The 72,089-nt window shown below is 30.6% G+C and overlaps 6 protein-coding genes across 8 annotated transcripts; 2 read left to right on the forward strand and 4 right to left on the reverse strand.

The window, feature by feature from the left end:
* Positions 1–13,795: 13,795 nt before the first annotated feature.
* On the reverse strand, positions 13,796–15,202 carry LOC100794204 (transcription termination factor MTEF1, chloroplastic). The gene has a single exon (XM_003517958.5). The coding sequence runs from the start codon at positions 15,004–15,006 to the stop codon at positions 14,158–14,160; it is 849 nt and encodes a 282-aa protein (XP_003518006.1). The 5' UTR covers positions 15,007–15,202; the 3' UTR covers positions 13,796–14,157.
* A 5,046-nt stretch (positions 15,203–20,248) lies between these two features.
* On the forward strand, positions 20,249–24,183 carry LOC102665922 (agamous-like MADS-box protein AGL30). The gene is made up of 5 exons (XM_006573901.1): positions 20,249–20,349; positions 22,744–22,840; positions 23,324–23,371; positions 23,470–23,594; positions 24,066–24,183. The coding sequence occupies exons 1-5, from the start codon at positions 20,249–20,251 to the stop codon at positions 24,181–24,183; spliced, it is 489 nt and encodes a 162-aa protein (XP_006573964.1).
* A 5,658-nt stretch (positions 24,184–29,841) lies between these two features.
* On the forward strand, positions 29,842–30,509 carry LOC106799438 (uncharacterized). The gene is made up of 2 exons (XM_014777879.1): positions 29,842–30,234; positions 30,309–30,509. Exons 1-2 carry the CDS (start codon positions 29,842–29,844, stop codon positions 30,507–30,509), a joined length of 594 nt encoding a protein of 197 aa, XP_014633365.1.
* Positions 30,510–31,357: 848 nt separating this feature from the next.
* Positions 31,358–32,346, reverse strand: LOC102666054 (protein MAIN-LIKE 1-like). The gene is made up of 3 exons (XM_006573902.1): positions 32,275–32,346; positions 31,657–32,193; positions 31,358–31,576 (listed from the first exon to the last, which is right to left on the reverse strand). Exons 1-3 carry the CDS (start codon positions 32,344–32,346, stop codon positions 31,358–31,360), a joined length of 828 nt encoding a protein of 275 aa, XP_006573965.1.
* Positions 32,347–32,376: 30 nt separating this feature from the next.
* Positions 32,377–35,314, reverse strand: LOC102666195 (uncharacterized). The gene is made up of 3 exons (XM_006573903.1): positions 35,018–35,314; positions 33,030–33,407; positions 32,377–32,934 (listed from the first exon to the last, which is right to left on the reverse strand). The coding sequence occupies exons 1-3, from the start codon at positions 35,312–35,314 to the stop codon at positions 32,377–32,379; spliced, it is 1,233 nt and encodes a 410-aa protein (XP_006573966.1).
* Positions 35,315–38,232: 2,918 nt separating this feature from the next.
* On the reverse strand, positions 38,233–40,539 carry LOC100796316 (expansin-A10). 3 transcript variants are annotated; one of them, XM_003517959.5, is made up of 4 exons: positions 40,382–40,539; positions 40,127–40,264; positions 39,700–40,012; positions 38,233–39,131 (listed from the first exon to the last, which is right to left on the reverse strand). In XM_003517959.5, the coding sequence occupies exons 2-4, from the start codon at positions 40,257–40,259 to the stop codon at positions 38,825–38,827; spliced, it is 753 nt and encodes a 250-aa protein (XP_003518007.1). In that variant the 5' UTR covers positions 40,260–40,264; positions 40,382–40,539; the 3' UTR covers positions 38,233–38,824. The 3 variants fall into 3 exon arrangements, with proteins under 3 accessions (XP_003518007.1, XP_040871276.1, XP_040871274.1); XM_041015342.1 differs by having other exon boundaries at positions 40,348–40,443; XM_041015340.1 differs by lacking the exon at positions 40,382–40,539 and having other exon boundaries at positions 40,127–40,335.
* Positions 40,540–72,089: the final 31,550 nt, after the last annotated feature.

Raw genomic sequence — 72,089 nt, forward strand, 5'->3', positions numbered from 1 at the left:
TAAGAAGGTTACGGTCTCCAATATACCGAGCCGTCACACAGTTTCTCTTTTCCCCATCTGAAGAATTACGAAGGTTCTCTTGAGGAATAAAGAAGTTCTGGTTGAGGAAGAACCATGAAGTCACCGGTTACCTACGGATTCAGATTCCACTGTAATTGTTTGATTAAACATTCTGGATCCAGGTATTCCTAAAACTCTTCTTGATAATTCAATATAATGTGTTTTCGGTGGTTATTAGTATTTTATAAGAATCCCCTAAAATTTTAACATATGCATGCACAAGGGGGTACACTCCAGGATATGAAAGTGAGGTTTCTTGTAGAAAAAAAATGATATTGGTACCCACCCCCAGTTAGTTCATGTGCTTAAGTCTTGTTATTGTGAACACATTTGAAGAACATGGTTTTGGGGATTGACCCAAATCACAATGTTAAATTCTCTCCAAGACTTATGTGCCTAAAAATGTATAAATATAAAAAAGTCAGAAAATAATGACCCCACCATATTAATAGTAGGGCTGATCCATAAGATTCTATTGATGCTCTTCCTTTGGAATCACTTGAAAAATCACAATAGCATATAATCTAATGTCATCGGCCCCTCCCTCTCCCTCCAACATCAGATACTGCAACAAAGGAACAGGACAGATCTAATTGTATCTTGCAAAATTGAAATCACATACTGAGCCAGAGACAGAGGGAGCATAAGTAGTTACAAAAATGTTTTGCCTTTATACTTCATATTGATTTGTTGGATTTCAATCATGCATCCAGTTAGGCTTGTACTCTGGAAGCACAAACTATGTTCCGTATGGTTCTTGTAAAATTCTCCTTTTCTTGTTTGGTAATGTGTGCGTAACTTTTTATTACCACAGTCCACAACACTTCATGACTTGTTTCAACTTTCAAGGGACAAGGAAAATACTAATAAGATTTTTGCTACATAATTTTTAATTGCAAGCTCAGATTAACCTCCAGAATTCAAACATGAATTGCCAGTTCCCCACCCTCCTTGAGTGTGTCCACTCTCTTTGCTTGTAATTAGAGGTGGAAATGAATTAAATTAGACTAAACTTTATAATACCTAAATTTGACTTGATTTGAAAATTAAAGGTTAGAATCTTACCCATTTTCTTGAAATAGACTCCTTTTTATTAAGGCCATATTTGCCATTTTCAATATGATTCAAAAACCTATTTAAAAACTTATTTCATGTTAAAACTTTTTAAACTAACAAGTAGTACATAGTTTTGGTTATATGAAAATGACCAAATTTATGTCTATAAATAAACAAACAAGTATACTATTTCAAAAGGGAGGATAAATTATACTAGCTATTAAATCATCAATAGTTTTTTTTTTTAAATGTGAATTTTATCAATGTTACCGTTAAATTATAAATATACATTATTAAGGTAATTTTATATTATGGTATTAAATAAATTTAAATCAATATAAAATTTTATAAATATGATATGTGAAAAGAAATTTTAATTTATGGGGTGAATTTCGAGATAAAATTGTCTAATTAAAAATTATTGAATGGTATAATACAATATTAGTTAAAATGTTATAGCTAGGCTTACATAATAATATTATTAATAAATTATTATATTTATTTAGATAGAATGGCCTATTAAGCCTAAATGATTTTCCAAATATCTTAATTAAAACACAACTTTTTTTTAATTAAATAGGTTTTCATAAATATTTACCGTAACTTAAATAAGCCTATCTTAGGTTGCAGTAATGAATGTGAGTTAAATCATAAACTCTTTGTAGTTAATTTAATTTTTTTTTATCCCTACTTACAATTCTGAGTTGTTTTTTCCATTTTAAAACAAAACATGGTAATCTGCATGACTATAACTATATAATTACGTTTTAAAAAAATTAGTTGAAAGTCGATAGCAGGTAACAGGTATGAGGAAGCTTCTCAATTAATAATAAGTATTTGGTCAAATTAATGGTTAAGGTAATTAAAAAATATAAAATAATATATTTAAAATGGATAATAAAAAATTAAATAAATATAAGGATAAAAAAGGAAATAAAATATAAAAAGTTAGAATATAATGTTACAAAAATTTTTGTTTCAAGTAATATTTTAAAAAATATTAAAAGTTATTTAATTTTTTTTATTAAACAGTCAAATAAATTTTTTAATCAATAAAAAATTTTAAAAATTAATTAAAATGACTGGCCGAACTTAGCGTATATCTTCCTAAGGGAACTTTCATAAATAGTTGTAGAGTTTTGGCTTCAATTCTAATTCCTGTTCCATTGTGATTAAACATTGCTGATCAAATTTTGAATAAGCCAATGATTAATTTATATATACTTATATAGTAACCAAAACAAGTGATCTACCAAATAATTTTAAAGTTCCAACTTTAAGTGGTTTAATCTAATCTAGTTTCAAGGGGAATGTATGCTAAATGAGCATCTAAATAGCCTTGATAAAAAAAGCATTTGTGCTTTGGTGATTGTTTGTACTGACTTAATAGTTAATTCGGGTTGAGTATTACCAACGAGCTTTTGAAATAATCTTAACGAGAAGAGAATTAACGATTAACTTTATAAAATAGATAAAATATGTGAATAGTAATGATTTCACATCCTATAATTTGCTTAATCGATTTTGAAAAATTATTATTAATTAAGTGAGCTTCAAAGTAAACTAAAAAAAGAAATACTAGTAATTAATTTCTCATAAAAAAAACGAGCCGAGTATTTTTTTTTTATCAGCAAATAATAATATATTATAAAGATAAGAAATGGGTACAAGAGATATCCATAAAAAAAATTACATATCCAGTTTTCTCCTCCAAGAGCCGAGTGTTAACGTCTATTTCAAATAATATTCTTTAATTGTTTTTAGACAAGTTTTTAATATGGATTTACATGTATTTCTATGTCTAATTAGTTGAATTCGTTTTATTGAAATATGATTAATCTTATGATATTGTTTATGGGAAAATTCTAACCAAAGTCTATTGTTGTGTTTGTCCGGGAGGAAAGAAAATAATTAAGAAAGAAGAGAAAATTTGAAATGAAGAAAATGAAAGGAATAAAGTTTGGAATATTTATCTTTAACAGTTAATTTTATTTCTCACTTTTTTCTTCACAAATTGACTTCAACTAAATAAAAAGAAAATATATTTTTATTTTTTTTACTCTATGATTTCTTTCCTCGCATCTCCCAATATATAATAAAATTTGATTTTAGGACAATAAATTAAGCAATTATTTGATCAGCAAGTTATTTTAGGACAAGAAAGCAAGTTATTTATTTACATTGATGTCATTGTATGGTTATTAAATTTTGACCAAATCAACTTTATTCAATTGACGAACTTGTCATGTAAAACGTTTCAAATTGCATTTGGATTGATTATTTTCCACCTTATATAGATATGAAAAGAGAAGTGAGTCAGGGAGAGAAAAAGTATATTCTTTTTTTTTTTAAAGAAAGAAAATGTATATTCTTTATTTAACGAGGAACAGGGAAAGGAGAAATGAATGGGGGAGGCCACAAGAAAAAACCTTCGCTTCCAATATATTACAGTAAAAAGTTTAATATTTTTTGGTTAAATTAATTATTTTTTATTATTGTTATAAGAGTTGTTTTATGTAATTTATTTATTTCTTTATAAGTAGAGAGAATTTTCTCTACTTTCCCTCTTATTTTTATTTATCCAAATAACATATATATCCTTTTTCACTTTATGCCTTCCTTAATTTTTAACCTTCATATTTATTTTCCTCTTATTTCTTTCCGCCGATTTCATCTCTCGCGACGGAGCTAAAAATTCGATTTAAGGTGAGTCAAGGCTAAAAAACCATAACTCAATAGAGAAAATTTAAATTGCTACATATGTGTATATATATATAACTATTATTTTCTTTTGAATAAAAAATATAACTACTATTCCAAAAAAAAAAAACTAAATTGAAAATATAAGAGATACTGAACTACTTACTGATCAACAAATGCAACCAATATATGCCTAGCAAATTATTGAAAGAAACTAGAAAAAAAAATAACAACACCCTCTCAAATCCTTATCTTTAACTGCAAAAAGGTTTTGGACCACCTCTTGTGTGTCATACTTCAGTTGCATAAAGTTAACCAATATTTCCAGAACATTCAAGGCTTTGAACATGGTCAGGTGTAATGAACAGAGAAAAACTAAATTCTTTAGATTTGCTTTCATTTTCATAGAATATAACCCGAACATTGTTTTGAACGAAATTTGATAAAGACTACTAAAGAATAATATACGCTCATCGCAAAATATAATGAACCACTATATATATCACTAATAGAGTTCTCAATGCTAGTAATTTGATAACATAAAATGTCAATATTTTTACAATTATTTTTCATCTTTTATGGTATAAGTACACTTCAAAAATCATGAGATCGACCGTTCTTAAAAATTGATGTAACTGAATTTGACTTGATGATTTTGAACAAGGACTGCCAGTAATTGGTTGGGTTACTCGGCCAAAAAAACAAAAGTGCATTTTAAAAGAATCATAAAACAACAATACGGTAGGTAAGAAAGAGAACGAAGCCTAAGACAACTACTCCATAATTAAATAACAAGGAAAATGACGAGTAACTCTAGATATAATATTAACCCTTGATGTCACTTATTTCATGATTTATGGTCGGCTAAATATCGGAGTGCAAGTAATTATTACTAATCGAGCTTGTATATTATTTAATTTAAGAAGAGAAGAACAAATAGTAATATAACATTTTAATTAAAATGAAAATTACATGCATATTTAATGATCATAACCTTATCTCATAAATATATGGTTATAAATTATCCAGCCGAGAGATTAACCTTTAGTTTTCAATATCATGGAATACTTGATTCACACACCAAATTTTTTTTATCCATATTCCTTACTAAGTCTAAGTATGACCATATCATGGATGATCCTAGTTTCTCGGGGAGCATTGAAGACGTAACTATACCAAATTTATTTTCACCGATACATGCAGTAAATGTAATATCCAAATTTTTGTGCATGTATAGATCGATGCAGAAAGATCTCTGCAAGATTTTATGAAACAGGAAGAATCAAAATCAATCTCTTAATGAAAAGGAAAGGGCTGAGTCTTAGATGACAGAGTCAAAACCAGGCCATCCCATTCTAACTTATAGAAGTAGAGGTAGAGATATTCAGATATACTTTTCTATCTATTAACTTTGGTCTTAATATTTGCACCAAAATAAAAATTGGTCTTAGTATATAAGAATTTTTTTTTATTTTATAAGAATAAAGGAATTTAATTAATAGTATTACATTTGCTAACAATTATATAATTTTTCTAAAATTACATTTAAAACTATTGAGAATTTATTCTCTAAATCTCTTATTACCTAATTAATGCTATAGAAACTCTACAAGAAGTCTTTACAAAAAATGAAGACAAGCAAGTTGTACGTCAAAGTAAAAAAAATAATAATAATAAAGATGCTATATTTAAGAAAATTTATAGTTATTCTGATTACAAACAGTAGAAGACCTACGTTTTAGGGCTAGCTGGACCCAGGTAGCTGCAGGGTGTAAATGCATTTCTCCTTTTTGACACATGTAAAATCAATTGCAGTGTTTCTGCCACAAATTAATTTAATTTGGACGCTAGAAATCATTTTCAATATGTGCTATAGTCCTATGGACCAAGTGCATTAACAATACTACAGCATATGCATTTAAAACCATGATATAGTTACATATTATTTTAGGAACCTATCATGAATAATGGTGTTTGTCAAATCCAACTTCTTATAAAGCTGCTAGAAATTCTACGGCAAAAGAACAACAGCCTGGAAGTGGAGTAAAATAAATATAATCCTAATCAGAACTTAAATTTTGATTTATCTATGCTTGCCTGTAGATGCTGTACAGATTAGCAATCAACTATAAAAGTGGAATCTCGGTGCATTATAGTTGCATTTCAATGATAGAGGATATAAACCTATTATTATTATTATTATTATTATTATTATTGTTATACTCCTAAATGTGTGTCACATGAAACAAAATAATCATTGAAAAGACAACATTCAAACATCAAAACTCAATTCAACGTTGAAAATCTAAATCTGATGATCTATGGTCCATACCTAAATCTGATTATCTGTGGTCCATACCTCAAGGCACAAGAAGTTTATGCTCTGCCAGTAATAAGCGAAACGAAGTATTTATTGATCTATCGTTTCCCTTCATTATTTGTTTAAGGATACGTGGGGAGCAAAAATAGAGTTTATTTACAATATTAACTAATTAAAAACCATATCTTATATTTAACTTTCAAAGTAATTATAAAAAACTTTAATAATTTTACCATATATCATAATTATAAAGAATATATCTTTGTAAATGATTTGAAAACCATATGGGGTTCGTGACTATATATGAAGACTTTAGTCGTTTCTATAATGGGTAGCTAACTTTAGTGAATATATATCCAAACAAAGGACGAATGTAAAATGCTATGATGGCAAATATAATGATAATAACTAATAAGATAGAGTATTTAGACTGTAGTAACTAATAAGCTCGAACAGTGAGTAACACATGACTGAGTCAAAAACATATCATAAAGGGCTGAAGAAGTTGATGACTTCATTGCACATTCAATATGTGCAAGTTCGTCTTGGTTTCCCCCCACTTCCGATTTCCCCGATGTTAACAACTCATGACAAATAAGTGGTTTAACTACACAGTAAAAGAGTTTGATAACATGTACACTTTAAAGAAAATGATTTATGGATACATAAAGAGATAAAGAGATAAAAGTATTGAAAATTTCACATTAACTCACCAGTAATGATTAAGATATTGTATAAGCGAACGATAATTCACATCTTAAAAGTAGATTTTATATGATTAAGTTAAATTTAAAATTAAATTTTAGGATGATATTAGACTTTGTTCTAATGATTATTGTTATCTATTAGATCACCTATTGTCAAACTATTATAAGATGACATGAGAGGAAAAAAAATAGAAAAAACAAAAAAAAAGTCAATTAAATTTATATAGTATACAATATATGAGTGTTCATACGTTACTAATGATAGTATTAAGTTTGGACTAACTTCTCTCCGAGGAGGCTTGAATGAACAATATTTTATAACATGGTTATCAAATTTTTGAGTTAATTCGTTAACTCTTACGAGTTTACGAGTTCACTTGTCTTTTACGAGTTGACTCTTGAATAAATTCTTTTTTAGTAGATTGTAAATTCTAAGTAAACTTGGTAGACTCTCAAGTTTACTATCGAGTCAACAAGTTAGCAAGTTAAAAAAATTAGACCAAAATGTAAGTCATTTTTTATTATTTTGTGTCTGTTTAGCATTCAACATACTTTCATTTAGTATGTTATTCTCAAATATAAAATTCTCACCTTTAATAATACCAAACATTTGTTTTCTAATAACATCAAACACTCAATGAAAATGATCTGCCACTATTATAACCTCTACAAGTTATTGTCTAGTGGTGATGTATTACTAGACTTGGTTATTTAAATATTTTGAACTTTATGATTTATTATTTTGCTTTATTATATTGTTGAACTGTTTAATTAGTATGTTATTTATAGATATTTTGTTATTATTTTTATATGAAGTATACTTTTACGAGTCTACGAGTTAAATCTATGAATCGAGTTTATGAAATTCTCACAAGTATACTTAAACTCTCAAGTTTGATAACCTTATTTTATAGTAAACCATGCGAAGTATCACTGTATAAGGGACACACTGCTGCTAGTCAAAAACTTGTGGGTATAGTTGTGATTATGAGCACTTTTTTCTACAGTATTCAATCGGGTTATTTTTAGCAAGAACTGATTATTAAGTAATTGCATTGGAAGATAGAAAGGATAGTAGAAAGGAGAGAAAGGACAATGTTGAATTTATATATTATTTTCTTATATTCATTGGCTATGAGAAACAATTTTCCTAACACAGAGGAATTGTCTGTCACTTCTTTTTTTTTTTTTTTATTTCAGAGAATCCTTTAATAAAAAAACTAAAGACTAATAATATCTTGAAGTATTGGGATTTTCTTAAAGTGTTTATTTACCTCTTTTATTCGCATAGACTTAGGAATCAAATTCCTTACTGCATCCTTAATTAAGAGCTATAGGCATTGTTATATGCTAAATCATACTATACTATGTTGGCTAATTCATAATGTGTTTGGATTAGATTTATGGTGATTAGATTTATGGTGAGAAATAATCAATTATTTTTTCATGATGAAGGCAAAACAATAAATAACTGCATAAAATTGATTCTTAGGTGTTATCCAAACACACTATAAACTGCATAAAATAAGACGAGAAACTTTGTTGCTTTCAAAGTAAAATTACTTTTGAATTATCCCAACTTTAATCTAAAACATGCACGAAGTCTATGCCCTTGAATACTAACAATTTTCCCTCAGTACTCCTTTTGAGAGGTGATTGTAGCAGACAACGTGCGTAGACCCCGTAATGTGCAGTTCTGAAGAAACATAGCAGGCCCAACGGTTGTTCATGGCCAACGTGCATGCCACAAACATGTTACTTTTTTATTCTTGTAATGCATGAGGATCTGACACTGACTAGTATCTGCATCCCTTTGAGCACCCTATGATTTATGAAAAAGCTTTTTGCCATAAGGGAAATATTGGTGCTTAAGGGTTATATGCATGTTCACCTTTTCTGATGTGTTTCTCATTCTCTTTGTACCCCTTAGAGGAACCCAATTATCAAAAGCTTCCTATATATCCTATAAGATACCATATGATCCACTATGTTATAGTAATTCACAAAAATATTGAAATACTCGAGAGTTCTAGCTAGCAAGACTTAAAAAAGATACTAAGTTAATAAACTTTTGGAACAGAAAAAGAAACAACAAAAATCCTAGTACGTCCAAAGCTAGTTGTTGTTCCAGCTGCATTATTATCATTGAAGCAAAATCACATTTCCACACAGTATTCTGCGTCCGTGATGTGACAGGTCCTTTGTTATAATTGGTAATGCAAAGAGGGGCACCGTGGCAAGTTTCATCAAATGCTTGGAGAATTGGCTTCAGAGATCAGAACAATCATAAAATTGGTCGACCCTACTGCAATTTCTCTCTACGTTCCCTTTCAAACTGGAGGCCAACAGTAAATAATTCCCCTCATGGTCTTAATGAGACACCCTTTCATATTTTTGAGATATTTGGTTCTTAAAGTTTTTTCTTTTTAACAAATCACTGGTATTTTAGACAAGGTAAATTCTTTTTGAATTGAACAAGACTATTATGAGTAGCAAAATTGTTGTGTGTTGGAACATTTAACTTAAGATTTGAACTAGAGACTACTATTTAAATTCAAATGATCACACAGTAGTTTATTCATGTGCAGGATGATCTTTGATTCTTGAAGTTCTCATTTGAAAAGTTAAACTTTAATCTCCATTACTAACATTAGATAGAGTATAGCACTTTTTGACTTAGTAAGACTACTACAAAAATTTTCGAGTGATACATTGTGCACAAAAATGTTTTTTATATAAGGATTAAAATTTAATAAAGGTAGAGAAAAAAGGTTACGTTAAATTTTATGTTGTTATTCAATGATCAGATAAATTTATTGACTTTAGACATAATTATTTTATATCAATAATAATTTGTAATTAAATTTATAATGTAAAATTGTCCATGGATGACAATTAAAATCATAAGATAATTATAAAATTTAAATGTATAATTTTACCTTTTTTATGTGAGAAAAAAGGACATGTATTAATTTGTAGTGACATTTAGTTACAAATTATGATGCTTGATGATTTTGTTGACATTTATAATAATTATCTTAAAAATTATATAAATAATAAATTATAATAATTGAAGATAGTATAAAACTATTTTAGTGAGTGCATGATCATAAGTCTTTTATGTTACATAAAATTAATTGTTATAACCTAATTTTGTAGGTATGTGCAAAAATTCGAAAGGGTAAAACAAACAGGAAACAAACAGGCCCTGAATTTTACTCTACGGATGGACTGCCATGAGAATTATTGCTACTTTGCTTGGAGATAGTACTCCTGCAATCTCATCTAACTGGGTACAAACCATTAATAGTTGTTAAAACTTGGCACCGACCTGTCAGTAACCTCGTCCACTTGGGACCCAGATGCTTCCATGAATTACAACATCTTAAACTACTATTATATGCTCAAATTAATTGTGACACTGCGTCACCCCTCAGATGAAAATATCCACCAAGGGTCAATTAAATTATTAGTACATCCAAAGAGACAAATCAATCCCCCACTTGGTCCTTTTTACCAGTTATACACATGGACCAACCCAATATACAACGTCAGGCAAGATCAAATTAAGAAGGCTAGCTATGTAATAGGCACTACATAGTATATATGCAATAAACCCTCTGGGCAGGAAAAGAAAAAAGAAAGAAACATTCTCTTCCTCATATTAATTATGATGAAAGTCATCCTAAACATGAAACCCTTTTGACAAGGTCATTCTTTGTTGAGTATTCAAGATAGAATCATGGCCGACATATGAAGACTATATAGTAAATGTGTGTTTGGAAACAATTAATATATAATTTACGCGGATTTGATGCTCTCTCTCTCTCTCTAAGCAACACAGTTGAAATACACATAAACAACTCTTTCTTTCTTCAGGCATATGCGCATTACATGATACTTGAGGCAGTACTGAACAAACTCTAAGACGCAAGACCACATGTTTAGATATTGAACTTCATGATGTGATGCATGATCTATATTATTTCTTCCGATCCTAATTATAAGAACCTAATTAGAAGTCTTATTTAGACTTTTTTATATGAAATAATATAAAATGTATCATGTATTATTTTTTTTACAATAATAACCTTAATTACGTGTCATTACTCTGTATTTAATAAATAGTAAATAAAATATATTAATATCTATTATTCTTTTAGAGACTAATTGTTGTCTTGTGTGTAGAGCATTTTGGAAATTCTCTTACATGTATTGCCAATAGAAAATAAAAGCAATAAGTATATCAAGGATGATAGGAATTAAAATATCTAAAGTCAATAAAAATATTTGAATAAAGAACCAGAGCATGTCTAAAATAATTTTGGCAGAAAATAAAAATTTAAGATAAATTTAATTCTACTACATAAGTTAACTAATTTCCTTAATCTACTAAATAAGTCTTATAAAAAAAGACCATGGGAAATATTATACGAAAGGAAATTTTAGCCTATTTATTTTTATATTATAAATTAGAATACATAATTTGAAGATATAATATACTCTTAATTAAATATTTTCTCTTTTATCTCCTTTAGAAGAACATTTCACCCACCATTCTTGAAGTAGGTTAAATAGATTCTTTCAACCATATAAAATAACTCATATTCTATTTATTTATATACTTTGATTTTCTTAATTAATTACTCATCCATTTTAATATATTTGGCTTAAATTATTCAATATTTTTAAAAGAAATTATTCATATAATTTTATATGACAATTTAAATTATTCATTGTAAATTTAAAATATATTTAATATATTTAAAGATATTTATTCATCATAAATTTAGTTAAAATAAAATTTATATAAAATTATTTATTTATTATGAATTTTAATTATATAAAAAATTATCCTCTGCAGAAAAATATTATTATTATTAAACAGTTCAAGACTAGGACAGGTGGCAACAATTGGAGTTTTTTATTCTGTTCAAATGCTAAACGAATCTGTTGTGAAACTTGTGATCCCGTTGCAATTAAATAGCAATTTGGTTGTAGAACATTTTCGGCCGTTACATGTTCTTGTGTTATAACTTCAATGTTTAGTACCTTCTGAGCACACAACCTATTTTAATAGAAATTATAATTATTCAAAAAATTATTCTCATCAGTTGTTTTTTGTAAGAAAAATAAAAACATTTGAGGCAGTTGTACAAAACATTTAATTCTTGCTGATCCATCTGAAATGGACGCCAATGATGTGTCCAAAATGGTCTGTTATGATTTGTTTATGGTGAGAAAATATTTTTTGATTTTATTTTCCATTTTATTTTTAATTACAAACAAAATCACATTATTTTTAAAAGTTTACACAAAAAACAGTAAAAACAAATTCTTTTCTATTTCTATTTTTTTATTTTTCATTTTTTGCTTTCACCATTTCCTGTACATTTTTTTAAGAAAAAAAAACAAAAAAAAAAACATTTTTCCTAACAGACGGTCCCTGAGGCTGAGGTATCCAAGATAGATTGTTGATGTGTTCAAGACACACCAAGTTGAGCTGGACTGGACTCTAAAATATATGATGTTGTTGATAAACTGGGACCCAAAATATTTTGAGGTCGGCTAAGACTCCAGTAAAAAATGAGTATATAAATGCAAAAAGATACTTGGATGCTCAAATCAGTCATAATATTACTAAAATGATAAATTGATAATGTATATTAAATGTTTATTTGCTATAGTAACAGCAGTGCCAGTATATATAGACATCAAAGTTGAGCTGAAATCCTTGACACATAGGCCTATTGTGGACAATTATTCATTGATTGTGGTGTAGAAACAAGATAATGAACCTACGTTCATTATCTTGTTACTGGTGTTAACTTTGGTCTACACTTATAATTTTGGGCTTTCATATTGTTTGGACTTGGGAGAGTTATTATATGGATTGGGCTTAAGTCCGGCCCATATCACTTCATCCCTTATGTAATTAATTTTATATTGTTAGAATAAGCTAAAGTATCAACAAAATAAATTAATCATGATGCGTAGGCGTTTGAGGAGGCCATCTATTTTATATAGCCTATCAAACTCCATGGCATCACCCACGTATATATAGAATATTGACATAGAAAATCGATCCTTGACAAAGCAATTTGGTTATTTTTCTCTTCTTTTTTTGTTGATAAGAACTAAGAAGGGCCAAGAGGCCCAAAGACTACAATATGAAGCAACCTGGTTTTAGGTACTTCACTTTTTCAGCGACATCAGTTCATTACACCATGTCAAAGAAGAAACTTGGTACAACCTTGTATGCACATCAGTGCTATTTTCCCTCAGTTCTGGACCAATTACTGAGATTCGATTCATAGAAATCAAAAACTCTTTGCAGACACTATATTTTTTGCATTTGCATCAAGTGCACTTAGTTCCTTTCACACAACTTTATTGTCTCAATCTAGTGTTCAATAATGAGCTGAAACATGAGCTGCAACATCATTTCACAACTGCGGCAAAAAGACTCATGCTAGGAAAATTTTAAAATAAATAAAATAACTGGGCACAGTAACATTCAGAAAATCTTAAATTATCACGCAAGCACAGATAAATGGCAGGAATATCCACACATATGAAATATAACAGAATCCCAGTGGACAATAGAGCCAAAAAAATTGCCTGAGATTTTGAAGTTTAACAAAACTAAACCAAATTGAGCAGACCTTATTATCAAAAACTTACATCAATGATTCAACAAAGCCCAAGGCTATCAAAGTGCATTTATTTAACAAATTATTTGTGGTCCAGTAATTCACATCACAGATTGTCAGCAACCTTGGGCAAAAGTACTTGAAGTACTTTTTTATTGCCAGCCAAAGGGTAGGGGAATTGGAATAGATCCACTAATTGGATAACATTAAATCTCATGGAGGGACGCTTATTTTTTGGGATTTAACTGCTCTAAATCGAGAAATGCACTTTCAAGGGATAAAGTACCTACTTACACTAGTTGATTAGAAAGTTGACAATTTAGATTCTAACAACACAATAGTTCATATTACATGCACATATATCTCATCAATAAAATCAATTCTACAATTCCAATACTGTACATTACTCTCTAAAGTGCACCTAAATCCAACTCCTCATTTTCCATAACCAAAATCTAGCTTCCTATGAATCCCAAGCAGCCCTTTCTCTACCACAACTTAACAGCCATTAACTAATGCACATATATTCACCAACCATTATACTTTTAGCAAAACCAACAATGAAGGTTTTACATTGCGATGGTAGTCACATCGCAATCCTTAACACGGCAGGAACTTGCAAATAAATGTGGCTGCAATTACAATTGTGATGTGGTCATGGTTACCTAAAAAATCTCGAGGTTGAATCAACCAACCTAGCATTAAACCCGCCATCACTAACCTTCAACATATCTTCCAAATTCATTGACACGCCAACACGTCTTAGCATCCCAAACCGCGGCTTAATTCTCCGTTCCAAGCTAAAAGAGAAGTACTGTGGAAACCTCTTGAGCTCAGCAACATCCCCATTCATCTCCCTCAAGAAAAACTCCACCTTCGGCCCCAAATTCTTCTCCACACTAAAAGTCAACAACCCAGGTGACCTCACGACCATGTTAGCAACCTCTTCGTGGGTGAACCCCAAACCCTTCAAAAACTCAATCTTGGGCAAAAGGGTGTCCTCCACATTGGAAACGAGCAGCAGGGTCGTCTGGCACGTGAGCGAGTGGGGCCCACTAAACCCTAATTCCCTCAGAAAGCACAACGTTGGTCGCAATTGGTTGTTAACGCTGCAAACGAGTAACCTAGGGCTGCGCAGGATGGAGAGGTGGACGTCGGGGTAGAGGATCGGGACCTCGTGGAGGAGGAAGTCGAGGAGGGGGTAGAATTGTAAATAGGGGTCGCACGTGAGGAGCACGGGGAGCATGTCGAGGATGCGACCCATGGCGGCGCGTGGAATGCCCAACGAAGAAAGGGAGCGCGTCACTGATTTTAGGGTTGAGAGAGGGGAAGAGCGGAGGGTGGGGTTTAAGCGAAAGGCCTTGTTGGGGTTCACTTTGAGGGCTTTAAGGTAGAGCACCTTTTCGTGGAATACGAGGCCACGGTCCGAGGTTGTTGTCGGGTGGCGCGAAAATTGCGGTCTGAGGGTTAAGGGTTTTGGGAGGGAGAAGAGTTTCAGTATCGACGGCATGTCGTGTCGACGACGACGACGATGATGATGGTGACCTGGCGCGGTGTATGGATCTATAATAATCACGAAACGTAAACGGTGGGTCGTTTCTTGTGTATGAGACGATGTCGTTTTTTTACTGGGCTTGGTTTTACGAGTTCATTAGGACTTACTATAGGCCTTGCTTGTTCGAGGTTTGAGGTATTTGGGCTGATATTTATATCTAGCTCTCTGGGTCGATGAAAATTGTTCTGGGCACTTAAGTATTTTTGTTGGGACACCTAGTATGTAAAATTCTGGTTTTGTCCTTCCGTAAAATTGATATGGATTGGTAATCTGTAAGTCTCATACGGATTGCTAATCCGTAAGCCTCATACTTTTTTTTTTTTTAAAGATATGTTTTAAGAATTAATTTAAAATTAATAGTTCAAGTAAGAATCAAACATATAACTTTTGCATTATTAGCATGACGCTCTAACAAACTAAGCTAATAGACCAATTATGTTATAAAATAATTAATGTCGCTATATATAATACTAAAATTTTTAATGTATATTTAATGCACATGTAAATTTACATAATAATTTTGTGACAATTAATTTTTATCTTATAATTAATTTGTTTACATATATAAATTGTAAATAAAAATCATAGGTTTAATAAAAATTTACATGTGTAAAAAAATACATTATTAACATAAATCTAATAATGTATTTTTTGACCTTATTATAGTTAATTTTGGTCTAATAATGTGTTTTTTTTACATATATAAACATCTAAATACATCATTCAATTAAATACCAAATTTGTTTAATTTTCAATCATTGTCATAAACATCTAAGTACATCATTCAATTAAATATCAAATTTGTTTAATCATCAATTGATGTAATAAACATCTAAATACATCATTCAATTAAATATCATACTTGTTTAATTTTCAATCACTATAATAAACATCCAAATACATCATTCGATTAAATACCATATTTTTTAACTATTAATTACTGTAATAAATATCTAAATACAACATTCAATTGAATATCAAATTTGTTTAATTATCAAATTTTGTAAATAAATTAAATATATAAAAAAATTTAAATAAATTATCATTTTTAAAAAAATTCAAAACATACAGATTGATTTATACAAATTGGCAATCTATATGGTTCATACGAATTGAAACTTTGTATGGTTTTGAAAAATAAATACGCACCTCTTCTTCTTCGGCGACAAAAAACCACCAAACTTCACCGTATATTCGTAAACAACGCACGTACATCACTGGCGACAATAAACACTCACAAAGGACGCTAATGAAAACAAGTTATACTAAGGGAGTACAACTTTAAAAAAAAAGGTGCTACAGAAATGAAAAAAGCTAATATGTTATTTATAACCAAAAATACTCATAAGGGCATTTTTGGTATTTTGGAAAACTGTTGGGTGTACCAGCAAAAATGTTGGGTGCCCCAAGCAACCCTAGGTTCATTGGGTTAGACTGAATTAAAGGGTTTTACTTGGTTGGTTAAATATGATGTATAAATTGGTATAAATTTTTTTATAGTGTCTTTGATTTTCACGGATAGAAAAATTTCACTAGGTTGAATGATTTTTAACAACACGGAGAATCAAAGGGATGAAAATTTGAGAAATACCAATGTTTTTTTAAAATTATCTATAGGTTACCAAACTATTTGATAATTATTAATTAGGTTTTTAGATTTTTTTTACTAGGTTTTAACTTTTTTTAGGTCATTAAACTTGTTTTTTCTTTTTTAATTTGATTCTTCAGCCTCATTGTTGTTATGAAAAATTGATTGTTAATCAATTGTGAGATTATATATATATATATATATATATATATATATATATATATATATATATATATATATATATATATAAAAGTTGAAATCTAAAAAGTCTTCTGAAAGAATATTTGGGTGCTTGGGTTGTTTTGTATGTATGATTTTATAATTTATGTTCTTAGACATAAAAGGGAGTAAGCTGTCAAATTTAGAATTTTTATTTCCACTGGGGATAAGAAATAATAATGTTTCTATAAAAGTTAGTTGTGAAATTGGGATAAATTTCTCCTTTAATAATATATAAGATTGATCTTCGAGTAATTCATGATTCCTAATGATTTAAAAAATTGTTTTACAAATTTACTTTGCATGATAAGTTTTGATTTAATAAAAAAAAAACTAAAGTATAAAGCATCATCTAGAGCACTTAAAGAAACAAAAGTGATAGGTTTCAAATTTAAATATTTATCATTTTAGAGGGACCTAAAACATATTTTATTCTTAAAAATTTAATACATGACTATTAATATAATTATTATTTATATTAAAGGTTAGCTTACTATAGACTTATTTTAAAAAATTTAATGTTCAAGAATTTGACTTTTTAACTAAATAAACTTTTTTAAAAAAAGAATCTTAAACTAGCTAACAAAATAAATGATTTTTACATAAGTTAAACCTTATGAGCTAAGCTATAAACTCAAGCAAATAAACATTTTTTGCTTGTTTTATCTATAGGAATAGAAAATAAGTATCTAGAGTTTACAATAATACATGTACACCATTCTATCCATCGAGCTAAATTTTCTTGATTAAAGATTTTCCTCTTGTTACCTGTGGTACGCATCAATGAAAGATATCAATCACAATTAGATAGTCATATAATAGATAACTTCACAAATTAAGGTTTCGATCTTTAATTCAACTAAAATTCATAATATAGTGTTATTTATCTATTGATGTTTTTAATCCATTTGAGTTATCCTATTGATGATCACATTTTATAATCATAAAAAATATTGTTTACTATCTTTAATCCTTATATTTTGAGATTTCTATTTTTTATCTTAAAAAATTCTTTTTTTTTTGTCCTTAAATATTTTTTTGTACTACTCTTAGTTTTCTAACTTTTCCCCCCTTACTTTTAGTCCTTTGTAAGAAACTAAAAATAAGAATGAAAAAAGCTAAAGGACTAAAACAAAGGACGAAAACTGTAACATTGTGATTTTATTAATGCATGACTAAGTGATTTAATTAAATTATAAGAATAATTAAATCTATTTTATGTTGTTGAAAGATATAAATGAAGTAAGTGATGCTTATGTTGTTGTGAGAAATGGGTCTAGTTGTGGTGGGGTTTTAGTTGGGATATAGGTTTAGTGAGGAAAGCCCGTTTTCACACTCCTTCTATTCCTTTATGAGCCACCCCCTTGTGCTGCCAAGAGAGACACCCTCATTCATTTTCCTTCATTTTCACAAAAGAGCTCTCATTTCCTCTTCTCTCAAGAGCTCTCTCATTCTCTCATTTTCTCCACCACCCACAAGGAGATTCTTCACTCAATCTCAAGCATGAAGATTGTTTTCCTTTGTTACCTTGAGCTTGTAGTCTTTGTTGGAGGGTAAGCTTTCTTTCTTTTCTCTTTCTCTTTTCTATGAGTAGACCCATAATTGGTATTGTGAAAAAACCTCATTAGTTTTTGGGGGTGGTGTTTTCCATGGGTTTAAGTGATGTTGATGTTGTTGTGGGAGAAGAAGTCTTTTCTTGTTGTGCTCAAACCCTCTCCATTCTCTCCTTTTTTTTTTCAAGACCTAAGCTTTGAGACAATATGTAAGGGAAGTTCTAAATTTGAATGGATTAATGCTTTGAATGTGTGTAATATGCATGACATGATGATAAGTAAACTAATGAAATAATTTATGAATTAAATAAAATCCAAACCTTAATTGTGTTAGTTATGTAACGAAGGTAGGTACAAAAAAAAGTTAATGGACATTGACTAGTCTTTTTGAGTTCAGGGACTATAAATAAAATCCTAAAAAGTTTAGGGACTTAAAAATATTAAACCCAAAAAATGCTATCAATGAAGTTTGGGTCTAGCAAAAAGGATTAGTCTCCCAAAATGTAGTGAGCCAATGTTTGAATTTTTGCTGGAAAAAGTGCTCACATTTAGTGTGACCATGCTTCAAACATGATTGTTTCCAAAAAAAAAAAAAGAATAAATGTGAAAAACCAAAAAATATTGAAGACCAAAAGGAAAATGTTATTATAATAATATTATTTGATATGACATTTTTTAGCTTCCTTTCTAAAAAAATGGAACTTCGTCATTAATTTTTGTAAAATTTATATTTATATTTTAGTTTTTGGTTGAAAAAACAATTGTAACTTTAAATTGTATTTGACCTAAGTCACTTGTCATTCAAAGGGAATGTAAAAAAAAAAAGCTAAATTTATTGCTACAATATAATTTAAAGCAAAAACTTTACGCTACAAGTACTAAATATGGATTTTAAGGCAATAATAAATATTATTCATCATATGGTGACTCAGTTCACTAGTATCATTCTTATGAGAGAATGTATTGTATTTTATTAGAAGAAATACAATTAAATGACAAAATGTGCATATCTATGGCACTTTGATGCATCTAAGTGTACATGAAAAGTGATATTCTTTGATGAGAATATATTTTGTAAACAAAAACTAATAAGAAAGAAGAAGCAAATGATTATGGTATATCCATAAATGGTTTTGTATGGTTTTAAAGATAGAAAAGCATACATAACAATTGAAAATAATTGTTTTTAATGGTGATTTGTTGGTGTGTTGGGATATCAAATGAAATCTCTAACTTTCTTCATTCTCCAATTCTCGTGCACGCTTCAACATTCAATTTTTTCGGTCACACCAATGTTACATCATTATCATGTATCATCACACCACATTCTCCCCATTTTCCCTTTTCTCTCTTTCTGATTTGGCATTGGCTTAACAATTTTAGACATTTGGATTGTGATCATTCAAGTTGTGTTACATATACAAACTTCATCGTATGTGTTTATTCTAATTCTATCCTTTTCTTTTTTAAATTTTTTGTCACTTGCTTTTTTTGTTGTTTTTACATTCTTTGTCTATCTCCTTCTCAACACTAAAGCATTGATATGTGTATGAATCTAGGAACCTAATATGTTGATGGCTAGATCAATTCCACACTAGATTGATATAAATATTTGTGTGTGTGTGTGTGTGTGAGAGAGAGAGAGAGAGAGAGAGAGAGAGAGAGCATTTGTCAAATGAAAAATGAATGCAATGGTATTAATTAGTCTATTATTGAAAAATGTTTTATTTTAAATTGATACAAGCATACAAGCAATGAAAATCAATGTTTTACTCAAGCACTTTTTTTGGGATATTTTGTAATTTGAGTCTTTTATGTTATTGTTGAGATTTACAAAATGGGTAGAGTAAAGCTAAAGATTAAGCGAATGGAAAATACCAATGGTCTTCTAGCAACCTATGCTAAAAGAAAGAATAGAATCATGAAGAAAGCCGCTGAGTTAGCTATACTTTGTGGTGTATATATTATACTTCTCATGTTTTCACCAAGTGGAAAACCTTCATTATGTAGGGGAAAACATAAGTATTTTTGTGTAATTTATTTGTGACACAATCACTATAAATGTAATTTAGACTTCAGCTTGTAGAGTCTAGACATGCTTAATGCACTCAATTAAATCATATTAATTACTAATTACATACATGTGTTATTATTAGAGCATCCATGTACATGAACTTGTTTTTGTTAATTTGACTTATTAAACCAATAAAAATGTCTCTCTTTTTCGCACTTCCAAAAATATATAAGTTTATTTGCACTTCCTAAATCCATGGGTAGCTATGAATTATTGTCTCACTTTTTCTTTGGCTTTCTTAAACCTTGGCTAGAGACTTTGGCCATAGGAGAAAATGCAAGAGAGTTACTTCTTTATTGTAGAAATAGGCATAGGATAAGGCTTAAGCAAAAACTCCTACTCCAAGATCAAAGAAGCATTATGCAAAACAAAATGATTTCCATCTCTAAGAAAAATGGTAGTATCACCTACATGATGATTCCATTTTTATTTCTTTTTTTCTTTTAGGGTCATATATGTGATTTTTTTCCATAGATTTATTTAGCATTTTTTTATCATTTTTTCTTATTTTTTTTCCTTTCAAAATTTGAACCTACTATATTGCTCTTGCTATTGAAGTAGTTAAACCCTAATTTCTTTCTTGAAGCTTTGAAAATAGAGTGAGATTGAAAACATATATAATGGACAAAAACTAAGAGAATAATTATTGTAGTTGCTTTAGAACTTGCTCTTTTAGGCTTCAATTTTCTTAGATTAATAATATATAAACATTCTTATATACTATTTTGTTGGTCCTTATTATAAGGTCCAATTAACTAATTATCAAAATTAAGAAAATTGGTGAATTTAGTTGAGGGCATTAAAGACATTTTTGTGAAAAAAATAATACAAAGGACATTTTAGGTTGAACCTTATAATAAGGATCAAGTGACACTTGTAATGTGGATATTATAATAAGCATTAGATGGAGTACCATATTAACACCCATAATTTTTCTTTCACTCTTTTTCTATCATGTAATATCAATTACCATACTTGTATTTCTTTCTCTTCTCTCTTTATGTGTCAATTAGTGTTCAATGAATGTTTTTTTCATTTCTTAACTCAAATTGAAAATAGAAATATTTATTTTTAACAACTAATTTGATAATTGTATTTTATAATATTATGAAGATATTTTTGTATTAATTTATGTGTTATAAAGGTTATTGTATAAATAGTTTGTGAATTTTTTATACTAAACGTGACGGGTTCCTATTTATTTCTTTCATTCCTGAAGCTATTTTTTTTCCATGAAGGACCTGAAGGTCAAAACCATTCCTAAAACTATCATACTTCTTCTATTGTATAAAATAGATGTATATAGCCAATAATAAATAGGATACTTCTTCCTACAATTCTTCCAAATGCTTGTGAGGCCCCCTAACTTGCCTAGATTATCCAAATTATGTATTTGTTGAATCACCTTGTCTTTAAAAAAATCTACATAGTAATATATGCATGCTTAAAATCTTCTTTATATGTTGTTTTTCTATTTATAAGATTTGATTTCTTGTCTAATTGTTCTCTCCCTTCTTTTGTGAATATAGTAACTTCAAGGGGATTATCACAAAGTTTTCTCAACTAACTCCACAAGAAAGGGAAAAAAGTGCATTTAAAATCCTTTAACACAAAATTTATTACACATTTGTCTTAAAAATATTTGAATTTAATAAAATATTCTCCATTGAATTGCAACAAGAATTTGGAAAGTCTTGAAGTAAGTGATGTCTTACAACTCATGCCCCATACCAAAATGTACACTTGTTTTTTGCTTATTTCAAAAGTAGTGATTGTTTCCTTATCTTAATTCTCATTAATGAATTGATTTTGCTAGAAGTTTAGGTATTGAAGAAAACATTTAAAAAGTTAGATCATGATGTGAATATACAAGATTTTTTTGGGTACGAGGTATGTCATGTTGCCATTGAATTAGCAATTGCACCTATAATACATTTAACCTATTTATTTTACTAAATTGACACTGAAATATTATGTTTTTTGCTATAGCACTCAAACTGTTGAGGTAAACCATTTCAATTACTATATATTATTGGTTCTTTCAATGCTATATCCTTTACAAAAGTAGCTTTATATTCAGGACTTAGGACTTATGAGATCAAGTCTGGCAACACATATTTATGAAATACGCAAAAGATTAAGGTGAATTTTATATATTTTTTCTATTTGTACAATAACTTTTTTTCTTTCCTACCTATATTATGATAAACATCTATTGTTTCAAGTTGTTCTCACAATTTTTTTGTTGGATTCTACAGATATTGGACTGACCTTGGTACGAGCAATAGTGTTGAACAATTGGGTCAAATGGAAAATTCACTCAAGGAATCACTTAATCAAATTAGAAGTCATAAGGTATGCATGCATTAGTCTGTGCTTGAGTTTTATAAAAGATTTTTCAATGATTCAGTTGAGAGACAAGGTTCTCATGTTAATTGACAAATGTGTTTATGATTGATGAACTCTAATATTTTTCATATTTGCCTTTTATCTAGTCTAGATGAATAAATTTAACAAACTTAAATGGATCATCTTAGTTAGATCATGTCTTCTGAAAAGAATTATCAATCAAATACTAGCAACGATGATAGTTCTAATTGAAGCATCCATAGACTATGAACAAGACACAAACCAATGAAGTAAAAGATTAAAAACAAAATAAAGAAGCATCATACAATATTTGTTTTTTTTTATATGGAGTCTTATTTAGAATCTTATTTTTTTGTTCTTGTTCAATAATAGGGAAAGATGTATGGTAGTAAGCAATTCTATCCTTAACAACGCATAATTGAAGTTCTTGATTTTATTTCATATATGACATGTCTTACTTCTTGACAGGAAAATATACAAAAGCAAGAATTTGCATCACTACAATGCAATAACCAGGTGAATAATTGTTTCAATAGCGTTAAATTTTCTCTTTTAAATTAGTTCCTAGGGCTTGGAAATAAGAGACATGTGACTGAAATAACTTTGCCTTCTAGTTCAATGAAATGCATGTTCCATTCAGAATGGATGTTCAACAACATCTTCAACCTCTGTCATGGATTACTAATGGTGATAACCAAAATCTAGTTCTATCCGAGGACTCAAACTTGCTTCTTCATGAGTGAGTTTTTTCTCCTCTAAAGTAGATATATTGAATTATTCATAATATTTTATATGAGAATCTTCTAACTCTTGAGTTTGCTTAACCTATTCACACTATAGGGCATTTTTAAGAATATCTTAAACTATATTTTAACAAAATTGTTGAATGATTCACATAAATCACACAAAATTGTTGATGGTGGTTCCTTAAAAATAGATAAATTCTAGCAACACACTATTTTGCACACTCTATCTGATTAGTTGAAATTTCTTGAAAATAATAAAATATTATGAGTTTCACATCTTATTTAATGACTATCTCTCATAATTTTATAATTTTTAATAAATTTAAACTAATCATAGAGTGTGTGTTAAAAGAGAGTATTACAGAATGTGGTATTAATATTCCTCTTAATAATATTCAATTTGAGTTCTTTTGGATTAATTATTTCCAACTCATTTTATCAAATTGATTTATTTTTTTCCTTGGAGATATAGAGGGCTCGACAAGCTATTCTTTTAGGAGTTATGCCAATGATCATGGCTCAAGTACCAAAACACATATTTCAATTTCTAAGCAAGAAAATGGTATTCTTAGTGACTTGTGACGTACTGATCGAGGCCGTACCCGAATCAAATAAACATGAAAATGCAGTAACTAGGAAGTGATCCTAGGTCGTTTCCCAACGAGCAGTGACAAACCAAATGTTCATAATATACTTGCAGTAACAGTAACGATGGGGGGGGGGGGGGTTTGGTTGTTTGGTAATTAAAGAGCAGACAAATAAAATGGAATACGAAACTACTAATATTAAAAACAGGTTGTTTCCTCTGATTCAGAAGCCACTCTCTTATCCTGGGTTATGGAGAATTCGTCCCTAACAGTCAACCACTTAATCCAACCCTATTTCAATTTACTAAGCGAAAATCAACTTAGGGTTTTCATTACGTGATTAGGCACCACATACACCAGTTAGCCCTTCGTCCATTAAGCATGAACGCAAGTTAGGCTCAGAGGCAATTAATCGAACACGAAGCGTTCACTGATTAATATTCACGAAATTGGGATAACTGGTGAAGGGAAAACTGCCAGGAAACCACATTACAAACGAAACCTCAAAGAGAGTTGGGCTTCGTCCTCAAAAGGAAACAACACCAGAAAATCTAGCCTTCCATGGATTCAAACAGAGAACGCAATTGAAACATGAAGCAGAAACGTAAATGAACGGAAACATAAATGAACAGAAACGTAAACAAACAGAAATGTAAAATGGAACAGAAACGTAAATGAGAGTAGAAGAAGAAACAAGAACGAAATTGTAATTAGAAGCAGAAAACGTAAAATTGCATTACGAACTCAGAAACGTCAAAACAGAAAAACGAAAACCCTAAAACCAAGCTCTGAATAATGAATAGCATAACAGAATAGAATGCCCTCACGAATCCCAAGGCAGCTATTTAAAAAGAGTCACTCAAAGTCACTGGGCCCTATTACAATACTCTGGCCCAAAACGAAATAAACACTGAACAACATAAAATAAAATTGCGAAATTTCCTAATTAGAAATTAACTAAGGTAAGCGCTGCTTTATTTGCCCTCTTCAAGTCCACAACCAAAATCCGGATTAAGCCCAATGTTTCATTAATTCCTGAAATTAGATTAAAAACATCAAATTAGCTAAATGAGCCCAAATTATAAAACTGCCTAATTAATTGACAATTAAGACCAATCAATAATTAAAATGGTGCAAAAAGGGTTTAGAAAATAGAAGAAAATGATGGCACATCACGTACCTCTCCTATGAGACTACAATTTCCATACCTACCAAACAATTTTAATTTATGGAATGACACGAAGGTCCAACTAACTCCAGAGATGAAACCAAATGAAAATCATGTAGATTATAATGTGAATGGAACTATTGAAGCAGCTAGAACCGAGTATGACTCTAACCACCAAGGATGGACTTCCACATCAGGGCCATGTGTCATTCATGTGTTGTTACTATGTTTGATGAGCATTTGTATACCAAGCAAGTTTTCCTCCAATGCATTTTGGCTTCACATAGTAGCACTTTTTCCTTTTGTTCTTAACATTCTTAATGCATGACTTCCTTTTCAATTATGCTTTTGATAACCTACCACAAATGGTAAGTAATTTACATGTGAGTCAAATTGTAATACCCAATTATCGGTCATAGAAAGACATTTTTGTTGTATATCTTTAGGCCCCCAAACTTATTTCAGAAAAAAGACGAAGAACTTAACATGTTCATATATCTCTCAAAAGGTTTGATATAAAGTAGTAATAATAGATTAACACGTACGTTCCAATATCACCATGGGTACCAATGCAATGATAGCTCATTTTTTTTATATTATTAATATGAAGCTCAAAATTTCAATATATTAGCATGTTCACGCAAACTTGATTTACAAATAATTTTATAATGTAAAATTAAGAGAAAAAGGGAATTAATCTAAAGCATATCATGAGATCGATATTGTGAAAAAGGATAACATCATTATATTTTTTTTAGTATATTTTCCATATTATTTTTTTTACAAAATTGCTAGATTGAATCTCGAAGCAGACACTTAACTTTAATCCAAGTTTGACAAAAGTTTCAGAAACATATGCAATTATGTTGGGAACACAAACATAGGCTAGATGGATGTGGTCATATATGCCTCTTCGATTTTATTTTGTAAATGCAGGTGAAGCCTTATGGTAATTGCCAATCTACATACAATTTTTTCTATCTTTAATCTACATAAAGGTTGAGTTGAAATGCAAAAACGCACATTGAAATATTCCTTTTTATATTATGGAAGAATGAAATAGGCCTTGGATTTATTTTATCCTTTTTCACATTTGCGCCTTTTCTTTCCTAGTAGGTAAGAGTTGGGAAATTACTTCTTGCACTTCCTTTTTGTGTCATGCACCCATAGGTAAAGTTAATGGACAAATATGTCCTTCACCCTAGCATCCAGTTCCCTCTCCTTTGTTATTCAACGCAACCCTTCCCTTTCCTTGTATTGCTACTATGAACCCATAGTGGTGCCAAAAGAGATATTTATGTGATATGTGTGGTAAGCAAACAGGCATTGATGCACATTACCTACAAGGCTGGCACTGCCCAGGGCACATCCCTGTCAAGTCATTCTTTGAGATTGTACACTTCATTAAGCGTCAAGGCCTCCTCGTTAATCAATTTCCTCAACAACCACTACTACTTCTCCAACACAGAAGATGACGTCAACATCAAGGAAGCCATGGAAGATCTAAATTATATTCCAAAACAGCTATTCTGGAAGTGTATAGGAATCCCAAAAATCTATTTAGGAATAACCTATTCTAGAATATGAAAATTATATTTCAGAATAACTATACCAGAAAGTAATATTCTTTCAGAATGGCCATTTTGTAATAGGTGGTGTCCATTTGAGGGGTATTTTTGTCCTTCAGAGTCTTTTGGAGGTGAAGGAAATAAAAAGGGTGTAGAAAGTAAAAGTTAAAGACTTATCCAAAAAGGTCATTGCATCCACCATCCAACCAAGCCTATAACACTAAGGCAATTGCTAGGGGCACCCAACAATTTTTAAAAAACCCAAAAATGTCTTCCGCGAGACACCACGGAAGAAGTTTTCTTCCATTGTTGAAATTACACCTGCGGAAGAATGCTTCTTCCGTGGAGTCTCGTGGAAGACGTCTTCTTGGAGACTCCACGGAAGAAGCATTCTTCCGCTGTTGACATCACAACTGCGGAAGACAGCTTCTTCCGTGGAGACTCACGGAAGAAGCTGTCTTCCGCAGTTGTGATATCAACAGCAGAAGAATGCTTCTTCTGTGGAGTAATTCGTTTTATGATTTTTTAGTTTTAAGATTATTTTGAATGTTATTTTGGTTAATTCTATTTGTAATTTATGTGAAACATAAAAATATATTTGTTGGTTGAATTGTTGATTTTTTTGCCTAGGTTGAAGTATTTTTTGGTTAAATGAGCTTTGTAGGTTATAATTTTGAAATTATGTAATTAAAAGTTGAATTTGGTTATGTATATGTAGATTAAATATTTGTGTGAGGTTGTCAAATGTTGAATTAGTTTGATATTCATAGTTTGTAAATATTTTTGGGTTACTGTATCGTTCAAATTATTTAGTTGAATGTTGAATCTGGTGATAGTTATACTTTGAATTAAGATGGACGAAGATCAATGGGCATATTATAGTGCGATGTCCGAAGAAGTTGATATGGATTTTCAAGATGAAGAAGATTATGGTGTGAATGAAGCACATGTTGATTGCTCAGATGCTTTTAATACTTCTCAGGTAATCATGTCGATCAGTTTTAATTGTTTGGTCTAATGTATGATTTGTGTAAAAATTAATATGTCATGGTTGTGTCCTAGGTCTTTGCAACCCGAGAAGATGTTTTGAAGTGGGCTCGAACGGTTGCCCATGAAAATGGTTTTGTTGCAGTAATTATGAGGTCTGATACATATACTGGCAGCAAAGGAAGAACTTCATTTGTGTTAATTGGGTGTGAAAGGAGCGGTAAGTACAAGGGTAGGAAGAAAGAATTTGTTAAAAGAGACACAAGTACTAGAAAATGTGGTTGTCCCTTTAAGATTCGTGGAAAACCAGTGCATGGAGGTGAAGGTTGGGCAGTGAAGCTGATATGTGGGATTCACAACCATGAATTGGCGAAGATCTTAGTTGGACATCCATATGCTGGGAGATTGACAGATGATGAGAAAAATATGATTGCTGATATGACGAAGTCGAATGTGAAACCAAGAAACATCCTGCTAACGTTGAAGGAGCACAACAACAGCAGTTGCACCACAATCAAACAAAACTACAATGCAAGAAGTGCATATCGTTCTTCAATCAAAGGAGATGACACTGAAATGCAACACCTAATGAGGCTCCTTGAACGTGACCAATACATTCATTGGCATAGATTGAAGGATGAAGATGTGGTGCGTGATTTGTTTTGGTGTCACCCAGATGCAGTTAAGTTATGTAACGCATGTCATCTTGTTTTTTTGATAGACAGTACCTACAAAACAAATAGGTACAGGCTCCCATTGCTTGACATTGTGGGGGTGACACCAACCGAGATGACTTTCTCTGCTGGGTTTGCATATCTGGAGGGTGAGCGCGTGAACAATCTTGTATGGGCATTGAAACGGTTTCAAGGCCTTTTTTTAAGAAACGATCGCCTTCCTGTTGTTATTGTCACAGACAGAGACCTAGCCCTGATGAATGTTGTGAAAGTTGTGTTTCCGGAGTGTAAGAATTTGTTGTGCAGGTTTCACATAGACAAGAATGTGAAGGCAAAGTGTAAATCGCTAATTGGTCAGAAGAATGCTTGGGACTACGTAATGGATAGCTGGGGTAACCTGGTAGATTGTCCTTTGGAACAGGACTTCCCTGAGCACCTTCAAAGGTTTCAAGTAGCATGTTCCCCATGGCCAATGTTCATTGACTACATATGTGAGACATGGATTGTCCCACACAAGGAGAAATTTATCTTGGCCTGGACGAATAAGGTGATGCACCTAGGCAACACAACAACAAATAGGTATTTAAATGTTTTATTATTTTAGTCAAGTTTCTTTTAATGATTGTTTGGAGGATTATTGTTATTAATTTGTCTTCTCTGTTGTGTGTTTTAAATGTAGGGTTGAATTTGCCCATTGGTCTTTGAAAAGGATATTACAGAATAGCGTTGGAGACCTCTGTAGTGTTTGGCATGCAATGAACAACATGATGACGTTGCAACACACTGAAATTAGAGCATCATTCGAAACAAGTACGCATGTCGTTGGTCATGTTTTTAAGAAAACCTTATACAAGAGGCTTCTGGGAATGGTGTCAAGGTACGCTTTAAATGAAATTTCGGTTGAGTTTGAGCGTGTACGTCATTTGAAAGACAAGTTGTCTTCTTGTGGGTGTGTCTTGAGAACCACGCTAGGTCTTCCTTGTGCATGCGAGCTACAAAGGTATGAGGGTGGCAGCATCCCACTGGATGTAGTCCATATGTACTGGAGGAGACTTAATTTTTCAGACCAGGGGCTATGTGAGGCCGAAGTGAGCATCAAGGAAGAGATTGATAGAATACATAAAAGATTCGAGGAACTTGATGTTTGCGGGAAAGTTAATTTCAAGAGTAAACTCTGAGAATTCGCGTTTCCCGATGAGACCTCTATGTGCCCTCCTCCAACAAAGGTTAAGACAAAAGGTGCCCCGAAAAAGGTAATGAAAAGAAGCGAAAGATCGACAAAGCGTGATCCATCTTATTGGGAGTATGTTGATGCTTATCATTCGGTTAAAAACAGCAACACCTCAGTCAGACCCAGTGCATCATCTTTTGAACCACCGAAGCCAGCAAGGATGATCCCCATGTTGGATCAATTTCTGCCATTTATGCATGGTTTCATTGAGGATGTTGTTGATGTGAAAGCGGATGGTAATTGTGGATATCGGTCAGTTTCCATTTTGTTAGGTATGAGAGAAGAGTGTTGGGCCATGATGCGTAATGAATTGATTAAAGAACTTGGCAAATGGTCGCAAGAATACATAAAGATCTTTGGTGGCACGGAGAGATATGAACAACTGAGGTTGTCCCTACACGTAGATGGGTTATCCAAGGTATGTGTTTTATGCTTTTTATTTACATAAGTAATGTTTACATGACTGACACGTGTATTTGTTATGTGATTTAGGTTAGTATGGACAAATGGATGGATATAACAGATATGGGATATGTAATTCCGTCAAGATATAATGTAATCCTTGTATCGTTGTCACAACAACAGAGCTTCACATTTTTTCCTCTCAGAAGTCAACCACCGGCCGATTCTGCTGCGCACCGCATAATATGCGTCGATCATGTGTTTGACAGTCATTTTGTTCAGGTCCATTGAAAATTCGTTTACTCAAATAATTTCAATTATTGAATGAGTTGGTTTGTTTGTTTAACTTATTATTGTAATTTCACTTACAACAGGTTTATCTGAAAGATCGTTGTCCCTTACCGCCTATGGCGTTGTTGTGGTCAAGCAATGTGTATCCGGAGGCAAAACAATGGCCAACTGCATATGTAGGTAGAATGCAGCAATACTTAAGCCTAATGACAATTAATACAACACATGTAGACCTAAGCGGACACTGAACTTGTAATATTTATGTATCTATATGTACATTGGATTTATGTTCATGTAATTAATGAATTGTTCCATGAACAAGTGTTAGTGTGTCAAATTGTTATATTTGTGTTGAACTGAATGCTAGTTATATGTTTCTAATAGGCCGAAAACCAACTTTTTTTATTTTTGGTGCCTCCGTTTGAGGCGCGATTTGATGGAATGGGGCACTGCTTTTATTTTTTTTGGGTTCCTTGACGTGTAAACATGCCAAATAGCGGCCCTGGAAAGTCTCAAGCGGCTCCCACATAATTTAAAAAAAAAACCCGAATAGGGGTACTTAGGCATGTTTCTAAAAGGCACAAAACCAATTTTTTTTATTATTTACTGTACGTATACATATGGTTAAAATATATAATTTCAGAATAGTTATAAATTTTAACATTTAAATTACAAATTATTTTATCTTCTTTATTTTATATATTCAAATACCATTATAAATGTGACTTATGTGTGTGGTTTATATTTAAATTTCAAACCATATATTTATAGAGAGACAAACATAAATCACAAATGATGTAAGTAAATGTGTTTTATGACATACATAAGCAAATACAAAAATTAATAATTTAAGTACAATAAAAATATAAGTCATAATCTATGCGGCGTCTCTGGCGCGGCCTAAGACTTCCATCTGCGGCGTCACCTCTAGCTCTCCTCAGACAACGAGTCATGATGTCATGTAAGTCAGTGCCCTCAGTGACCATCCTGAGGTTGATGACCCGCTCCAAATCCTCAGCAATCGCTCCTAAATCCTGAGCCATCCCCTGACATCCTTCGCAGTGAACCTGCCACAGTCAAAATAACAAAGTCAGTATCACATTTTAAAAAAAAATAAATTATGAAAAAATACAGAAGTTATGCTTACCACTGAATGCGTAGGGAGATCGGTCGCGACTGAAACAAATGGGTGTCTCGGTGCAATAGTCTCCTCGATCCACGTGACAAATGGGTGCGATATCTGAAAAAACCACTCCATGTAGTGTCCAGGAACTACACAAAGCTCCCCTGAAGGCACCAAATGGTCTGAAAAATGCAGCCATCGGTCATCTATATCATCACCCATCAAAGAATCACAAACCGGCGGCGGAGGGACCGTCTGAAGGTAGCCAAACTGTCGAAGAACCCGCTCAAGTCGAACGTACACCACAATCTGACCCCATCTGAGCTGGCGGGTGAACGATGATATCAAGTCAAAGGCCCTGACTCCCCGGTGCTCACCATAGGGCATCCAACACACGTCAATCACAGTCAGGGCATCCAAACGTCTTCGATACGGGGCTCCCTTGATCCCCGTCATATGAGCCTTACCCATAAGCCACCTGCAGGCCCGTGGGCTCCCCTCATCATAAGCATCATGAACGACGGATGTATGCACTGTAGGAAAGTGCTCGTATATCCAACACTACAAACACATAGTCAACATCAATACAAAAAAAAGAGATTCAATGCTACTTCAATTTAAATTATCAGTGATAATACGTACCTGGAGAAGTGTAATATAACCGCCCAGCTGCCGTGTAGAGGCCTGCGACGCGTCGTTCAGATGGTCGTACATGCGGACTAATGCAGCCGCTCCCCAGGCGAATCACCCTGCCTGGTCCAGGTCCCTGAAAGCCTCCAGGTGCACGACATGTACATGGGTTGAACTCTTGTTGGCGAAAAGAGTACAACCCACCAAGTGGAGCAGATACGTGCGGGCTGCTACAACCCATCGTCTAGCCCTGCACTGGCTTTGATACAAGTCCCGAAGCCACCCCAACCGTACATGAGGCCCACCAGCCTGTCGGGTCTCAAATGTAGCCTCCTCATGACTAACCTCAAGAAGCTCCGTCAGTAGACCAATCGCGTCTGAAGTAACAAGCGACTTGAACGTATGCAGCGCGCCAGTGATGGGAAGGTGTAGAAGTGACACCACGTCATCCAACGTGATTGCCAACTCGCCTATTGGCAGGTGGAACGTGCTAGTCTCGCGATGCCACCTCTCGACGAAGGCGAATATGAGTCCAGGATTAGTGGTGATAACAAAACACCTGATCAGTGGACTCAATCTGGTGCCAGCAATCAACCCTTCGATCTCAGGCGCTGGTCTCCCAATTTTATCTACTTTTCTATCATGGGAGACCAACTTCAGATCGGGTCGTTCCTAAATTGAATAACAATTTATAATAACGTGTATATAAAAAACAATCCAACTACAAATAATTTTTATGTAATTAGTCAACATTAAAAACTACGTACCTGTCCACTCCAGATGCTGTGTGCGACATGCTCAGCAAAATCGGTCAAAATCGATGGGTCACGTGGTCCACCGGGGAATCCCTCATCTGCAGCAGGTGACCCCAAGCTCCCATCAGTAGCCACTCCCTCTGTCTGAACAGCATCGGTGGTGCCTGTAATCTCTGGGGTGGCATCAGACACATGAGGAACATCCTCATGCAACTGAGGCACATCCTCAGGTCTCTCTGTGATGTCCTCACGCAGACGAACCCGTTGCCTACGTGCTGAAGCAGTAGGTCTGCGGCGCAGAGGAACATCAGCCTCATGCGTATCCTCACTAATGCCTCTACCTCTACCTGCTCCTAACGCATGACCTAAACCTCGTGTTCTAACCATGATCTGAAATCATGAAGAACATTTATGTTTTTCGGTCAAATTAAATATTCAAATAATTGGTAACAAAGCTTTGTCATTACAAATTTGTTCAAACACATGTTTTGTATGTTTCTTACTAATTTGGTCAAATTAAGTTTTCAATGTTTCTTGGACATGATGTTCTCATGATATGTGTGACATTCTCATTTATGATATCTATGACATTATGCTTCATTATGAGGGACATGTAGAATCAAGGCATGCTTTTTGTTTTTTGGTTTAGTATTTTGAAAATAGGACAAAGAATTTAGGAGACACAATTCTCCTAAAAGTTGAAATTGAATAATGAAATTGTTTGCTTCCAAGGGAATAATCAAATCAAACATTATAAGATTTACTTCCAAGGGAAATATAATAGGCAGAATTTTTGGTTTCTGTTTGGATCATGTTTAAATTCTTCTTATAGCTCCAACAGGATTAACACTTACCCTTCTCTCATTAGTAACACAAAGCCTAAGATGAATGATGAGTGGTTCAAATCATGAGCATATCCGAAGGGGGGGGGGGGGGGGAAACGACCTAGAGGATCACTTAAAAAGATTCCCACTGTTTTATCTCTATCTGACACTTTTATTGTTTTCAATGAAGAAGTTTGAGTTCCATATTGCAGTTGGTCTAACAATCAGAGATTGGATTTAAGTTGTCTTAATTTATATGATATTGTGGAGCGCGTGCATGTTCAGAAGGAATTCCAAAGAAAAGAAAAAAGCTCATGGCACTTTCTAGGTTTCTTTAGATCAGGGAAATGTGTATTTTATATGTTTCTATTCTTTGGTTTTGTATTTTCAAGATTGCTATCTTGTTAGCATTCAGTGTGCATGCGTGCTTGATTGTAGCACTCTCATTAACATCAAATATGCTTGTGTAAATGCCGTTATACATTTTTAGTGAATGATCAATTGATCTTTTGACAAAAAAAGAAAAAAAAAGAGAGGAAGCATTTACATAAAAGAGATGGAGAGCAACAGATTGATGGCAGAGGAGTTTAAGTTCATTCAATTTTCGGTCATATGGTATCAGCTTTGAATTCCCAAGCTTATAACATTGCTTAGATTGTATAGGTATCAGATTAGACAAATTTGTTTTCAATATCAAAAGAATTCCCATTGTAATTGACAGGTTGCAGACTATTAGATTAGATTAGACAAATTTCTTTTCAATATCAAAATAAATTTAGAAATAGAGTAACACAAGAACTTTGTTTTCTTGTCTCATATTTTAATTACAAGTCTAACAGTAGTCTAATAGTTGCATATTAGTATCCTAAATTACCTTGTTTTTTTTTCTTAACCCTCTCATTCATCAGGGAAAAAGAATCCTAACTAATCCACATAATTTATGTAGTGTATACAGTCATTTAGACATCCTAACCAAATGACAACAAATAACAATTCAATTTAGACATCCTAACCAAATGAAAGCAAAATACAATAGGTGATGCATCAAAATTAGGGAGTTTGTGTAAGTTAAATACCATATACACTTTGTAATAACAAATAAATTAAAAATAATAATTACTAATATCAATAAATTGGTGGTTCAGACAAAATTTTCAAGAAAAATAACCAAAAAACAGCAAAACATGGTCCGCGGAAGAAGTTTCGCATGTTCTTCCGCGAGAAGGATAGGTAGCATGCGGAAGAAGGTTTCACAGGTTCTTCCACAACCAGGAAATGTTGTCTGGGGAAGATGGTTCCGCAGGTTCTTCCACGGGATCCGTGGAAGACATAGTTCTTCTGCTGGATCCCACGGAAGAACCTGCGGAACCTTCTTCCACCGGAACCCGCGGAAGAACCTTCTCCCCTTTCTTCCGCAGGATTCCACGGAAGAACTCCTTCTTCCGCTTCAATATCTAACTTCCCCTTCCACATGCGCGGAAGAAGGTTCTTCTCGCGGAAGAACCTTCGTCTTCAACCTCAGCCACCACACATCACTCATGTCGTCTATCCTACGACCATTAACGCTTCCAAATGAAGGCACGAGGTTAGAACACTAACCTGGATGGCGGAAGAAACGAAAAAAGCTAGTCAATGGAGGATGCCAACACCTGTGGAGGAGAAGAAGGGAACCAAATTTCAAAGCTGGAAGAAGAAGCTTGTTATCTAATACACAGAAGACGAAGGAAGAAGACGAACCTTTTTGGAAGGAGAAGAACGAAACCAAGGAAGAAGAAGCTTGTGGGGAGGTTGCTGGGTGCACGGGAGAAGAAGGAAAGCGCGGAAGAAAACGTTTTTTAAAACAGAAGAAGAAGAAAATGTTTTTTTTTTAAAAAATATATTAACTTTTATTTTTTAAATGAAGGGTATTTTAGAAAGTTCATTCAATTGCTGGGTGCACCAGCAATTTGGCTGGGTGCACCTAGCAAAAGCCTAACACTAAGCACTTGGACTGTTTCTAATTTCTTTTCCCCTTTGAATAATAAAATCACTATGTAAGATTTTATCAAAATTTCAACACACAAAAAAAAAAAACCAAAATTCTTTGCAAGATAAGCTTATGATAACCAAGCCTCGTTACTAACAAATTTTTTTTTAATTATCTATTTCAAAGTTACTAACTAGAGTTACATTATTTAAGTTTAATGCTTCATGGTCTTGCAGTAATTTACGCTACATATTATATCATCATATTTCATTTTACTGCAATGCGTTATGGTAATTTTACACAACGACGACTGCTGTGTAAATTTAGGTAATTAAATATGTTTTTAGTCTTCTAAATTTAAGTAATTATTTTTTTAGTTTTTTAAAAATAAATTTATTTTTATTAGTCTTTTAAATTTTCAAAAAATTATTTTAATTTCCTCTTTGTTTATTGTGTTTATGGTGATTTCAAAAAGTTAAATATGATAATTTTAACCAAAAAAAATAATTTTTTAATTTCATTTTTTAAAAATGCTTTTCTGAAAATAAAAACACTAAAAAAATAATTATCCAAATTTAAAAGACTAAAATTATATTTAAGTCAATTTTTATTTTATATATTTAGGGAGGAGCAGTTGTGGATCCAAAAAAAAATATTGGGAGCAAGAAATAGTTTAAGATTAATTATCTTTTTTATTTTAAATTTGTTATGAATTTCACTTTTAGTCCCTATTTTTTTTCCCATAGTTTTGGTCCCTCGATATTTTCTTTGTTATTAGTTTTAGTCTTTACTATTTAGTAACAATATAATTGATAGTATAATATTCACGTTATTATTATAATGACTTATCACATTATTAAATAGCTTGTGAGGAAAAATATGTGTAATTTTTTTAATAGATTGTGTTTTTAATTTTACGTGATTTATTACATTATTAATTAACATTATTACTTCAACTAGAAATATTAATAAAAGAAAATTATAAGAACCAAATACATTTAAAAAATTTGTTTAAGTACTACAAGTGAAATTTACAAAAAAATTTAGAAAGCAAAAACATAATTAACCTAATAGTTTACAGAATGTTTTGCAAAAGAAAAATATCATCAACTTTTACAAAAATATATAATATTATGAGAAAAGAAATCTAGTATTTAAGTTTCTACAAATTATAATTGTCAATTATACATTTTTATACTTTAAAAATGTTTTATAATTTTTTTAGTGTTAATATTATAAAAAAATAAAAATATATATATAAAACCGTGAAATTAGTATCAATTTATTCCTTTTTTATTTCTTATTTTTTTAAAAAAAAAAATTATCTTACGGAACCAATACCTAATCTTTTATGGGGACATTTTTTTTTTCTATTACACACACAAGTAAAAAAAATCTTGTGGGACCATTACCCCCACAACAATATTTGTGGGTCTGCTGCTGGGGGAGGAGGATTATAAGTTGGTTGTCATATTAACTATTCGACACACCTTTTTTATATATGAAAATCGAAAACAATATCACTAATTTGTAATAATTTACTTACTCTTGTTCAACCATTCCAACTAGTCTAGATTTCCTTAAACCATTGGACGAGTTTAAAAACACATAGAAACATTTGCATAATTTAATGACCTTAATTATCAGGAGATTTTGTGGCTACTATTATTAAAATAAATAAAAATACAATTAGTCTTTACAAACATTAAAAATGAGCTAAATTGGTTGGTAGTCTAACCGTTCACGGTGTTTAAAAGTTCATACGAAACATTTTAATCTTTTATTGACCCTAGAATTTTGTGGTTTTAAAAGTTAGATATATAATATTGAAACGATGTAAACCAAACAAAAATTTTGAAACTCCAAAAACATATTGAAACTATTATTAACATTAATTATCTGTAATTAGCAATAGCATTCAAACGTGTAGCGGTGTAAGGTTGTTTTAATTTTGTGTGCATTTTATTAGAGGAAAAAACGAGAACTTAAGATTTATCTTAAATCGGTTAGATTTATTTTTTAAACTAAAATAAAATATGACTTATTTAATAAACATGTATTTTATTAAGGCTTGGTACGACTTTTTAGAATTTATAAACTCATTTGTTTTAAGTAAGATGTAAATAGATTAGAGCTAAGCCTTTAAATAGATAGAAATTAACATTATCATTCTTCTCAAGTTAATTTTACTTGTTTTCGTATAAAACCACCATTGATATAATTTCCATCATCTGATATTTACAAAAGTTAAAGTTTTAAATGCTTATACTTTTATATTATAAAGTGTAAACTATATATTTTTGTTGATACAAAAATAATTGGCCATCAATTTAGGAAACCTTACCCTTCTTAATTTAGATTTTTTTTGTTCATTTTCATGTACAGAACAGAATAATTACCAGAATAAATCGAAGACAAGAGAATATAGTACTAGTAAATTACTGCAACTTTCTATTAAATGCAGAAATAGGAAAATTTACACTTCCAGTGGTACAACCAAAGACATACTTAGCCATGGCTGCTTACAAAGGATGAGTAAGCAAGCAATGCTTCTAAATAATCCCAATAGGGACCAAAAATAACCAAAAAAACTGCTCCAATACTAATGGCGGGTGGTACAACAGTCCACCTCCTCCAATTTAGTAGGCCACAAATATAAAATATAAAATCTCCCTCTCTGCTAGCTTTCAGCAGCAAAAAGGTTGAAAAAGCTTTCAGAAATGAAAAATTAAAATTCCCCAATAATCAATAAGAACCCTAGAATTAGGAACCCCTTTTGACCCAATAAAAAATGATCAAGAGCCAGTTTAAAATAAGCCCTTAAACATTTTGTGATCCAATTGACCCCACCCCCTCCTCCACCAAGTAGCATACTATTTTAATACCTTAGTATACTATTTTTTTTTTTTTTTTTAGTCATACACTAACACTTAAATTGAGGAATTATAGCATATACCATATGTAGTGTAACTAAATATATTTGGAACTTCAACTTGTGAACAATTATTAAGGCCTCTCTAGCGGAATTGAGCACCAGTGTAGGTTTGGCCGAAGGACCAACCAGCAGGGGCAACATTGTAGGACACCACTGTACGGCCATCACTAGTGGTGACCTTGAATGAGAGGCTTTGGCCATTGAGATAGTTGTTGCTTTGCCAATTTTGACCCCAGTTTCTGGACATTGGCATCCACCCAGTTCTTGACCCTTTGATGGCCACACCATGAACATCTCCAGCACCTCCTACGTTTGTTATGAGGACCAAGTTAAAGTAGGAGTGGCCATTGATTGTGAACCTTATGCCTCCCCTTCTCCTGCAGGGTACCCTACACAAATATACACCAAGGAAAAATCAACACGGTGCTCTTGTTGCTTCTTTGGATCAGCATAAATGGAGATTTTGCATAAAAGAATTTCTTGATTTGTTTACTTTTGTGTTTTACTTCTTTTTTTCATAAAAAAACAATTAAAAATACTCACTCTTTAGTTTTCCATAAATTTATTTTAGTTTTATAAAATAATTAGAAATGAAGAAATGGCAACTTTTTATTTGTATCAGTTAAAAATTAAAAATTTGGTACTACACATATAAAAAAACTAAAAAAAAAATAGTTATAAAGCTAAACATTAATCGACCCCATTAAGCCAAGAACAGTGATTCCGCTGTAAATTTACCAACTTTTAGAGGAAAGTGGTTGCATCATTTACCACTTGGACAGAAAGCAGGGAAACTTCCAAAAACTTTGAGTTTAAAAAAAAAAACAACAAAATTCCTTTTAAAAAGTTGAAAGTGACAAGAGGGAGCAAGCAAGGTAGCCCATTTTGCTAAAACTCTTAAGAGTGCAAAAAAAAAAAAAAATACTGAAAAGACAATTAACTTAATTACTTAATTACCTTCTGTAGGACACAGGCACAATTCCTGCTCTGTATTGTGCAATGCGAAGGAAGACAGGCTGAGAGAGGTCAAAATGGTGCATAGGAGGGTTGCACCATCCTCCTGCATTGTTTGGTAAGGCATTGTTTGGAGGGCAGAAATTGGTGGCAGTGACCATAATGGAGCCAGGGAGGCACCACCTATGGTCATTCACACACCTTATTTCATAGCATGAGCCACAACTAAGACCATTGTTGAACAAAGCAGTGCTCAAAGCAGCAGTGTTTGTTCCATACCCTTGGCTGTAGAGGTTGCCATATCCACATGCCCCACCTAAACAAATTTCATCACCAAACAAATTAGTAAAAAGGGTCATAAGATTATCCACCAAAACCCCACATTTTATAATAAAAATGGGAACTTCTTATTTTTATTTTTGTTGCTTACCCATTGTTCCTGAGGCATCACTTCCTCCATAGAAGGTGGCATGTGCATTAACCCAGCCACCACCATATCCATAGCCATAGGCAGAGGAGAACATTGTGAGAAGCCCCACCAAGAGCAAACAAACTTGAGCCATTTTTCCTGAAAAAAAATTAACAATAATAATAATCATTTAATTTCCTTCTAATTGCAACATTTAGCTAAAAATGTGCACATATGTGTACTTCTTCACATGATGAAATGGAATTTTGCAATTACTTTTGATAAAGAAGCCTTTTCAATTGGAGAGTGGTGAGAGGACAATGTGGAGTAGATGAGTGTGAAGAAAAACTGAAGGAGGGTGCCACTCAATTTATAGACCTTGGAAGCCTTCAATAGGGGCAGTCACAATTTTAACTAACGCTTTTAAAATTGTTGTGTTGGGACCAAAAACCGCAAAAGGGTATAATAAGCGGTTTAAGAAAAACACTTTGAAATTGAAAACAGTGCAAATTGAGGAGAAGGGGTCCACGTTTAAACCTGTTTTGTAGAGGAATACGTGTGGTTTTGTAGCTTTCATGGCTGGAAAATCTACAAAATCCATGTGGGCCATAGCGGTTTTTAACTTGGATCTTTAACTAGCTGCCACTGCCACATGCAAGCATCTTCTGTTTGCGGCAAATACCCTTTTGCACTCTCTCTCTCTTTACGCTTTTTCAACTCTTTTTTCAAATGGAAAATGTAACCAGAGAGTTAATCAATTAAATTCAAAAGTAAAATTTAAGAGTTTAAATTTTATACACACTTTAAATTAATTAAAAATTAGCATTCTTACATTTTTTTTAAGAAATTTATTATAATAATAATAATTTATAATTAAATGATAGTATATTTTCTTATATTGTCAATACGTAAAATATTTACTCAAAAATTAATAAAAAAAAAATGCTACTATATTTTAATAGTGTTAATGTTTTGTAGTCGTATTTTTAATATTTTTTATTAATACTATAATTTTTTGAATACTTTTTAACTAGATTTCTGTTAATTTTGGTTTTTTTATATTAATTAATTATCAAAATTCTTATTAATGCTTTTGCATGCAGAAAAATTCATATTAATAACAGTAGTTTAGGTTCCATTCGGGTCGTTTTTTGTTTTTAGTTTTGAAATTTTTTAAAATCAAAATGAGTTTTAGTTGAGTTTTGAGTATTGGTTTTGTTTTTAGTTTTTAAAATATGTTATGTAAAAAATAGGTCTGATTATGTCTATTCCTAATCTGAAATAGAATGGAACAACAAAGGGATCTATATGTAAATTAAAAATAAATAAAATAAGTCAATCATTTTATTTTATCTTACTCTACTATGAAATAATGATGATGACAGAGGTAGTAGGTGAGAGTGGCGACAGTGACGATGGTGACAATAGAATTGGTGCCGGGTGAAATGATGGTGGCAATGACAACAATGGTTGGGGTGAACTAGTGGCAGGGACAATGGTAGTGGAATGGTGATGGTGACATTGTAGCGGTGGAATGTGATGACAGTGTTTTAAAACCTGGATCGACTCGGTCAGTCGGACAAATTTGATCTAACCCAGAGGTTTGGGCGAGTCGAGTTGCCTATTAGATTAACCATGCATTGAACCTAGTATGACTCAGTCGAGATTGTTGTTAAACCGTTGATTGACTAACGCGGGTCGAGTCACGTCTAAGGGATGAAACATTGGGTCATGTGGGTCAATTAAGGTTAGGTATAAAATTTAATTTTTTCTAATAAAAATCAGGTTATGTGGGTCAATTAGTGACTCGTTGGTTCAACCATTGACTAGTGACTCAATGCCTTGATTGGGTTAATCACCAATTTGATTTTAAAAATTATGGGTAATGGTGGGGTGTAATAGTGGCAACGACGACGATAACGACAATAGAGACAATAGAATGGTGGCAATGATGGTGGTAGTAACAATGGAATGGAAGTGGTGGTAGCAACACTAGCGGTGGTAATAGCGATAACCGTGGTGATGGTGGCAACAATGGTGATGGAGTGAAAGGGTGGTAGTGGTAACAACAACGATGACGGAGGTGATGACAATGGTGGTAGTGGAGGCAAAAAAGGTAAGGTGTAATGGTAATAGCGATGACAATGGAGGTAATAGTGGTGGTGGTGACGGTTGTGGTGATGGAGACAATAATGATGAGGTGTGGTGGCGGCCGCAACAGAGTTGGTGAGGACAATGATAGTGATAGTGATAGTGATAATATGGTAATAAGGGTTAGAATGTGTTTCTTAAAACTAAAAATTAAATTAATTTTTTTTATTTTAATAATGAATGTAAAACTATTTTAAAATTAAATTAAAAATAATTCAGTTTCATTTTTTGTCAAACATATTTTATTTTAAAAACTGAAAAACAGAGAATCTGATAAACCTTTAGAGTGTGTTTGGATGAGGTAATTTAAAATTCTAAAGAATTTTAATTTATGAGAATTTCAAATGCTCCAATTTAAATTCTTTTATTTTTTAAATTGTGTTTGAATTCCTTTATTAAAAGTCGAAGCTATTTGTTTCCAACACGTCCGCACGTGAGAACAAAAATGACGAAGCTAATGGACAGAGCCATTGGTGGCGCCATCGCGATTCTTGGAAGTCGTCATCATCGTCTTGAACTCCTCAAAGTTGACGCAACCGTCAGTGTCGGTGTGTGGAATCCATAGTTGAGGTTGAAGTGTGAAGAAGACGAAGGATTATTGGCGATGAGGAAGAATGGGTCAATATATACAACAAAGCCTCTATGATTTCGCCAAAATGGTTCTCATCAACATCTTCGCTCACCCCTACGCCACGGTTCGTCGTAACTTTTTCCCATTTAATTCGCTTATTCCTTTCCCCATTCTTATTCTCACTCCCATTCATTCAAGGTGTGCGACTTGTACTGTGGAGATGCCGACGCTGATAAATGGGTCGACACTCAAATTGGCCACTACATTGGAATTGGTACTCCCTTCTTCTTCTTCTTCTTCTTCTTCTCCTCCCATTCATTCAAGGTGTGCGACTTGTACTGTGGAGATGCCGACGCTGATAAATGGGTCGACACTCAAATTGGCCACTACATTGGAATTGTTCTTCTTCTTCTTCTTCTTCTTCTTCAATTCTCTCTTCCATTGGAGCACGCTATTGAGCTCGTTGGCGGAGATCTTGCCGTTGCCGTTGGCTTCGAAGCGGTTGAAAACTGTCTCGAGTTCGTTCATGTCTTCAAAGTAGAGAAAGAATTTAGCTTTTGAGAATTTGAAATTCACTTTCCTGAAGTTAGAATTTGAAATTCTATTATTTCAACTAACTAAAATCCCATTTAAAATTCTAAAATTTTGAATTTCTTTTATTAAAATATTCAAACAGTTACTTTTAATAAAAAAAATTTAATTTCCTATAAAAAAATACATTATCTAATTAAATTATCTTATTCAAATCCACTCTTAAATTTTGGTGAAACGAGTTTCTCTTCATGATTCATGAACGTACGCTTGCTGCTTCTCTGTCTGTTCCTAAACAGACACGAAAGGGAAGCACAATTTAGCAGTCGCCTAGGTGAAAAGGTTTGGTGAATTTAATAATTACTAAACAAATTATTTCTGGTAAACCGAGGTAACTTTCAGTTTTGACTGCCATAAAATCCATTACCATGGTTTAGGCAAATGGCAAGTTTTTGATAGTATTAATTAATTACAATTGAATACTGTAACCTACTTACATTTATCACAAAAGTTTAATAAAATAATTTAAATACTATCGTATTCTTTTACAATTTTTTTCTGTAAGTTTCTTGCACACTTCATGAAGAAAGTGTTAAATAAAATATTAAAATAATTTAATGTTTTAGAAACTTAAAGATATAATATAAATAATCAATTTTATGTAGTATTTTCTTTACCTAGTAAAGTAGAGGATTAATAATTTCCTAGAAAAGGATTAATAAAAAATTTGTAGGAAAATCTAAATTATTCAACTAATTTTGATCAACTCATTTTGAATCATTATTGCAATTAAAATATTATTTCAATTCTTGTAAGTGATAATTAGGTTTGAGTTAGATAAAATTATTAAAAATAGTAATGCTACGTATAAAAGGATTCTTTATAGTAAAAAAAAACACCAATAAATAAAGTTGCTTGTACATTTACGTTATTTTGGAGATTGATATAACAACCAATAGATTATAACGAAAATTTTAAACTACTACGAATAAATTAATATTTCGTTCGTTTCAAGATATATTTCTTTATGTTTTATAGTTTTGTCTCCTAACTTGAATAAGAAATGCTATTTAACTAGATATATTGCATGTTTGGATGCTTATTGAGAACACCATATGTGCAAGCAATTTATATTAGTTTTATGTCTTTTTCTCCTTTTGACATATTTTTGGAGTAAAATCATAATTGTTGAATGTTAATACTCTTGGAACGTGGGTTTAGACCTAAATTAAGGATGATGGTTGTTATTTACTTATATACTTTATCTTAACACTATCTGTAATAGATGTGAGGCTTGAGTTTTCTTAATACACCCCTTCCTGCCTAATACATTTGGGTTTAGTGCATGCATAACATGGTAGGTAACTCTTTGAATGAATATAGGATAAACTTTGATACTATATAAGAATGTAGATTTGACCTAATTTAACCCAAAAAGCTAGTTCATAGGGTAAAGGTTGCTCTCCAGTTATATACTCTATCCCGACACTATCTCTAGTCAATGTGTGATTTAGATTTTTTCCAATACATCCCCTCATGCCCAACACTTTTGGACTTGACATGTGGAGGATTCTTAAGATGAACATGTGAGTATTAAATTACACCTTAACACAATAAAGTTATTTTGTCACTACACCAAGATGGGGTTGTATTTCTCTTAGAGGCCCTGAGCCTCAAGTAGAGGAATTCATCCCATCTCTAAATATAACTAATGTCATAGTAGTAGGTAAACATGTTTACATCATATTGCCACTTTGACTTAAACATCGAGTGCCTTTTGCAAAGTACCTACCCTCTTACTTATGATGTCTCTACATTGCTAGGTTACTTTGTTCCCAATAAGGAAACTTTGACTTTGGCCTATGTGAATGCTCATCTCAATCATCATCCAAAGTTCATTTGAAGTCAACAATCATATCTTGAACGAACATTGTTGCCACATGTGGAAATCTAGTATAGCTAATTCCCAACCACTATGGTTAACACCAAACATCAGATGCTTGAGGTCATTCATGATAGTTGGGTACAGATCAATTTGTCCCAAATTTAATTCATGTTATTTTAGGTAGATTTGCTAAGTGCAATAAATCAATAGAAGTAAGAAAATGTCCATTGAGAATTGTAATGAGAGTTGAAATTTGGACAAACCCTCGTCATACACAAAGAAAGGAAGTTATCCTAGTAATGTTTTCCTCATATGTTGATTATAGAAACATCATTTTGGAGTATGATGATCCAATGGTAATTAGAGCAATCATAGAACATTGATGTTGGAAAAGTATTTGTAAATTGAGGGAACTAAGTTGATATTTTATATGTCACATTGTGATTTTTCATAATGTATGAATAAGTGTTTGATTTACGATACAAGAGGAATTAAATTTAAATTTATGTGCTTAAATAATTTAAGTAATTAGGTATTTGAATGATTTATTAGGTGTTTTGGGTTTGTTTTAGTACCCTTTTGTAGTCGAGTCTTGGAAAGAGTAGAATGAAAAAAAAGATATTCACCTCAACCACATTTTTGCTTAAGCGAGGATGTCTAGTAGCTTAAGTGAGGTGGTTCGCTTAAGCAAGAATGTGCAGGAAGATGATAGATCTCTAGGGTCTTCTCGCTTAAGCAAGAATAAGTGTTGCTTAAGCGAGAATAGTTGCGGGCAAATGAGGTATATAAAGAGGAAACTTGTTTCTTTCCGTCATTTCTTTTTTTATCTTTTGATGCTTAAGCGAAAATAGTTGCGAACGAATGTGTAAACTCCTTGAGAGGTCAGGGCCAACTAAGGTAAACTGAATACCACAATTCTTCTATAGGGTCAACCCAAGGGACTCCCCAATTGCCCAGAGAGTGGACTATGTTAAGGGACAAGACCTATGGGGGATCACTTATATGGTATAGAAACTCCATGGAGTAGAGCCAATATTGATGATGGGGGTTGTCTAGTGGTTTATGATGTACATCAGTTATGATGATGAATGTTGGTGATTTTATTATGTTGAGGATTGTGATAATTGATGTTAAATATGATTTATGATGTTGATGGCTCATGATGATGAGTGGTTATGAAATTATGTTGTTGATGTTAATTAGTTGAGGATTTATAATTATGATTATGATTATGTTGCATATATCATTTGAGATGGTTGAGCTTTGATGATTGTTGTTTGTTGGTTTTTATTGATGATGTTGGACAAGTTGCCTTAGATATCTTAAGAAGGGGGGTTGAATTAAGATACAAAAATTATTTCCAATTACAATTTAACTCTCTTTTTGAATTAACAATGCACTCTTAATATGAATTACTCAAAAGACAATTCAAAATAAACTTCTTTAAATCAAAAGATAAATAGCAATAAATAAAAGAAGTTTAAGGGAAGAGAGAATGCAAACTCGGATTTTATACTGGTTCGGCCACCCCCTATGCCTACATCCAGTACCCAAGCAACCCGCTTGAGATTTCCACTATCTTGTAAAAAGATTTTTACAAACTCTAAACCACATAGGGACACCCTTCCCTTGTGTTCATATATCCTTACAACTTAAGAGACCCTCGGTTTCTTAAACAGATCTCTTTGAATAAGAAGAAGAATTTTATCTCTTTAAGAGAATGATATTACAATTGAAGATCGATCAAGATTCCTTATTGAATTTGCTAGTGTTTTGGCCAAGGAATATTTTAAGAGTGATAAGAAAATTTGGTTTTGAGAGGATAAGACAATGTTGTTCAGAAAAAATCTAAGGAATTTCGTACCCCAAGTCACCTATTTATAGGCCTTTGATGGCCATTCAAAAACTTTTTGAACAATTGTGACTCTTCAGAGTTATTTTGAAAAATTCCTTACTGGTAATCGATTACACAGTTAGTTTCTGAAGAGTTATGACTCTTCAGACTTGAAATTTGAATTTTTTGTGTCTGGTAATCGATTACACAAATGATGTAATCGATTACAAGCTTTTAAAATTTAAATTCAAATTTCTAAAAGCTGTTACAAACAGTTTAAACTTCTGGTAATCAATTGCATACCTTGTGTAATTGATTACATGCTTTTAAATTCAAATTCAAAATTTTCAAATTGTTTCAGAAATCAATTTAGCCACTGGTAATTGATTACATCCTCTGGTAATCGATTACCAGAGATGAAATATCATATTTTTGAAAAGATAATTGTTCTTAAAAAACTTTTGTAAAATATTTCCTTTAGCCAAACCTGTGCAGCATCAATTAAGGAATTCTTTCTAAGATCCTAACTAAGTACATCGTTCTTCTTGCATTTCTGAATTCTTGACTTGAATCGCACTCATCTTTGGTATCATCAAAACTTCATATCATATATGCTTCTATAGATGAGAAATAGGATGATTTTTAGATGAATTGAGTTTTGTTATGAGTTTTATGAACTAAGTTCTGCATTAAATTTCTAGTTATTATGTATAGCATTTTTGAAGTACCCACAAAGTTTAGTTTTATCTTCTTTTATTTTCTTAATATTTTGGAATTCATTTATGTAACACCTTTCTACCTCGAGGCACATACACTTGTAATATTTTTTAAATACGTTTGCAGTGAAATGTAATTAAAAGGATGTATCGACTTTTAAAAAAACTTCTATTGCGGTAAAAGAGTAGTACATGTCAAATATTTGTAAGCATAAAGAAAATAGCTTAATAAATAATGTAATTCAAAGTTAAACAAATCCTGACACTCCAAAAGTCATACAAACCAAATTAAATAAAATATAGAGAAAAACTACTCATTAATTGGATACTTAGATAAATGAATAAAATCCATGTCCCAATGTTACATTATTTAAAAGCATCTATGACCCTAAAATTAAAAGTAATATAAAGTGGAGACCTAAGTCTCTCATGTAACACCATTATCATAATCTTATAGAGACTCACCTGCAAGGGTGACATTCAACCCAAACACAAATAAAACAAACAATATATTTAAAACATTAAGGAAGCCATAAATAGATAAGATATATTTATAAACAATTATGTTTCATAAACACAACTCATCTAAATCAAACATTCCTTACACAAAGACACACACAAAATATGATGCATATTAGACTCATAGACTGATGCATATGGTACCATTTTGACTGTGAATGTAGCCCGAGAGTCCATGTAATCGACGAATTCCCGCACAATGGGCAATCCAACACTATCACTCTCATCGAGATGACACTGTTGGTGGCATGTTAGGGTGTTCCGGCCTTGCAAAAATACTTCAACCCATGTTGTTAGCATGAGCTTAAAGGAAATTTCAAACCGTTGCACCCTTAAGGTCAGAGTCATATGCCAACTCATTCATGACCTCCCTTGTTAGGTTTATAAACATCATTCACTTTAAAACACATACGCACAACATGATGCATGGTAACAAATAATATGCAAAGTTCCTTGGAGATTCCTATCCTGCAAGGATTAGGTTTTCTTAACATTTTTCGCAACACATACGCATATCATGACATATTGCTTTCACATATACTCATAGACATCATGTATTCAGTCACAATATCAATCATTGAGACATTCACTCATTCACACAAAAGTATCATCAAATCACTTTATTTGCCAAAACATAGGTATAAACTCTATTCATCGTACTACCATTTGTTACAATATCAATATTACACACTCATTTTTTCTCCTACATTGGTATAACCTTTATAGAGTATAATAATCATATATGGAGTTGAAATAATCCTATTAAGTTGGTTCTTATCTCGTTAGAAATCTAAGACAGTTATCTACAACTTCTATGTTGACATCAAAAGCTCATTCAATCATTTAATAAACCTAAAATTATGAAATATACAAATTGACCGTATAATACTGACAGTATGATCTATACTCACAAAAATGACAATATCGGGAGTTATATAAATCATTTTTTTGTGTGAAATCAAAGCCTATAGTTATACTACTTTAGTGAAGACAACATTTCTTAATTACATCTTTTTACTACTCATTTTGGTGTTCAAACTTGATGAACATTGTGAGAAAAATCAATGTGATATTCACATGAAAGCATCAATTAACACATCCAACAATAAATCCCAATTCATTTTTTTAAGGGTATCAAAGAGAGCAAAACATCAAACCTGAATCATCAATTCATGAAAACAATTAAATTATTTTTGGGTATTCACTTCTCGTTTAAGAACTTATAAACATAAACCTAAGATCATACAATCTACCCATGGCATATTTTCATTCATGCAAAAGAAGAGAAAAAGAGAACTCATTCCCCTTAACTTCAAAAGAAGAAATTCCTTAACAAGGAAAAGGAAGACAATCTCGCAACCATCCCCAAGAATGCACCAATCCAATGGCATCGTCCACCACGATCTCCATAACAACACTTACGATGACAAAAACTTGGGTGTGATTTAAAACAATCCCAAGTTGCCTAAATGCCCCAAGTTTGGAAACTCAAAGGGAAATATAAGATATTAACTATGAGGGGCTCTATTCCTAATGCTAAGCTCACTTAATTCTTTGGTGCTTCTAAGGCTTGGTGGTCTCATCTATATATATTGGAAGAAAGTGAAACTTAAAAGTGTTTTCCTTGATCATGTGACTTACTATGGGGTCAATTTTCACTAAGATAGAGGTCGATTTTGGTTTCTAAGGAATGATAATGAATTGCATCTTTTATAGTAAGCTTTCTAATGACACAAACGACACCTTAAAACAGACGAGTACAACTCAAGATATGATATAGTCTTTCTAGGTTTTCATCATAAAACTCAACACGACTTGAACATTTTTTAAGTGTACCTAACACTCTTTTAGCATCAAATGCAATATAATACATCTATAATGACAATGACACTATGTTGACTCATTGGCAAGCATACCAAGTCATCAAGTAGTATTTGATAAGTAAGATATATTGTTCCCACGAGAACTTGTGTAATACTTGCCAAATTCACAAATTTTTACAATCTAAACTAACAAATATAACAATGAAAACATGAAATTTGACATTCAAAGATAAAAAAAATATGTTAAACAACAATACAATTTAGAAATATTTTTGGGGTTTTAAATAAGAACACGTTAAAAGCAAACGAAATACAAATGACAAAGCTTGTCAGGGTTAGATTTTGCACAAAACCAAACTCTCTTTACACTAAAGTATAATACCTAACTTGAGATTCAATGTTAATATCAATCATTGTTCAAAAATGGTATTCTAATCCTTAATTCCTTAGGTGAAAAGATCTAAGTTTCTCCATTAAATGTTAATTCCTTGCACATTTGACAAAGAAACTTGCTTTAGGCTTAATGACCCAAAGATAACTAATAACTCTCATCCTATTCCTAGCTTTGAGAGTTAATGGGTGTTTTACCACAAACCAAGAAAAAGAGATTTGTTAGACAAGTGGCCTCAGATATCTTAAGAAGGGGGGGGGGGTTGTATTAAGATATTACAAACTATTTCCCCAATTAAAAATTCTACTTTGATTTTAATGCAAGTTCCAAGTTCCCTTAAAGATAGATTTCTAAAAGATGATTCAAACTAACCAATCTGAATGTAAATGTAAAGCAACAATAAATAAAAGAGTTTAAGGGAAGAGAAAGTGCAAACTCAGTTTTATACTGGTTCGGCCACACCCTTGTGCCTACGTCCAGTCCCCAAGCAACCCGCTTGAGAGTTCCACCATCTTGTAAAAACCCTTTACAAGTTCTGAACCACACAAGGACAATCCTTCCTTTATGTTCATATTACTTTACAACAAGAGACCCTCGGTCTCTTAATCCCTTTTCAGAAGTAAGAAGAAGAGAAGAAGACATCTCTCTTGAAAGAGATAGATTGAACAATGAAGCACTCAAATAATTCCTTATTGAATTGCAAGTGTTTTGGCCAAGGAATGTTTTAGAGGATAAGACAATTTTGCTTTTGAGAGGATAAGACTTTTTGTTCAGAAAAACTCTAAGCAAATTTGTGTTCCAAGTCACATATAAATAGACCTTTGATGACAATTCAAATACCAATTGAACAGATGTGACTCTTGAAAAATATTTTCTGAAAATCTCCTATAATAATCGATTACAAGACTTGTGTAATCGATTACAGACTTTAAAATTTGAATTAAAAACGTTCAGTAACTGCTGGTAATCGATTACCATCCAAGTGTAATCGATTACACATTGTAAAATTTGAATTCAAATTTCTAATAGCTATTATAAATAGTTTCAACTGCTGGTAATCGATTATAATACTCATGTAATCGATTACATGCTTTCAAAAGTATTCAAAATCATTTTAAAAGCATTTCAGGAAGTATTTTGGCCACTGGTAATCGATTACATCCTCTGGTAATCGATTACCAGAGAGTAAATCTTTTGTAAAAACATTTTAGCTTAAATTCTTTGGCCAAACCTCTTGTTGTTTCAACTTGGAATTCCCTTCCTAAGTCTCTAGAGATTATCTTGATCATATATCTTGAATTTCTTGGATTCTTATCTTGAATTAAACTTGAGAAGTGCATGATCCTTTGGCATCATCAAAACATCAAAATGTCTTTGCTTCTACAAGATTATTTTTCAATCACAATTTTATCCTAAAATAAGCTATGAAAGTATTTCCCAATAACAAACCATAACAAGAATTAAGAATAAAGGCAAAACACTAGCATTGAAGAATAAGATGCACATGTAAACATATTTCAAATGAAATACATGAGAGTACAATGTTTAGTTATAATCTAATCCCAATCAATGACAAAATCTAGAATACAAGATGGAAGGAAGAAGATGGAAGAAAGGAGCAAGGAGAACCCTTTTCTCCCAAATGAGTGATTTTTACATGCTAAAAATGTGTTACCCCCAAATGGACACGAAATCTATTTATATGGTCCCTAAAAATATGAACTTTAGTGAAGATTTGCTTAATAAAAAATTTCAGGCTTAAGCAAATTCTGCAACTATGCAGTTTTGCACTTTTGACTTAATTTAGCTTAAGCCATAAGTTGTTTGGCTTAAGTTGATATCTCCTCTGTTGCTTAATTGCATCTATCCAAAAAGAAGCACTTCAACTTAGGCCCTAATTTCCTAGCTTGAGTAAACTTGAGCTATGATTTCCACTTCAAACTTTCATAAAACTTTGCTTCAAATTGCAATTCAATCCATTTCAAATTCCTACAAAATAATCCATCAATAAACACATGCAACCTATCAAAATGACAAGTTAAAGAGAAAAACTACAAATTCACAAATTAACATAAAAAGGCATAAACAAAGTCCTAAAAAAGAGAAAAGATGAGATAATTGACTAAATTTAAATCTCTCAAGTATATATTTTTGGCAATTATCACACTATCAACAATAATTACAATACAATAACTAATAATATTATCAGTAAATACAATGCACAAGAAGGACACATGTACAAGGATATATACACAAGTACAAGGCATAACCGATAATATAGCATAATGAAAATAACAATGATAACAATTAAATTACAAACAATATAATAAGGTCCTAATAAGGATTCTTTTTAAGGTATATACCTAGTACTCAATTTGGGGTGTTATAGTTTATTTCTATATATGTATAGTTTTATTTTTGGCAAACTTACCATTGCGTGTGACAAATGTCGAACTAGAGTACAGAGGAACAAATGTCTTTTTAGGTGAATCTTTCTCTTGAAGGCGTTGTAGATGGAGCAAGCCTAGGTGAAGTCGCGGTAGACTATCAAGGTTAGTATAATGCTATACTGGGTCAACCCTCACTTAATTTGATAGGGACAATAGTATTCATTAAACATTTAGACATGAAGTTTCTCAGAGTAGGATCATAGGCACCTATAGTAAGAGGGTGTTAACAAGTAGCTAAACACTATTACAATATTAACTTGAAGATTGCTAAGGAAGATGGAGGATAACAATGATATATAAGCTCAACCTATGGTCTTTTGGGAAAACTTGACCCCATAATCGATGCAAGTGATGAAGTCAATCATAAAAGACCTCAACTGATGGATGATTCTTAACATTTTCAAAAATGAACCTACATCATGTAGAACCCTTCTTCATGAACCTATTTGAGCACTCTACTCAAAGATTAACACCAAAATAGAAAAAAAATGATATCACTCGAGAGTGATTGATATGAAAAATTCTGCACTTATTCTATTTTTTCAATGGAGACCCTCATAACACCCGTTTGAATGATATATTGTTTCAAGTTAAGAAATCTTGACTCTAGGATATGAATCTTCATAACAACACTATATTAGCTCAAAATTATTTCTGAACGAACTTCTCAGAAAACACAACGAGAGTCTTATGAAAAAATGAGCTCGCAAAGTTTGCTTTTTTATAGAGCCAAAATAAAGTTAATCAATTATGTTATGATTAAATTGATTATTTTGTTCACTAGGCTACTTTGACAAGATCACACATAGGATAATCGATTATCTGTGTGAGAAGGAATTTTCTCAAGAGTCAAATAATCAATTATCTTAAGTAGGTAATCGATTATTTGCACACATTTACTAATCCTGTCACATGAAACAAAATAATCAATTATTTTGTTCATTGAATCGATTATTTTTTTTCTTCATCTTATAACTTTTCATTTTTAAACTAATTTTTGCTCAAATTCTATCATAGATTATTTTAACTAATTTTACTTGTTAGGGTGTTTAAGTGAGCCTATCATCAAAGAATATCTACCCATAATGCATGTACACACACAATCATGCAACCAAAAATAAAATAAAGGCAACCATAATTTCTAAATTATTACAACTTCATCTTCACACTTGCCTGGCATCTTCAAAATTTCATAAATCAAATCTTCAATGAGCTTCAAGCTTTCATGGTCATCATATACAAGATTAATCTATGTTACTTATATTTTATCTATTAATTTTTTTTTATCAAAGTTAGTTTTTCACAACAATTTCAAAATATTTTTTATTTAAAAAATATGAAAAAAACTTTAATTATTTGTAAGAATATCCTCATAATTTAGTATCTTACTTAAATACATAAATGAATTTATAACTATATTTTTCCTCTTTCAATAAAAATATATTTTCTTGAATGTTAATTTTCATCATCATAATAATAATTTATAGGATTAATTAAGTTTTTACTCATTCGACTTTTTCATATTATAATTTTTTGTCCCTTAAAATATTTTTAACAGCTTTTATCCTTCATTAAGTTTTCGTCATCACTTTTAGTCCCTTTAAAATTTTTGTCAATTTTTAGTCTCATTTATTTTTATTAATAAAAAATAATCTCAAATATAAAATAAACAAAAGCTAAAAATTGACAAAACAAAAATTAATTTTGAGCAATAAAAATAAATAAGAAATTAAAAATAGATAATTTTTTTTAAAAGGACTAAAATTAGTGGACGAGAAGTAACTAAATATTTGGACAGTTATTGTTGAAAGGAAGTAATAACATTCCTCAAATTCATTAACCGTACTACTGATCCAATAAATAATACAGATAGGTTCACAGCTGCAAGCCCTATATTATATATGTATCTCTGTGTTGTGGGTCTCATTTGCACTCACGGACGGTCGCTATGCAACTGAACACGTCTTGTTAATGTTGATGACTCTATTACGAAGTATACAGCAGAGAAAGTTAAAAGCAACCCTGCACATAGGTGATGGCATTTTCATAGTCGGTTCAACAAGACTCCTTTTGTAATTTTTGACAAATTTTATTTCAACAAATTAATTTAATATATTTTATACTTAACTTTAAAGAAACTTATAAATTTTATCTTCTTCATCGTTTATCCAGTAAATACAAATCTATAATGATCTTTAAGTTAAAAGTATAATTAAGCCCCTTTTTTTAGAGATAGTGATTTAAGTATCTTGATTATCACTTGTGTTAAAATATTTGAAGAATTTTTTTTATAATTTTACTTTGAACAAAATTATCTCTCTTAAAAAATATATATTGTTTATAAAAAATATAAGAATTTCATTTCTCTTTCTTTCAGAAATATTTACATGAAAATCTTGCACCCTTTTATTTTAAAGATTGTATGTCAAACATTTCCTGTTAAAGAGAAGTGTATTATTTGAGTATTAATTATTATTATTTTAGTTGAAGGGAGTTGAAGTGCTTAATTAATACAGCTACCTATCTGCATTTATAAATCCCTCTCACCAACAACCCCGTGTGAATAAAAAATATTCTTGACGTATAATTTTATTTCCTTTGTTTCATTCACGTGTCTTTTCAAATATTTTAATTTATCTCAAAATATTTATTATTTAAAAAAAAATGTTCTTAAGGATATCTTCATTTATTGGTATAGCATAAATACCTAAATGATACGATCATTATTATATTCTAACTCTTAATCATTGTGACTCTCAATCAGGATAATCTTGTAAAAAAATATTTTATCACAATCATTTGTATAATTAATATTCTTTTAAAGATAAATCGTATATGACTAATTCTTTTTTAGTATAGGGGAAGGAAAACAATGAGGGTGAAAATTTTAATGTTTAAATCAAATAAAAAAATGGAAAAAATGATTTTTTTAATCAAGTAAAAAATACAATAATAAAAAATAAGTCATAAAATTTTAAGTAGTTGTCTTTCCACACAGCTGGATTTCGATTATCTGTCAAGCAAATAATCTATGGTGATTACCGAGTGATTAATAATGAATCTTCGTTGATAAGATCTGCATGGAAAACGATAAAAATTGATTTGAGATTTTACGTGAAAATGATCTTAAACCGCGATTCTCGCCATTTGTGCTTCTTAATCACTTTAATGAACCATGTCTTATTAAATACGTGTACAGAAATTCAAGTGAAACAGGTGTGCAATAAAAAAATAACGAAATCTACTTCTTTTTGCCATGTTTGTTTTCCATCATCATCACTCAATAACTTTTCAGAATTTTGTTAGAAATTTTATAATTTATAATTAATTAATTAATGTATTATAATATTTATATTAGTTATTTATATTTTTATGAGTTTCATATAAGTGATATAATTTAGTGAGTCTATTAGATTATCAACAGAAAATTGATAAAAGCTTAATGAACAGAAATTAGTTTGGGATATTGAGAACTTTAATAGGTTTAAAATCTGATGCACGATTATAGTTTTCAATACTCTCAATAAAGAAATAATTTCTCATCTCCACATCTAAAGAGTAAACGACAATTCCATAAGGAATAAAGTGATTTGATTGAGGAAAGTCATTAAATCAATTGTTTGTGACTATTGTCCAGATTCTGCAGCGTTTGTTTGATTAATCACTATGGATCAATGTCTTCTTCATAATCTCTCTTGATAATCTAACATAATGTATTTTTGGTGGTTATTGATATTTTATAAGGATTCCCTAAGATAGAATTCAGGTGCGGAAAGAACTAAGGATGTCTTAGAATTAACACACACACACATTTGTGTTCTATCCCTTACAAATTCATGGAATGAACAAATATATTTTATTATGTTCATAGATGATTCCTTTTTATTTAATTATGAGAAGTTTTGGTCTCTAGACATTTAGTCTTTCAAAGCTGAAGTTGAACTTCAACTAGGAAAGAACAATTTCTACAACATACAATGTTAGACAAACTTAGTATGAACAAAGTTGCAAAATGATGAAACTAGATTTGTACAGATATGGTAAGAAGTTTGATTCTTCTCTATCAAAGTTGCTTTGGGGAAAGACATTAAAGAATGCAATTGGTATTCTTTTACGATACCAATTAAAATAGTTACTAATAACCCCTATAGGTGTAAGCCGAGGAAATCCCAACATTAGGCATATGCACATTTAGGATGTCCAGCTAAAGCAATGCCTTATAGGCTGTATGAAGGTAAGTTGAACTTAAAGATAATTAGTTATTATTTTTTGTTACATTTAAAGCTCTCGCATGTATAAGTTTTACAATCCCACTTTAAGATCATGTTTGAGATGGGAATGCAAGACTCCCTGAGGAAATTGAGTTTGGAGGGGAAGGAAACATAAGGAGTGTTATCTTAAAAGAATAACCTGTTATTGATAATAGATAAGTCTTTGTACTTATCATTGTTCAAAAAATGGATATGGTAATTAAATGATGATGTTACTTCTAACATTATTAAAAGACAAGACAACATTGAGATTTCTTCTCAAGCACCACCTAAAGTTCAAACTCAATAGCATCAAGAAGTGTCATCAAGAAGATCCATTAGGGAAAGGAAAAATATAATTTGATATGATTATGTTATATTCCTTTAAGATCATAAATATGACATTAGGTTGACTTAGAAGGTTTAATCGACTTTAGTCAAGTCATATTGTGCTCTAACTCTCAAGTAGATTGATGTCATAAATGTGTAATAAAACTAGTGGTTGAACATGACATTTGAGATATCACCAAATTGCTTGAAAGTGTGAAACCCATAAGTCGTAGATAAATATCTATAGTCAAAAGGGATTCAATGGGTAATATTGAGATATATAAAGTTTGTTTTGTCGCCAAAAGTTTTACAAGAAGGAAGACATTGATCACAAAGAGACTTTCTCTTTGATTTCTTAGAAAGACTCTCTTAGGACTATAATGACACTATAGATCATTTTGATGATTGTTTTGCATAGATGGATGTAAAGATTATGTTTCTAAATGAAAACATTGATGAAACAATTTATACGATGCAACCAGAAAACCTTGTTTAAGATGATCCAAAGTTTATGGGATGCAAACTAAAGAAATCTATATATGCTTTTAAACCAGTCTCTTGTCTATGGTATTACAAAATTCATCAAGATTACATCTTATGATGTTGAGGTAAATTTGGTTGATGATTGCGTATACTAAAATTTTAGTGGAGTAAATTTATTATTTTGGTATTATATGTTGATAATATCTTACTAAAATCATACAATTTATTGTTGCAAGAGTTATATTGAAATTTATCATGTATGTATAAGTTTATTTTTTATTTTCCTAAAATAATTTTTAGTGGGAGTCCTAAGGTTATATATGAGTAATCTTGGTATGCAACACTAGAAAGTAGTAAAGCACATAATGCGCTAATTGAAGACAACAAGAAACTACATGTTTTTTATATTGAAAGTCTAGAAGTTTAAAGATCATTAGGTATTCTGACTTTGATTTTACGGAATGTCTTAATAGCAATCACTCCACATAAGGATCCACGTTTAACCATGCTGGTGGAGTTAGTATTTTGCTATGAGACATCATACTAGAATTTATGACTGGTAAATTATTGTAACTGGCTTACCTGTTGTTGTTAACATTAAGAAACCATTGAGTGTTTATTGAGACAATATCTTAGCGGTCTTATTAAGGATTCAACCAAGTAAAAGTTTGTTGACATAAAGTATTTGAGTGTTAAATAAAGAATTCAGGAAATACAAATTTGTATAGAACACATAGGAACTCAATCATGCTAGTTGATCTACTTACTAAAGGTCTAACACTTAAAGTTTTTTTATGAGCACACTGCTCATATGGGTGTAATTCCTAGTAGTACCTTAGTTTAGTGGGAGTCTTGCTTATGTTCTATATCGTATGGTTTATAAACATTTTGTTGTTTGTATTTTTTGCAGAAATAAAGTTGATGTTTATCATCTTATTATGAACTTGCGTTATGTTTTATATGCGATATTTGTTGCATTTGGATTGATCTCTATAAAGAATAAGGTTTGGACTAGTTGAAAATTAACATGGATAAGATCACATTACATGTTGTGTATCCATATCTGATCTATGTCATCAAGTATATGTGACATTGGTGATCATTGTAGCTTAATCATGTTGGATAGTGATGAAAATTACAACGGTTTCGTGTTACTATGTAAGATGAACCAGATTGTTTAAGGAAAGTCTAAAAGTAAATAGTATACGGTTGCATGCCTAAATACTTTTGTAGTATAGATGACTAATGTTAATATGAAGCCCAAGTGGAAGATTGTTAAAATTTTTATAATTCATAATTAATTAATTAATGTGTGCTACATATTATATTAGTTATTTACATTTTTTATGGGCTCAATATAAGTGTCCTAATTTTGTGAGCCTATTAGATTATCAACAGAAAATTGATATAGACTTAATGAGTGAAAACTAGTTTGACCCATTTGGGGATAATGAGAACCCTAATATGTTTAAAACCTAAGACACAGTTATGGTCTCCAATATACCAAATCAAGAAACAATTTCTCATCTCTCCATCTGAAGAGAAAATAACAGTCCCATAAGGAATAAAATGATTTGGTTGATGAATATCATTAAACCAATTGTTCGTAACTATTGTCCAAATTCTACTATGTTTGTTTGATCAATCCCTATGGATCTAGGTATTCTTCATAACCCGTCTTGATAATCTAATATAATATACTCCTAGTGGTTATTGGTATTTTATAAGAATCCCCTAAAATTCAAACAAATTTAACTTTTCATAAAATATTTGTGATGCTTTGCTAACTAACCTATTCGTTTAATCTCAATCTTAAGTATGAATGTATTTATAAAAAAAGATAAGAAGGAAAAAACACATCATGATGTCAAATTAATTAGTAGTGAATAGTGATTGTCTATATCAGGTTTGCCGGTTAAGTGGAGACTCTTTTAGTCTTTTTGTTTGTGGAAAATTGTCAGGTCAAAACTCAAAATAGGCTATGGTGTTTTATTTTTTGATCTTGCAAATTAAACTAGCATGGCTAAACACAAGTTCTAGATAGGGATGGGCTTGTGTGACCTAATTAGGAATTCGGCTAGTGATAACCCAACCCATTCAATGCCACTCCTCTCTTGGCAACTTGCTCACAACATAACAAAAAGGCAACATTAGGCAGCAGAAAAAGAAAACAAAATTATATAAAAAAGGTTATTTTTGTGAAATCCTAAATTTGTCCTCAAGAAATTTAACTAAAATATATTAGTTTTTTTATAATAAACTCTCGCATTAGTTTCTAAAATTTACAAATATTATTTATAAAGTCCTTAAATACTTTATGCACTGGTCTTAAAAAGACTTAAAATATGTGATTTTTAGGAATTAATTTTATGTTCTTAAAAGACTATTTGTTAGCATCGAGAATGTGAATCAATTCAGAAGCATGAAGTTGTTAAATCTTATCATAACCCTGGATATACAGTAGCCATAAATACATTGAAGAAAACTTTATTGTTATCAGTAATCTTAATTACCTGCTTTGAATAAGATTATTTTCTGTTAATGATACATGTATATATTCTATAAATATATATATATAAAAAAAAACGCATGTCATCAAAATTTTATAGAATAAACTGAACGATTATTGAATTTTCTTTTAATTTTCCAGGTATTATCTCCTGAGCTCCAAAAATGAATGAAAAATAGAATGGTAGGTTAAAACAGAGGAAAAATCTGTGTTTCAGACAAAGGAATTCAAAGCCATGCTAGTCTTTTCCTGGTAAAATGTAGATGCACATGTGTGAGGTTTGTTTTACCAATGCTTAAACTTGAACCAAGGTATGTGCCATTTGCCCTTTGAAAGTGATTTCTGAGTACTTTAACGACTTGCCAAGGTAACAGCTGCACATGCAGCCTTTTCGGCCTTTTGTTAATGGCTTGTGTTAATCAACTTGGATTCTGACATGATTTTTCTTTTGAAAATTTTCTTTCTTGTGTGGGACAGATTCCCCAAGGAGTCACAGTAACACTCAGAAGGAAAGAAACATAGCAAACAAACAAGAGAATTCAAAAATCAAATCAGACATGTTGTCAGGATAAAAGAGAAATTACAGGGAATAAATATTATATCCGAGTGATGGGTAATTCTCTCGATGTTGTCCATTTCTTGAAGTTGAACCCTCATATAAATGCAAAGGGCACTTTCCTCATCTAACTGTTTTCGTTTGTTAAAATGTCACGGCATTGGAATAGTGGGAAACTGGATATGGAAAATTTCTTACGTGTAATAATACATTTTATGTTATTATTCATCATTAAATATGTGTACCCTTCTTTTATATCATTCTAAAGGTATTAAAACATTTTCTTCTTTCAAAATATTTATTAATTTTAAATAATAATATTTTTTCATTTCATTTGTTTCTTTAACAATTTGAAGGAGCTATATTTTTTTTAATTTAATTATTGCTCTGCTCATTAAGATAAGAGTCATGTTAATCATCTGTCAATACCTTTTTTTTATATTATCATCCTAATTAGAATTTTTAACTTTCTGATAGAATCCTAGATATTTTTAGAGTTTTGATCATTTATCTGCCTATGAAATTAAATCTCGGTCGAAACTTAATCATACTTAAAATTAATTATTTTTTTAAGAGTATACTTTGTGGAAATCAAACTCAGGTTTCCTTCTTACAAACTTTATATGTGTTATACATTGAGCTACACTTATTAGATATCTCATAATATTTTTAAGTTATTTTAATAAAAAAAATTAGTCAAATTAAATTATATATTTTCTCTATTTTTAAAATAATTTAATTTATTTGAATCATTCTTTAAACAGTGATATATTTATTAAAAGAGATGATAAAAAAAGGGATGAATCTAGTAATTCAAAATAATATTAAATGATTACTTTGAATTAATATTAAGTCAAATGAACTATCTGCGGAACTAATAATTCAAAATAATATTAAAACATATAAGTGATGTGAGTTTTTTATCACCCATTATTTTTTTAAAATGATTATTAATTTTAAATCTTAACCCTCTATGATTAATGTATGACCTATATTTATCTTTCACTTTCTCATAAAGAAATATATCCCCATTAAATATGTCTCCTGATAAGAAAGGATGATAATTCACGTAATATAATGTGTTTATCGATCAATACACTTAAAGATCGAAGTCAATTATGCATTAAAAATATTATTGATTATGTGTCATGCATTTAATTAATATAAACATTTTAGTTGTTGTCACTTGCATTTCAAATCCTTACACTTTTATTTAAGAAATCTTTTTGTTAATTATCTTTTTTAATTTATTCTTTTTCTATAAAAAAAAAATTGCCCCAAAAGCAAAGTATTGAGTGGTAAGAAGTTGACATTCTGACTTTAGTTGTTAGAGTGGAAATGGTAGCATATTAACGGCCATTAACCAACTTGTTGTTTATAAACGTCCAAACTCGGCATTACCTCCACCTCTCTTGCTTTGTCTCATGTTTCACCCTCTTTCTCTGGTCTTGTCAATTGCCATTAAACATAACCGATCGGTGCCGTCCATTTGTTACTATGTTATTAATGATGTTTGATATTACGTTGTAGATTTTTCCATTCTTTTTATGTTTACATATGCCTTTCACTTTTGCCAAGGATATTCACTCCTTTCAATTTCCATGCCCTTCTTCAAATACTAGTGCTACACGTCAAATTTCAAATGCACAAATCACGTACTCTTTTTGAGTATTCTTCTATCTGCATCTTTGGATGCTCATCCACTTCAAGTTTAAAACTAGCCAAGCATAACCTTGTAGATAATGTGTAAATTCATGGTGGGTTTATGTTTCTGTTTTGGAAGTGAGGTTCCAAACAACAACACAATGTGTGGCTTCTATGAAAAAAAATCAGGATCAGGTTTATTTTGTTTTTATTTTGAATAAATATGTATTTATTGATAGTTATTAAAATATTTTATTTTATTTTCTTCCTGAATTTAAATATTTATAAAAAATGATAAAACAATATTTTTTTTAATTCTTAAAATGAAAATAACATTAATTATTAATAAAAGCACATTATCTAAATTTATAAAATAAGAAAAAGGTAAAAATGAGCTTTCGTTTTCTAAGAAGTTTCGTTAGAAAAATGGTTTCCAAAAATATAATTATGTAAAAGGAGAAATTAATGATAGTAACATCTTAATTGACATTTTAAATATATTTTTTATTAAAAAATTTGTGAGGCTCTAACTAAATAATTAAGAACCTAAACTCAATCTTAATATCTTATACAAATAAGTTGTTAATGGGTCTTATATAAATTTTTCTAAAATAAAGAAAACATGTTAAAAAGAAAACAACAAATATTGAAAATATTTATTACATTTTTTTAGAAGTGGGATTTTTCAAAATTGCTACCATATATATATATATATATATATATATATATATATATATATACTTACGTTGCTTCGTTCTTTTTAAAATTTTTTTTTTATTATCATTATTAAACCTGTGCACAATTACATTTATTTATTTTTCTATTCTTATTTTGTTAATTTATGCAAAACAGTAACCAATTTGATTATGGAAGCACTTATGAAGCTTTTGGGAATAGCATAGACATTTTGACATCACTGGGTCACAGCAGCTGCTCTTAACTCACAAGCTAAATATCCCACTACTCACTCACTCCTCTCTCTTTCTAAACCCATGTGGGATGTTGCTAAAAGTGTTGTTCACAAAATCATATCTTGTTATGACTCTAAGCACCAAAAGAATATCGGATTCCTTCAAATTGACCCTATGCTTTTACATAACATCCAAATTAAAGAATATAAAACCACCATGGAACATCCAATGGATGGGACTTTAAATGTTGGACTTGGACCCTCCACAAACTGATTTTTCAGCCTCACGGGGAGGGATAAAGTAACAGGACACTTCTTTATGAAGGAACACAAAAAACCTTTAACACTTTCAAGCAATTAACATAATATGTTAACGTGCGCAGCCAAAACACACAACCATACTTTAAAATTAACCTTACGTAGAGCCAAGTTCTTTAGCGCGCGTGAACTTCAAATAGTACCAAAATTTAAGCACGTAAGCTTTTACTATAGATACCCCATATTTTCCAATATTGTTGGAGGGAATTTATCACTGTACTATGCCCGAAATCAAGTAAAAGTAAAATTTTCGATTACGTAAGCCCATGATCAAAGGAGAGATTACTTATAGAAAAAAGAGAGAAGTTGTATATTTGCGTAGATTTTGTGTCTTTCTCGTTGGAGACACTTAGCTAACCTAACTAAGTGGTGCTACTCTCTTCCTTAATGCTTATCTAACCTAACTAACTACTACTACTCTTCTAAATGCTTTTTCTTACACTTTGCGTTGAAAATGTTTAGCAATGCTGCTAGAGGCATTAACCCTAACCTCCAAGTCCAACTACCCACATTAGATTTGGTGGGAAGACTTGAAAAAAGAGAAATTATATTTGTAAAATAAAATTATATAACATTTTTCTCTCTTATCTTCCGGTCTCTCTTGTTTGTTAAAAAAAAAGCATCAAAATATTATATAAATTGATTTTTTTAAAAAAAACTTTGGATTTGGTTATAACTTGCTAGAAGTTGTAGAAGCTACGCAAATTGTCTCCACAATTCCGGAATTGCCTGAAGTTTAGTTCAGCATTGAAATTATTGCTTTTGGACATTTGTCTTTTGAATTGGGTCATCATTATGGTTTCCGTTTATGGTGTTAAGAACAGGTAATAAATGAGAAAAAAATTAGGTTTGGTTGATAATGTACGTAGTACTAGAAGATTAAATAGAGTTCCATATGTGTCCTTGTATAGTTCCACAATGGGTAAAGAATTATGGTCGATGACTACTCTAGGATCGTGGCTTATGATTATTTATTAATCAATTGATGATTTCCTCAGAATGTAAAAGTAAAAATGAACGTACAATGCCGACACTCCACTAGTGGCCTGGTACTAAAATTAATGATTCCAGGCTTCCTTAGCATTGCTTTATTCATGAACCTTTCCATTTTAAAATTCAAAATGGCTCTGTAAAGTTAGTGAAATTTGCATTAGATCTTGCTTTTAACTGTTAAACAAATTTCTTTCAGAAAAAACTGTACTTAAATTAATTGTTATAGCTTAAAGGTACGTATGGGATCAATAAAAAAATTGGCTTACAAAAATTTCACATACTTAATCTATCGCACGAGTTATTTATTTAATTATTTTATATAAAATTTATAGTTAGCATTATCTTCCTTAAATTAAAAATACATTTCCTAGTTTTTGTTTACTAGCACACTCTCATGTTTAGTTCTGATTTAGTTCGGACAAAAAAAATTTACAATGCCACATTAGTTCGTAAATACCCTTACAAAATCCCTAAATAATTCAACAGTGAGCAACGTTAGTCTCTATATAAGTTAAGTATTATCTACTACACCTAACGAACTTGCTTAGTTGGTATGTTAACTAATTGGTAGTGGCGTTCTAACTTACTTATGTTGATAACTGATAGTTAGAAAAGGGTGTTCATAACATGTACTACACAAAAAAATGATCTATTTTGTATTTTGTGTAATTCAAAATATACTATAATAATAAATAGAGAAATTAAAATTGTGTACATGAATATATTTTATTGAAGCAGCAAATATTTCTTGAATTGTATAAAACTTTTATGTGTATCTACACAAAAGACCAATATTTATTATCAATCTTTGACGAGGGAAAATTCATCAAATAAAGTAATCTTTTGAGTAATTTAAAGTGTGCAAGATGAGAGTGTGAAATAACATTGATATGTTCCTTTTAAATAGGAATTGCTAAAATTCAGGAAACTGATATAATCATAACTGTACATGTTTCTGCTCTTTCTACTTTATATTATTTTTAAACATAATTTGAAAATTATATATTGACTTATCTTGTTTCCACTGTCAACAATTATCTCTAAAAGTATTTGAAAACAAACTTGACTAAGGCCAATTAGAGGTTCAAATTATACACCAAATTTAATTTATTTTGCTTTATCTTATATTTATATTATTTATATTTTAGGTACTAAAAAATATAATATTATTTTTCTAAAATATTTATTTAATTAAGTTTATTTATTTAATTTAATATATATTTTCTCATCAAAGTTCAGAACATATGTAATTTCATAAGTTCAATACTAAATTGATAGTAAATTAATCTACATTAACTTGCTAATTAAGATAGATGTTTAATCACATTTATTTTGTCAAAGATGATAAGTTATTAAAAATAAATTCAAATATTAAATGTGTCATTTAATATTTATTAACTAGCATATAAATTAATCTTATCAAAGTCTTTCAATTAAACCAGATAACTTATAAGTTTTCAATTAATTTATTAACTAGTTTTACTAAACATAATATTAAGTTATCGGTGTTTAATTAAATCATACTAATTTGAATTGAATGTGATTGAGTTTCATCGACTTGGATATCAATAATAAAAAAACTCAAACAATTAAATTAGATTAATTTGGATTTAGTATTAGGTCCATTGAGTTAACCCAAACCCAAAATCATCCTAAGTATCATTGGAGTCAAACATCTTGATCAAATAAACATTAGTAATAAACTAGCTAGGAATCCTAAGTTTTTAAACAACATTTCTTTCCTACATATTTTGTGGTCTCATATTTTAATCAGAAAATTCTTTCATCGTATTTCAATAATTTAATTTCACAAATAATTTTGAGAAATATTTTAGTTATATATTTTATCTAGAATATTTTAGATGCAAACAATGTCCTGGGGTGAAATTGAAGTATTTATCATTTTTACATTATTATTTTAAAAATAATAATAGAAATTACAAAACCATAAAATGTTTTCTTGTTAATATAACATATAGAAGTATAATTTATTTCCCAAGTATGTTTTAGTTACTAAATAATTTTTATTCATACATTTTTTTAGGATTTATTAATGTATTTTAAGTTTTAGGATCAATATATCAATAATTTATAACTTAAAATATATTAAAGTAATCTAGAAAGTGTAACCTTTTACAATACTCTTAAAAAAGTAAGTAAAAATATATTAGTATCTATATAAGTAGGTCTTGAGTAAATTCATGACAAGCTCCATAGTGGAGCAAACGAGTAAGAAAATGAAAAATATTATAACACTACTACACATATAACTTTTAGTAACATTCTTTTACCTAACACTTAAGTAAAAATATTACTAAACTTTTTTATAACATTTAAAAAATATCATCAAAATATGAATAAATATTATTAATATTATTTATAATATTTTATTAAATGTTGTATATGATGGAAATATTTAAAAGAATGTTTAAGAAATATTTAACCAGTATTTAATAATTTACTATCTTAATGCTCCTGTCCTGCACAGATATTAATTTTACAATTTTTTTATATATATTATAACTTTTTAATATATTTATATTTTATATTTTTAATTAACAAAAAAATATATTAATAAAAATAAATGCTACTATATATAGACACACATAATAGTCAACGATATTAATATACAATAAAATGTTAAATGTTATAAAAATCACACAAATATTTTGAATGATGTATACTATATTTTCATATACATGCATCAAATTTGTGTTTTTATAAAATTTCTTACTTCGTAAAAAAATGTTTGTCTTGAATTTTATTTTATATTTAATATATTTTTATATTAATAAATGTTTCCCATGAATATTATCATTCAAACTTCAAATTTTCTTTAACATTTGAACATATTTTATTATTAATTAATGTTTAAATATGATTCACGAATTTAATATTTCATTTTTTTATCATATTTTATTCTTATAATTTTTAATTACATGATACAAAATATGAGTTTACCCTTGTTCTACAAAAACCAATATAGCTTAATATATATAGACTAAAAAAGATATATGGTTAACTAAAAAGTACTAAAAGGAATGAAATAAATTGATGGATAATTTTTCATAGTATATTATTAAATAATATTAGAATTGTTATTAAAGAATGTTAAAAGAGGAATGAAATAATTTATTAAGAAAAAATAAAAAAAAATAGAATAAAATTTATTATTAAGAATAAAAGTTCTAAAAATAGAATTATTTGCATTTAATAGAATAATATTTGAATATATTTACAATAGAATGAATAATAAAAGAATCTATTTATATAATACAATAATATTGATTTAAATTAAAGTATATCATTTAATATTTTTAAAAGGAATGAATATGAGATTACTATGTAACATCATCTTATAGAATCAAACCTTTCTTTATATATAGATAAGAAAAATCCATCTGGCATTTGAGTAGTTGATGACTGTAGGAATAACAAAAACAAGAAAAATAATGGTGAAGTATGAGATAATTAGAAATTGGCATCAAGAGAATAAGGACTAAAATTGGGAAAGGTGAGTTTTAAGTAATTAGATTATAATTCTATAAAATTATATCTTAAAATTATCAGATCTATATTTATTGTCTAATTCTTCAGTAAAAAAAATTTAATGTCTAATTTTAATTTTAAATATCAATTTCATATCAGATTTTGTGAGTAAAATGGAGACTTATTAACATTTTTTCTTATAATATAAACAAAAGCATTATTAAAGAATCTAAGTCAGTTAATTAAACAAGAGTATGTAAATTATTGTAAATCCTGATGTTATCTTTTATTCCTACATATAAAAAAAACAAAAGCATTGATATTAAAAAAAAAAAATTGTTACCAATTACTGTAACTTTCAAGCGGACAAGAAGATCGACATAAAAAAGTTTCTAAATTCTCCTGTCTGCCATGATTAACTAATGATAATGCTTTGCAAGTTCTAAGCCCCAAATTGACTTATGATTATTCTAAAGAATGATTATTAGCACACACGTGCCCCTTGACTCGAGACAAATTAAAATCATAATTATGTCAGTAAGAAACATCTAATGATTCAATTCTCCATTAGAGATTTGTTCTATAATTTCTTCTTCTTCAGTAGGGGTTTTATTTTTTCCTTCTACGGTCTTCACATTTTAAACTTTTAATCTTTAAAGAATTTCAAACCATGAGAGGTATGTTTGTCCACTTTTTCTTTGTTAAATGCCACTACGACTGCTTATGTAATTTTGAGTTTTCTTTTAAATACTTTCTATTTCAACAAAATAAGAGTAGAATAAAATTGTCCATTTTTTATTAATTAAATTTTATTACTGGTTATAAGAGTCTAAAACATGGTGAATTGAAAAGGGTAAGTTAAATCCAGGCAAAGTGAGTACAGTTGAATCCTAGCAAAGAAAATATTTTAAATAAGATTGAATTATTTGGGTAATATCCAAGTTTAATTTTTAACAGAAATAATATTTTTATCAGACTTTATTTATTTTTTGGCCGAACTTCTAATTAAAATATGAGAACAAGAGCATTCAATAATTATCATTGGATCAAAATAGATGATATGTATTAAAATAATCATTAAAGAATTCATTAAAACTCACATATGTCATCAAATCTCTAAAGTTATCTATTTTCTTTTTTTCTTTTTTGTAATTGTCGGTTATCCTTCATTATCACTCCCATAACTATTGACCATTGCTATCACCGTCACCATGAGCATCGCAACCACCACCACCATGAACGTCGTGCCCACTGTCACCATAATCGTTGTTGTCACTACCTCCATGAACAATACAATCACCACCACCATAAGTGTCACTATCGCTGCTATTGTCGTCATCACCACCCTCTTATAAAAAGGTATAATAACTTATCCAAGTGGTTGTTATTGAATTTATTGGTCCACTTGTCAATTCGTTAGTAGGTTACCTACAAATGATTAGTCCTACAAACTTCTAACTCGAGATGTCCAATTCTCAACATGAGAAGGTGTGTTAGAAATCCTACATTAACTACTGATATGATTAAAATATTATATGTAACTAGAGGATAACTTTCATCTTTTGAATATATTTTAGGATTAAGTTAGACCAAAACTCATTCTAAAGACATGTTTTTATTTAAAGTATGTATTAATTTCTATGTATCATATAATTTAAATTTGGTCTCTATATGTATAAAAATAGTTTTATTTACATTCCTAATTATGCAAAAGTTTTCACTTTTCAAAACTTATTACCTTCTTACAATTAAAGAAAATTATACCCAACATTACTACTTATATAAAAAATAATATATTTGGCATTTGCTAAGACTATAAAACATTCATTGTAAACCACTTTAATTTTCATTTCAATAGAAAAAGACATTATTTGCAATGGAAAAATAATACCAGTCTACCAACGAAAAATTAAAAGATTTTGTTTAAAATTTTTAAATAAATCATTATAGAATATGTTAGTGTTGAGATAAAAATAGATATCACTTAAAGACTAGGATAATATAACGATTATTTTAAATAAAAATTTTGCTTTTAGAAAAATACTTTGTAATTTAATCTCTCATTTAGCTAGAAAACAAATGAAGACAAGTGAAGGAGAAGAGAATACACACCACAAGTTTTATACTACTTTATCTTACAATTAAAGGATATGTCTAGTCCTTGACAAATAACCAAAACTGTTAAGTCCAAAAATATTTTTATCTTAAGACGAATCAAGATCCTTAATTTTTTTTTATTAGACGCAAATAAATACAAAGGTTAAAAGTTGTGTCTTATATGATATCATAACATGCTTCGTGAATCCATGTTTGACGATTCAGACGATAGCAAGCTAAAGTCATGATATGATATAACATTAAAGGATGACATTTAAGGCTTCATTTAATATTTTGTTTCTAAGATTTTTTTTACAGAGACATTCTCATAGGATTTGTTGAATCCTATGAAGAAGAAATAAAATTCAAGTTCTGAAATTCACTAATCGCTATCAAAAGAAGCACTCTGCTATGCAAACCTGGTCTAATGGAAAAGGAATTAGTTTCTAGATGGAGTGTTCAACACGATAGCCAATAAGAGTGGTTTTCAAACATAAAGAAGTACATGCATTTAATGTAAACATTAAATACTCTAACAACCATATTCTTCAAACACAAGCTAAAGAGAATAAATCTATCCATTAATCTATCCATTTAAAGACAACAAACATTTGTTGAAGAGGGCCTATAAATATCAGAAGCTTTGAAGACATGAACAACTAATTGAAGTGCTCATAGTCAAATTATTTTTGTAAAAAGTTCTTTGTAAATTCTTGTAAAGTTTAGAATAACTCTAAAAACACTTATTATCTTGAGAGAAAAGACTATATGCTGAGATTGTATATTCATCTGTAAGACGATTGAATGTTAGTTAGTGTGTAAAGAAACAAACAAATCTTTTGATTTGTATTAGTGCCTGTAGTGACTTGGTAGGACAAAGAATATTGATTGTAAGAAGTGTGGTATAGAGCTTGAGTTGTATAGCTAGAAGTCGTAGTGACTAATAATTGTAACTTCTTGAAGTTAGTGGAACTTGGTGATTTGCCAAGAACTGGACGTTGTCTCGGTGGTTAAGACAAACCAATATAACTTCTTGTGTCTTATCTTGCTTGCTTTTCTCTTTTGTGCTCTAAACTGACTCAGGGCTTCAATTTGATTATTTCTTTTTAAAATCTCTGTTTGTTTTATAAAATCCGAGGTTATCATCTGAACTGCATTGCGAAAATTTGATCTCTATTCTTCTACGTTTTCATTATCAGGTGAAAACATTTTTGTTTTAGAAAAAGGTTTAAAATTTCTAAAAATCACAATTCAACCCCCTTCTTGTGATATTTGCCTTTACAGTTTGGTGTTAGAGCTAAGCTTTTAAGGGTTGAGCACCTGACAGTGTCCAGAGGAAAAGATCCTGATGGCATATAACAACAACAACAACGGTCCATTCATTGCTAAGGGAGCATCCCTTATGAGCCCACCAGGCTTCACATGAAAGGACTATCCATACTAGAAGGACAAAATGGAGATGTACATCAAGTCCATTCAGTACAGACACTGGTTGATTATTACAATTGGAGGCATACCCATTCCTAGACCATAA

Source organism: Glycine max, chromosome 1, assembly GCF_000004515.6.
Source record: "Glycine max cultivar Williams 82 chromosome 1, Glycine_max_v4.0, whole genome shotgun sequence".
NCBI lineage: Eukaryota > Viridiplantae > Streptophyta > Magnoliopsida > Fabales > Fabaceae > Glycine > Glycine max.

Bases quoted from the DNA above. Each gene is read 5' to 3' on its own strand.
- LOC102666054 (XM_006573902.1), bottom strand. From the start codon at position 32,346: ATGTACGACCATCTGAACGACGCGTCGCAGGCCTCTACACGGCAGCTG. The intron at 32,194-32,274 runs GTACGTATTATC...ATGTGTTTGTAG, and splicing joins GTTATATTACACTTCTCCAG to TGTTGGATATACGAGCACTT. The intron at 31,577-31,656 runs GTAAGCATAACT...TGACTGTGGCAG, and splicing joins ATCTCCCTACGCATTCAGTG to GTTCACTGCGAAGGATGTCA.
- LOC100796316 (XM_041015340.1), bottom strand. From the start codon at position 40,295: ATGATTATTATTATTGTTAATTTTTTTTCAGGAAAAATGGCTCAAGTT. The intron at 40,013-40,126 runs GTAAGCAACAAA...AAATTTGTTTAG, and splicing joins TGATGCCTCAGGAACAATGG to GTGGGGCATGTGGATATGGC. The intron at 39,132-39,699 runs GTAATTAAGTAA...ATATTTGTGTAG, and splicing joins GTGCCTGTGTCCTACAGAAG to GGTACCCTGCAGGAGAAGGG.
- LOC106799438 (XM_014777879.1), top strand. From the start codon at position 29,842: ATGAAAAGAAGCGAAAGATCGACAAAGCGTGATCCATCTTATTGGGAG. The intron at 30,235-30,308 runs GTATGTGTTTTA...TATGTGATTTAG, and splicing joins ACGTAGATGGGTTATCCAAG to GTTAGTATGGACAAATGGAT.
- LOC100794204 (XM_003517958.5), bottom strand. From the start codon at position 15,006: ATGCCGTCGATACTGAAACTCTTCTCCCTCCCAAAACCCTTAACCCTC.
- LOC102665922 (XM_006573901.1), top strand. From the start codon at position 20,249: ATGGGTAGAGTAAAGCTAAAGATTAAGCGAATGGAAAATACCAATGGT. The intron at 20,350-22,743 runs GTTAGCTATACT...TGGATTCTACAG, and splicing joins ATCATGAAGAAAGCCGCTGA to ATATTGGACTGACCTTGGTA. The intron at 22,841-23,323 runs GTATGCATGCAT...ACTTCTTGACAG, and splicing joins ATCAAATTAGAAGTCATAAG to GAAAATATACAAAAGCAAGA.
- LOC102666195 (XM_006573903.1), bottom strand. From the start codon at position 35,314: ATGTGGAAGGGGAAGTTAGATATTGAAGCGGAAGAAGGAGTTCTTCCG. The intron at 33,408-35,017 runs GTTTTTTGGTTA...TCATGATTTCAG, and splicing joins TCCGCGGACCATGTTTTGCT to ATCATGGTTAGAACACGAGG. The intron at 32,935-33,029 runs GTACGTAGTTTT...TATTCAATTTAG, and splicing joins ACAGCATCTGGAGTGGACAG to GAACGACCCGATCTGAAGTT.